This window comes from Nomascus leucogenys, unplaced genomic scaffold (genome assembly GCF_006542625.1).
Source record: "Nomascus leucogenys isolate Asia unplaced genomic scaffold, Asia_NLE_v1 000919F_71286_qpd_obj, whole genome shotgun sequence".
In the NCBI taxonomy this organism is placed as follows: Eukaryota; Metazoa; Chordata; class Mammalia; order Primates; family Hylobatidae; genus Nomascus; species Nomascus leucogenys.
In genome coordinates, this window is record NW_022097623.1 from 1 (window position 1) to 69,619 (window position 69,619).

Sequence of the window (69,619 nt, forward strand, 5' to 3'; positions counted from 1 at the left end):
TGGAGGGGTGGGTGGATGCAGATCTTCCCAGGAGGTGAGACCTCCAGTACAAGGAGGGCCTCCTCAAAGGTTATTAGAAATGAACTTCCTCACATGGTCATTCAGTAATGGGGCCCTCTCCAGGCCAGGCGCTGGGGAGGATGGGGTAGGGAGTTGGGTGGGAGTGAGAGTGGTCTTTGCCAAGCAGTGGTCAGTACTGCAAAGGCAGGCTCTGAAAGGCTGTGGGGCAGGTAGGGGAGGTCCCAGGACCAGGGTGGATGGCAAGTGTTTGTTGTGGAGGATGCTGAGCTTGAAGCCCATGAGGGACCTGGAAGGAGGTGGCCAGGAGCAGGCGGCCCTTAGAGAGTGGCCCACACTGGGGTGGAGGCTCAGGCACCTGAGGCTGTGAGCAGTATGAAGTTGGTGGGGAGGACCTGGGGGGCTTGGAAGGATGGGGACTGGGGACAGGGCTCTTGGGATGCTTGAGGTATTGGGGGAGCGTAGGGAAGAAGGCTGCCATCAGTGGAGGAGGCGGGCACAGGGCTGGGGCTCTGGACAGAGACACTGCACCAGGCTGAGAAGTGGGTGGGTGCTTCCAGGCCTGAGAGAATAAGGGGACGTGGGGGCCCATGTGGGTTTCTGGAGTTCTCTGCCTTCCACGGTGGGCGAGCTGGAGCATGCGATGTGCCGGGGGCGGGAAGCCAGGGAGTGCTGGGTGGGGGCCCGAGGGCCAGGGGCATGTGCCAGTTGGTGTCACCCAGAGGTGGAGGGAGGGCTTCCATGTTTTGTCTTGATGTGGAAGGGTGGACCCAGCTAGGACCCAGTCCTGAGTGGGGCCAGGGCAGCCAGTGGGCTGTGCAAGGCCATCTGGGCAGAGGGTGCTGGGGCTGTTTCTCCGGTCGTGCCAGCGTCTGGCGAGGGTTGTGGTGCCGCTGGAGGTCGGGGTATGGGGAGGGCCCTCAGGGTGGTCTGTTCCTTGGGTGACTGCCAGTGTGGGGGCCGAGGAGGCTTGGGGTGGGGCCTGTCCCCATGAGGATGGGTGGTTGACAGTGACAGGGAGCCTGGGTCCCCAAGGCCTGGGCTGAAGGCCTAAGTGGGCAGGACCTGTTGGTGGCCCAGGTGCTTAAGGGGCCAGCAGGACAGGCGACAAGGCTGTGCGCCTCAGCAGAGGGCTGGGAGCTGCTCACAGGCCCGGCAGGCCCTGTACTCGCTGGGAAGTGTCTGTTACCTCGGCAGCGTGGAGGCCTGTGCCCCCTCGGCACATCCTAGGGGGATTGAGCTGGCCAGGCTTGAGCAGGGGGCTAGGCTGAGCTGCCATTGGCCTCACTGGCCTGCAAGGGGTCCCCTGCCTCTCTGGATCTACCTGCCCCACCCTTTGCCCAGCCCCACCCTCTGCGCAGCCCCCACCCTCAGTGTGAGGAGTGCCAGGCTCTGGTTTCTGTGACCTCAGCCCACTCCCTTCCTTGCCTCAGTTTCTCTGCCCGCAGAGCTGGGCGCCCATGGCACCCACACGTTCTATGACTGAGTCCCATCCATCCCATTTGGGCCTGGCAGCTGTGATGCTGGCCTGGGGGGCCGGAGAGGGAGGAGGTATGGCCTGCCCCGGAGCCAGCAAGGGTCTCTGTGCACCCTTCTTTTCAGGCTCCGTCCCAGCCCCCACCATCCCTCCTTGTGGCTGTGGGGAGTTGGGCCTCCCTGTGGGGCCGTGGCCAGTGCCTGTGTAACCAGTGGCTAGGCCAGTGTTTGGGGCCAGGCTGGGGAGTACCTCCCCCAGGCCCCACCTCTGGCCAGCAGCTGCCTGGGAGCTGGGAGGGGCTTTAAGGCCTGTCTGGCCCCTGCTGCCCCGACTTCCTCTGTGCAGAACCTGCCGTCTTTCCTGCCGGCTGCAGGCTGAGCCAGACGCTGGTGAAGGACGTGGCCATCCTAGCCCGGGAGATCCACGATGTGGCTGGGGATGGTGACACACTGGGCTCCTCGGAGCCTGCCCACAGCGCCTCCCTCAGCACCATGCCCAGCACCCCCTCAACCATCCTTGCCGGGAGGAGGTGAGCCCCAAGCTTTCTGAGGCCCTGTGCCAGAGCCACCCTCGAGGAGGGTCAGACCAGGTCCCCACAGCCCTTTGCACACCTCGGGCTGAGGCCCTGCTGTGCATCCCCACTTTGGCGAGCACATGTCCCCATGGGTCAGCGCCCCAAACGGCCACCAGAGAGCTCGAGGTCTGGGGAGCCCGCGGCACCTGAGTCAGGCCTGACTGTGCCGTATCCCCGGCCCAGCTGCCTCCTCGGTGGGGCAGGGGCACAGGAGGGGCCTGTACAGACAGAAGGTGGGTGTGCCTGTCACTGCTGGGCCAGAGCAGGGAGGTGCAGCTGGCCACAGCCTGGCAGGAGCCTCTGCCCGGGGCCCACAGTGCCTGCCCTCCCTCTTGCAGCTGGTGCAGGCGCATCCCGAGGCCAGCCTCAAACTTTCCAGAAGGTGCCGCCCGGCTCGCTGAACTCTCGGGACTTTGACCAGAACATGAACGACAGCTGTGAGGACAGCGCTTGGCCAACAAGACGCGGCCTCGGAACCGAGAGGAGGCACGGTGCCCACTACCGCCACGGAGCTGGGTGTCGGGGGGAGCGGGGCGGGGCTCCTCGAGGCGGGGCCGTGCTGATGCCGGGGCTCTTGGCAGGTGATCTTCGATACTGATGCTGAACCCGGTGTCCCAGCTGTCGCAGGCCATCCGTGAAGACACAGAGCACCTTGCCAGAGAAGATGAAGTGAGTCGGCTTCCTGGCTGAGGTGGACACCCCAGACACCAGCACAGCTGCGTGAGCTGAGACTCCAGGCTGGTGAGTCCCTCAAGGGCAGCGGTTTCACGGGTACTCGTGTCACCTGCTTGGAGCCAGCCCTCCCGTGTGCACGTGTATGTGGCTCCCAGCAGGCAGACCTGAACTCAGAGGAGCCAGCGCCTCCAGGGCGGCCTTTTCTCCCCTTCTCCCCTAGCCCTCATCCCGGGCCCAGCCCCCACCACCGGCCCAGTGTAGGCACAGACTGGGACTTTGGTGCCTGTCAGCCCAGGTCATGCATCAGGCCTGTTTCCCCCTTAGGCCAGAGTGGGGTGGGATGAACTTCATGGCAGGGGAGGTCTGGGAGAACTGTGCCTCAGCTCTGGTCATCCCCTGTCCTTGGTTCCCCCATTTCTGCCTCCCCTCCTCCGACAGGATCCTCTTTCAGACACAGGGTGAGAGCCGGGAGGACCTGGAAGCCAGGATCAACGCCGGAGAACGAGGTGCCCATCCTGAAGACATCTAACAAGGGAGCGCCGGGGCCCCGTGCCCCTTGGCCCGCCCCAGCCAGCCTGCTATTGCCCGGTTGGCCCCAAACCTTGTCCCAGCTCCTGCACACCAGAGCCCCGGGCAGGGCTGCAGCCCTCAGAAGTTGACTCCACCTCCCTTCCGCCACATTTCCAGAAATCAGCTCCATCCTGAAGGAACTGAGGCGGGTGCAGAAGCAGCTGGAAGGTGAGTGTGGCCCAAGCCTGGGCAGCAAGGGAGGCTGGCAGGGCCTTGTGGGGAACCCTGACTCACAGGGTGGGTGCAGGTGAACTGAATCCGCAGCCTGACCCTCCTCCCCCCATTATGAACGCCATCGTGGATCCCAGTGGGAACCTGGGATCTGCTCACAGGAAACAGGAGCTCGGCCAGCTCTGCACAGCCGGGGCTGGGGAAGGGCGTGGCTGCCCAGAGCCCACCCTCGCCCGCCTCAGCCGAGGCCCTGCTGCCAGCCCTGCCCCTGAGGAGTTTCCCACAGCGGGCCAGCTGTGGGCCTCCCAGCCTCCCGGACCCCACCTTCCCTCCCTGATGCAGAGAGGTTCCTGATCTAGGCCCCAGACCTGGCCAGGCCAGCCTCCCTGTGCGTGTGCGTCTCTGCCTTCCGTCCGCCACGCGCCCGCCTGCCTGGCCGCAGGTGGCTCTCCCTGAAGACCCCACATTGCCATATCCCGTGGGCGGGTGCCTCCCATCCCTCGCCCCCTCGTCAGCTCCCAGCCAGCACCCTACTCACCCTGTCCAGCCTGGGCCACCCCCACCCCCGCCTCGCCCCTACAGGCTCTGGGCCCAGTTCCTGGCCAGGCTGCTGCCAAGGTCAAGCCCTCAAGGCATTACCCCCGCTCCTCTTCATACTGGTTATTTTTGTCTTAGCTTTAAAGGAAAGAGTTGTTTGGTGCCATTGAGGGCCCCCTCCAGGCCTGACTGGCCTCTGCCAGGCACTAACCTGCCATATCCCTTTGTGCTGGCCTGCAGCCAGGCAGAGGAAGAGAGGTCGACGTGGTGGGTCATTTGGTGCCAAACATGGAGCTGGGGCAGGCTCACCTGTTCCTGGGACTAAGAAGGCAGGGCCCTTGCCCTGGTGGCTCCTGCTGACCCCAGGCCTTTTATAGGCAGGAGCCCCACTGCTTCCAGCCTTTGGTGCCAACAGAGTTGCCAAACCCACTGAGCTTGGGCTGCCCGTGGAGCCCTCCTGGGTATGGACCGGGGGCTTGTTGAGAGCTGAGCCATGCACACAGGTGCAGACCACCCCCCACTCCATGCACATGGCTAGTCCCAGGCACCTCCATGCTGCGCCGTGAGGACTGCAGGGGACGGGGCTATGGCCTCTGTACTTGGGCTTCCAAGGGCCTGGGCACAGCTGGGTGCATGGCAGCCCTTCTGGCGGCGTGTGAGTGCATGACAAAGTGACTGGAAGCTGGGTTTCCGGAAGCTCGCAGCTTGGCCGCACCACACGCCCCTCTCCTTTTGGCTTTCACGCCATCAGGCCTCAAGTGGGCATGGGGGCAGGGACGGGCCCAGGAACTTGTTTGTTTTCTCAGGATTCTTTCAGCTGGGAACATGGCAGGTGAGCAGAGCTTGGTCGCTCTGCCGTGGCCCCTGCTGGGGCAAGCCCGTGTTGCCGGAGCCTCTAAAGCCAAAGAGCCCATTGGCCGTGGTTGGTGGGGGTGGATGTGGGGGTGTCCCACCTGGATCAGACTGGCGTGGGTGAGCTCCACACCCCGCCTGGCATTGGTACGAGAGTCGGACCTGGACAGGGCCAGCTGCTGGGGGAGCGGCGCTGGGGACTGGAGGCTGGAAGCTGGTGGTGTGTGTCCCCTGTTTACTTTTAGCTGATCTGGGTTGGGTGTATGGGTTCTGTTCCCCTGAGCCCTGCGGCCCGCGTGATGTTTACGTGTGTGTGTGTGAGGGGGGGCGGGGGTGGCAAGGTGTTCCCCCCGGTCCCCGCCCCGAGAGCCTGCTGTCTGTATGGAGGAGGTGCTAGTCCGGCCCACCGGGCTGCTGCCCACCCCTGCATGCCCCAGTTGCCCACCCCGCCTGCCCCTGGACATGAAGTGGTCACGCTTCATCCACGGCTCCTTCCCACCCCTCGGCAGTGGCTGTGCAATGTTTTAAATTCACAAGTTCCTGCTCCTCCCACGCTGAGCTCCTTTGTTCCTCCCCTCCAGCCTTTGCCTGGGAACTGGTCCTTGTTTGCCGGGCTTCTCGGAGGGTTCACTGTACATTCGTTCTCAGGTGGTCTTGTGGCTGTCTTTCGGAAAATGGTTATTTTATATGATTTGTCATGGAATTTGTTCTAATAAATCATTCTTCTATCACATGGCAGCACGCTGGAGCCCGTCCCCTTGGCCTTGTTTCTCTGTCCTTGGTGTTTGGGGTGGGTGGGGCCCCGCACATAGGACAGAGCAGCGGAGGCTGCAATTCAGAGATGCTGCCACCAGGGGGCGGCCTGGGCTAGAAAGCAGCATTTCCAGATGTTTACTCCTAAAAAACAGAAGAGTTAATTTATGAAAACTATTCAGTGAGACAGCATCCTAGAGCACTGTGTTTGTTTGTTTGTTTGTTTGTTTGTTTGTTTGTTTGTTTGTTTTTTGAGACGGAGTCTCGCTCTGTCGCCCAGGCTGGAGTGCAGTGGCGCCATCTTGGCTCGCTGCAAGCTCCGCCTCCCGGGTTCCCGCCATTCTCCTGCCTCAGCCTCCCGAGTAGCTGGGACTACAGGTGCCCGCCACCACGCCCGGCTAATTTTTTTTGTATTTTTAGTAGAGACGGGGTTTCACCGTGTTAGCCAAGATGGTCTCGATCTCCTGGCCTCGTGATCCACCCGCCTCGGCCTCCCAAAGTGCTGGGATTACAGGCGTGAGCCACCGCTTCTGGCCGAGAGCACTGTTTAAAACTCCGCTCATCCTGCATAAAAATAGGCAGTGAGCAGGCACACAGTCGCCGTGCGGTGAGCGCCACTGCCCCAGTTCCTTCTCCCTGCTAGGGCTTTGGAGGATACCCACTGCCCGTTGTTACATCACATCACTGGCACCCATCACGCCCGGGTTGTTGGAGGTGTCAGAGGTCACTGTCCATCTCCAGCCACAGGGCGGGCCCCACGGCATTGAAGTGCTGTTGGGCTGCCCTTGGGGACGCATTTGAGTTTGCAAGGGGGTGGTTGAGCCGAGCGGCCCACTGAGAACTTGAGGACAGGGCTCCACAGGCCTCATGCAGCCACTCGGGGCCTCCACGCCTTGCCTTGCCATCTGAACCATCTGAATGCCACTCCCGGGCCACACTTGAGGTGGTCACCGCTGGCCCAGCCCCCTTAACGGGAGGCCACAGGGAGGACTGTGGGTGAGGCCAGGTAGTGAGACCTTAGTCTGGGCAGCAGACTCCTGAGGGCCTTCTGAGCGGGGCCCCTCAACGAGACTTCCTGGAGACCCAGAGCCTGCTGGAAAGTCAGCCGGAACAGACGTCCCAGGGCCCATGGCTGTGGAAGGTGCAGGGGGCGCGCCGGCCCTAGGGTGGGGCTGGGCCCAAGGGGCCAGTGGGCGGTGATTTGGTTTGGTGGGCTCAACATTCCAGGACCTCCCCTAAGGAGTGTGAGCTTCTCTTGTTCCTTGTCTAGTCAGAGCGAGGAGGGCTTGGGAGTGAGGGCACAGGGGCTGCAGGAGGAGGGCAGATGGGCCGTGTGGAGAGGCCGGAGCCTGAAGGGGCCGGGTCCCTGGTAGAGGGGCAGAGAGGGCCAAGGACATGCCCAGCTCCTGGCCCAAGTGGCCCAGATGTGGGGACAGTGGGTGAGATGCTCAAGTGACAGTTGGGGATGCAGTCAGGGAGGTGGAGCTGAGGAGAGAGATCCCTGCGGGACAGAGGGGAGCTCAGTGGCTCAGGGTCTGCTTTGGGTCTTGGGTCATTTGCAGGAGTGAGTGAAGCACACATGTTGTTTTGTGTCCAATTAATCTTGCTAGTGACAAATATAAGAAACCATTAGAGAGAATGAAGCCCACACCTTTTCCATGCAAAAATTAATGGCTTTTTCAGAGAAATTTTTCAGAAAAATTCAAAGAAATGATGGCCAAACATTCAAATTATGACAAAAAAAGACAGTAAACTGTTTTTACTCTCAAATATAATAAAATTTTACTGAGAAGGCTGTCATGATTTAGCTTGAAGAAGAACTTAAAATGCCACAGGCCATTTCTCCTTTTGGCCGCGAGTAACGGGTACGGGATGGATTTGCCTTCTCACCTTGAACAGTGAGAAAATGACAAAATATGTGAAACGGCAGTTTTCAGACACTGGACAGCAGGCAGCACAGGATCGTGATGTCAAGAAAGGAAAGAAATGAGGTGAGCCCGACCGCCTGCCTTGCTCACGGCACAGCTTGCAGGCCAAAGCGCCGAGCGGCTCCCGCGGAGTTTGGTGATGTTGCCGAGTTGAGGCCCAGATCAGAGTTTAGGGAGGCCAAGGCAACTGGAATTTGCAGAGTGCAGCAGCGGTGAGGAGAGCACCACACACAGAGCCCCAGCGCCAGAAGAGGACCCCCTGCACGCATGCGAGGAAGCCAGGGGAGGCAGGAAAACCGCCAGCGTTCGGAACGCTGGAGCCAAACATGCCTTGGATGTGATACAGGCCTGGAAATGCTTGCACCCCCACTGGCTGGGGGAGAAAGGCTCGTGGTGCACAGGACACTGGATGGTCCTCAGAAGGGAACTGCCGATGAGTAGGGCACCATCAGCCACAGCCCTGCCTCCCCTCCTGCTGCAAAGCTTGGGTCCGGTTTTCTCACTGTTCGAGGTGAGAAGGCAAACCCATCCTGTACTCCTGTCGCTCACGGCCAGAAGCAGCCTGTGGCATAATTTTAAGTTCTTCCTTAAGCTATCAATTATAAGGGAATTTCTTTCTTTCTTTGTTTCTTTTTTTTTTTTTTTTGGAGATGGAGTCTCGCTGAGTGCAGTGGTGTGATCTTGGCTCACTGCAACCTTCTCCCGGGTTCAAAGCAATTCTCCTGCCTCAGCCTCCTGAGTAGCTGGGATTACAGGCGCGTGCCACCACACCTGGCTAATTCTTGTATTTTTAGTAGAGACGGGGGTTTTGCCATGTTGGCCAGGCTGGTCTCGAACTCCTGACCTCAGGCAATCCGCCTGCCTCAGCCTCCCAGAGTGCTGGGATTACAGGCATGAGCCACCGCGCCTGGCTGGGAATTTCTTAGTAAATTAGGCTACCTGAAAACTAGGAACCTCTATTCATCCAAAGACACCTTGAAGAGAGTGAAAACGACAAATAATTTGGACTCAAAATGTATAGTAACTATTATAAGTCAGAGAAAAAAGATGGGCAACCCAGTAAAGAGCAGGGAAAGTGAGCAGGTGCATAGCAGGAGGGTGTCCAAGTGACCAAACACCTTTATGAAAACATGCGCAATATCATTTGTCTAAAAAAGAGAAGTGCAAATTAAAACCATAATGAGATACAACCATACCCACCAAGGTAGCTAAAACTAGAATCCTTGGTTTGGCAGGTGAGAGTATAGTGGTTCAACTATTTTGGAAAAACTGGCAGAATTTACCAACTCTATACATATGCCTACCTAGGACCCAGCAGTTCTACTCCCAGCTTTATACCCAACAGAAACAAGTGCATTCAGCCCTTGAAAGGCATGTCCAAGACTGCTCATAGCAGCTGTATTGGTAAAATCTCCACATGGAAAGCAACCTCACGGCCCTCGACAACAGAATGGGTGAATAACATCTGGTATGTTCGAGCCCTGGGCTAGGACATTGCAAGGCAGAAAAAGATGACTGCACTTCATAAAACATGGATGACCCTCCAGACGTCGCAATGAGCACAAGAAGCCAGACACCAAAGTCTACACGCCGTAGGATTTCAAAAGCAGGTAAAAGTGATCCATGGCAGCAGAAGTCACAACACTGGTTACCTCTTGGGGGGCAGGTATTAACTAAGATGTTCAAGGAAATTGTTCTCCACAGGTCTCCAAAAAAAAAGGCCAGGCATGGTGGCTCACACGTGTGGTCCCAGGCTTCCAGGTAATAGATGGATTCAGGGATTTTCTGGTTGCCAGTTGATTGAAAGAGTTATCTAAAGACCTGGAATCAGGCCGGGAGCAGTGGCTCACGTCTGTAATCCCAGCACTTTGGGAGGCTGAGGCAGGTGGGATCACCTGAGGTCAGGAGTTGGAGACCAGCCTGAGCTGGTGAAACCCCATCTCTACTAAAAATACAAAAAAATAGCCGGGCGCGGTGGTGTGCACCTGTAGTCCCAGCTACTCTGAGGGCGGAGGCACAAGAATCGCTTGAACCTGGGAGGCAGAGGTTGCAGTGAGCCGAGATTGCGCCACTGCACTCCAGCCCGAGTGAGAGAGCGAGACTCTGTCTCCTAAAATAAAATAAATAAATTTGGTCACTCTACATATGTATGTTATACTGCAATACAAATTTGAAAAAAATGAGAATAGAAAATATCTAATAGCATCAAATTGTTCCTAATATTCTCTTGTCTTTCTCGCCTCTGTAGGAGCCGCTGACCCAGGAGTTTTCACTCCTGTTGTTGGTGATTTGTGCCTTTTCTCTCTCTTGTTTCAGTCGTGCTGTGGTTTGCCAGTTTCAATACTCTTTTCATAAAACCAACTTTCTGGTTTTACATATTTTCTGTTACCTGTTTATTGTTTTCTCTTTCATTGATTTCTGCTGTCAGTTTTAATTTTATTTTTGTTTGTTAGCTTTTTTCTTTTCTTCCCTATCTGGAGTTTCTTTCTTATTTCTTTCTTTCCTTCGTGACACGGACAGTCACTGATTTTTCTGCGAATCTTCTTTTCTAATATACAGATTTACAGCTATACATTTCCTTCTAAACGTAATTTTAGCTGATCCCATAAGGTTTGATATATTTTCATCACTATTTAGGTAAAACAATTTCTAGCATTTTGTGATTTCTTTTTTGGCCTGTCAGTTATTTAGATGTGTATTGTTAAATTACCAAACATTTGAGAATTTTCTGGTTATTCTTTTGTTATTGATTCGTAGCCTCTTTTCACTATGGTCAGAATATATGCTTAAAATTATTTCAGTCACTTGAAATGTATAGAGAATGCCTTACGGTCCAGTATATGGACACTTTTGATAATTATTACATATGCCCTTGAAGAGAATATGTAAACTTCCAATTTTTTTGGAGAGGTGTTATTTTTTATCAATTTGACCAACTTCATAATTTATGTTCAAATAATCTATATCCATATGAATTTTATTCCATCCGCTTATTCTACTAGTAACTGAGAGGACTGTATTAAAGTCGCCGCCATGATAGCAGATCTCTCTATTTCTCTTTTCAGTTCTGTAAGTTTTTATTTTGTTTTATTTTATTTTATTTTTGAGACGGAGCCGCACTCTGTTGCCCAGGCTGGAGTGCAGTGGTGTGATCTCGGCTCACTGCAACCTCCGCCTCCTGGGTTCAAACCATTTTCCTGCCTCAGCCTCCCGAGTAGCTGGGATTACAGACTCCCACCACCACGCCTGGCTAATTTTTGTCTTTTTTAATAGAGACGGGGTTTCACCATGTTGGTCAGGCTGGTCTCAAACTCCTGACCACAAGTGATCTCCTGCCTTGGCCTCCCAAAGTGCTGAGATTACAGATGTGAGCCACTACGCCCGGCCTATAAGTTTTTCTTTATGTATTTCGAAGCTATGCTATTAGGTGCATACAATTTAGAATTATTAACTTCCCGGTCGATGAGCCCTCTTATGATTATGAAGTCTTCTTTATCTCTAGTTATTTTTTTATCTGAAGTCGATTTTGTCTCATATTATTATAGTTATGCCAGCTTTTCTTGTAGTTAATGTTATCATGATTTATTTTTTCCATCCTTTTATTTATTTATTTAAACCAACTCACTTCAAAGAATTTCTATCCTTTTAACGAAATTTTTGTGGGGCTTGTTTTAAATATTCAGTCTGACAATATTTCTTTTAATTGGAGCATTTTTAGTATACATCTATTATATTTATCAATGTACTTAGGCTTAAATCTGCTATGTTACATCTGCTATTTGTTCTTTTTTCTCCCTTTTTTCCTTTTTGGGATTAATTAAAATATTTTATTTTACATCCTCCGATTTGCTTGTTAGTCATACTTTTATTGTACTGGTAGCAATTACCCAAACAATTATAAAATTAATCCTTCACTAATTATGGTCTAATGTAAATTGTTCTTTTTACTACTTTCTGGCAATTATACAATTACAATTATAAAATCATTTACAATTATAAAATGTAATTATAAAATTCATCCTTCACTTACCAAGGCCTAATGTTTTTAAATGTGAACTTTTGTCACTTCCTGGACAATGTAAAGACCTTCTAACGCTTTATTTATTTATTTATTTATTTATTTATTTATTTTTTGAGACAGAGGCTCGCTCTGTCGCCCAGGCTGGAGTGCAGTGGTGCGAACTTGGCTCACTGCAACCTCTGCCTCCTGGGTTCAAGCGATTCTCCTGCCTCAGCCTCCAGAGGAGCTGGGGCTACAGGCATGTGTCACCACGCCCAGCTAATTTTTTTTATTTTTAGTAAAGACGGGATCTCACCATATTGGTGAGGCTAGTCTTGAACTCCTGACCTCAAAGGATCCACCCGCCTTGGCCTCCCAAAGTGCTGGGATTACGAGTGTGAGCCACCACGCTCTGCCCTTCTAATGCTTTAAATCCATCGGCCTCTCTCCCACTTTTTGTGCTGTCATTCTCAGGCATTTCAATTCTGCACATATGTTAAACCACACAAGAAATCATCTTACATTTGCTACAGCCGGTGTGCATTGAAACGCACCAGCGTGTTTCTTCTCTGCTGCTCTTTCGTTCTTGGCCTCCTGCGTTTCCATGTTTTCATCCAGGACCATTTTCCAAAGGCCTCCATTGTGATTTGTCTTGTTTATTAGTGCATGTTTGCTGTGAGGAATTCTCTCAATGCACTGGGGAGGGTGTCTGAAAATGTTTTTGTTTTGCCTTTCCCTTTCACTTGAAATAGCATCCCAAGTTGGCAGTTATTTTCTCTTGGTACTTAGAGAATGTTGTTCCATTGTCTTCTGGCTTTCAGTGCTTACGTGGAGAAGTCAAGAGCCTCATTGTTGCCTCTTTGAAGGTTGCATCTTGTTTTTCCTGGCTGTTATTTGTTTAATTTATTTTTATTTTTGTAGAGACAGGATCCTCCTGTCTCGGCCTCCCAGAGTGTTGGGATTACAGGCGTGAGCCGCTGTGCCCTGCCTCCTGTAGCTGATTTTCTCCTAGTTAGTGGGTTTTCCGTGGTTTTCCTACCGTGTGCTTAGGAGTATCTTTGTACTTCTCTGTCTTGAAATGTGTAGCACTTCTTGCATATGCAATTGGTGTGTCTTTCATTGGTTTTGGAAAAGTTGCACTCATTTTCTCTTCAGATATTGTTCTGCCCCATTTGCAATCTCCCTTCTTGGATTTGAGTGACAGATGTGGTAGGCCTGTTGACTGCATCCTGTGTGTCTCTGATGCTATGTTCCATGCATTTTTCTCTGCGTGCTTCCATCTTCTGTCGGCTGCTGACCTCAATCAGTGCTCGTTAATCCTCTCTTCAGTTCTGTCCACTAATAGTCTGTTAACCCATCTGTCACACTCTTTACCTTGCTTATTTTATTCTTAGTTCTAGAGTTTATATTTGATTTTTTTCAAGATTTCTCTAGTGAAAATTTCCATCTTGTCACTTATTTCTCAGAGCATAGTCATCAGCGTCATTTCAAAGCTCCAACAGTTTCATCCCCTGCTTTTACACTTGGGTCTATATTTTTTTAATGTGTCTGGTGACTCTTGACTTAAAACGACAGACACTGTGACTAGGTAAAAAAAAAAGTACAATCTCTGGATGATATTGTGGCCATCAGAGAGGACCCGCCCTGTCCTCTGCCACAGAGCAGGGACAGATCACCAGTCAAGTCAGGACTGAGCTGTCTAGGACAGGCTGTAGACATGGTAAGACTGGTTCCACCTCTTGTTTGCCCTCTGATTTACCTCTTTGTCGTGCTTCTAGGGCACACCCCTCTGGGGTCTCAACTGCAAGCCAGGAGAGTTTAGCAGCACCCTCCTCCTCCCTCCTCCTTTGAAGGAAGTCCTGGGCTCAGTTTTGCTTCCCCCGAGCCATAATAGAGTGAAGTTTCACTGAACTCTTCAACCACTCCATGCTCAGCCTCTTAGCTGAGCTGAACGTGACTCTCATGTCGGGTAAGAATTAGCCACTGTCTCAAGAGGAAAACCAACACAGGAAGTCCGGCTCTGTTCTCAGATCCTCTATTCTCTGAATAATTTCCACCCCAATCCTGGTGGTCCTGGCAGGCCTGAGAGCCAATGTCTATCTCCTGAGACTTGTGAGTTTGCCAGAATCTGTCATGCATGTCTTTTCTGCCTCTTAGCAACCATCCTCTGCCCAACTTCTCAGCCCCTCACCCTCACTGCTTAATCTCTACCCCTTGAAACAGCTAGAATTGTTAGCTAACAGTAAAATCAAAGTTAGACATCATTATAGGCAAGAAAGGGAAATCCTCATATGCCAGAAATGGAGTGGGAACCGCGAGCCAGGACGGGCAGGGAGCTGACGCTGCAGGTGGGAACCATGAGCCAGGACGGACAGGGAGCTGACGCTGCAGGTGGGAACCGCGAGCCAGGACGGGCAGGGAGCTGACGCTGCAGGTAGGAACTGCCAGCAAGGGTGGGCAGGGAGCTGACGCTGCAGGTGGGAACCGTGAGCCAGGAGGGGCAGGGAGCTGACGCTGCAGGTGGGAACTGCCGGCAAGGGTGGGCAAGGAGCTGACGCTGCAGGTGGGAACTGTGAGCCAGGAGGGGCAGGGAGCTGACGCTGCAGGTGGGAACCGCGAGCCAGGAGGGGCAGGGAGCTGACGCTGCAGGTGGGAACTGCGAGCCAGGAGGGGCAGGGAGCTGACGCTGCAGGTGGGAACCGTGAGCCAGGACGGGGCAGGGAGCTGACGCTGCAGGTGGGAACCACGAGCCAGGACGGACAGGGAGCTGACGCTGCAGGTGGGAACTGCCAGCAAGGGTGGGCAGGGAGCTGACGCTGCAGGTGGGAACCGTGAGCCAGGAGGGGCAGGGAGCTGACGCTGCAGGTGGGAACCACGAGCCAGGAGCTGACGCTGCAGGTGGGAACCGCGAGCCAGGATGGGCAGGGAGCTGACGCTGCAGGTGGGAACTGCGAGCCAGGACGGACAGGGAGCTGACGCTGCAGGTGGGAACTGCGAGCCAGGAGGGGCAGGGAGCTGACGCTGCAGGTGGAACTGCCAGCAAGGGTGGGCAGGGAGCTGACGCTGCAGGTGGGAACTGCGAGCCAGGATGGGCAGGGAGCTGACACTGCAGGTGAGAACTGCAAACCAGGAGGGGCAGGGAGCTGACACTACAGTATCTCTGGGACGTTTATGGGCCCAGAAATAGCCCTATTGGCTAAGCACCCAAGATGTTCCAGCCACCCAGTCAGGGGATGAGGCCTTATGCTAGGAGATGGGAGAGATGAAATTGAGAATCCTGCTCAGAGATGCGTGTTCAAAGGGCAGGGAAAGGGGCCAGATAAACTTGACTTGTGGCTCCAGTGAACAGGCAAGGAAACTTGTCTATCCCCTGACTGTGGGTGAGAAGGAAAATTCCACAGTGAGAAATTGAAACCTCAGGGAAAGTTGACCAACTAATTAACAGAGCTGAAGAAACAACTTGCAAATGGGAAGGCTGATCATCAGAAATTAGGCAGATGCAGGAATGGGATGAAGACATGTAAAATGTCAAAGGAGATTATGAGGCATGGAGGATAGAATGAAAATATATTTAATGAGTTTTACAGCATGAGGATAAAGAAATAGGATGAGTTGATATTCAAAGAGACAATGGCTGAGATCCTTACAGAAATAACCAAAAGCATAAATCCCTAAGTTTAAGCTGCACAAGTCCCAAGCAGAATGCATAAGAATAAATCTAACCTGGACACATCATGTTGAAACTGCAGAACTCCAAAGACAAAGAGAAAACCTTAAAAGAAAACAGAGATAAGAGAAACTGTTTTCAAAGGAGCAACAATTAGGTTGGTGCATATTTCTCCACAGCCACATTATGGTTCAGAAGTCAGTATCTTCAAATTATAAAAATATAACAACCAATACCCAACTTAAGTATTATTCAAGAGTGAAAGAGGGAGCAGGGCACAGTGACACATGCCTATAATCCCAGCACTTTGGGAGGCCAAGATGGGAGGATCACTTGAGCCCAGGAGTTCCAAACCAGCCTGGGCAACGTAGTGAGACCTTGTCTCTACAAAGAATGAAAAAATTAGCTGAACATAGTGGTGTGTGTCTGTAGTCCCAGCCACTCAGGAAGCTGAGATGGAAGGATGGCTTGAGCCTGGAGGTCAAGGCTGTGCTGAACCAGGACCACAGCACTGTACTACAGCTTGGGCAACAGAGTAAGACCTTGTTTCCTAAAAAAAATAAAGTGAAGGAGGAATAGCTATTTTCAGACAATAAAACCTGACAATTTACCACTGTTAGAGCCATGATGAAAGAATCACTTAAGGATAATAAACTTTAGGAAGAAAAAACCCTTTAATTCAGAATTCAGAAGGAAGTTGGGGCATGCAAGAAGAAATAGTGAGTAAAGAAATTGGTAAATATGTGGTAAATCTAAATAATCATTGAATGTTAAAAAGTTATAATGGCTATGAAAGTTTATACCAAAAGGTAAAACTAAAATACTAAGGAATAAAAGCCGGAATCCCTCAGGAAGCAGTTGGAGCAAAACATTCTGAGCCCTTTTTGCTGTTCAAAAGGGTGGAGAGATGAAGTCTAGACTTCTGAAAGTCAAGTGTCATGTTACAAATATAAACGTAGCCACTAACAGCATAGAAAGATAATGGGTTTTTTTCTGTCAGCTGTGTGGTAGGTTCCCAGGAACCAGCAAGTATGATAAAACCTTTAAGCTTTCCTGTTCTGTCTCCTCATCTGCACCTGGTCCTACCATTCCTCCCTAAGGTGACATGACTAAAGCAGGGAGAAGCACCACAGCCCTGAAAGTTCTGCACTCTCAGAGGGGAGGGAGAAGTGAACATCTGGGTGACCCCGGAATGGCAGGTGCTGCCTGGCCAGGCAGTGGCCTCATTATCAAGGGGAGCTTCTGGATCTCAGGACTTAATATCAACTTGTTCTCTTATTAGCCTCATTTGGAACTGTTGAACCAGCGTCTTACCAAGCTACAGGCAGAGATGAAAGTGAGACCTCAGCCCACCTGGGTGTATCTCTCTTCAGCCTCCCCTGTTTCACGTGGTCTCAGGGTTGACATTTATGTTACGGCTGACCATTAAAGAATCTCTAAGTAGGCCGGGTGCAGTGGCTTACACCTGTCATCCCAGCACTTTGGGAGGCTGAAGCAGGCAGATTGCTTGAGCCCAGGAGTTTGAGACCAGCCTGGGTGACATGACAAAACCCTGCCTCTACCAAAAAATATAAAAATTACCTGGTTGTGGTGGCACACACCTGTGGCCCCAGTGACACAGGAGGCTGAGACAGGAGGATCACTTGAGCCTGGGAGGTTGAGGCTGCAGTGAGTCGTGATCATACCATTGCACTCCAGTCTGGGTGACAGAGTGAGACCCTGTCTCAAAAAAAAAAATTTTAGAATCTCTAAATAAAGAATTAGAGAAATTCGTTCAAAGTTTTTTGGGTTGATGGTGACCCCTGCACACTCTTGGGCACAGATGAAAAATCCTATATAATTATTGCCCTATCCAATCTCAAAATGTATAAAAAGTACCGTTGACCACTGCACCCCCAACACACAGCCAAAAATCTATGTATAACTTTTGACTCCCCCCAAACTTGATGACTGATAGCCTACTGTTGACCAGAAGCCTTACAGATAACACAAACAGTTGATTAACACATATTTTATATGTTATCTGTATTATATGCTATATTCTTACAATAAAGTAAGCTAGAAGAAAGAAAATATTATTAAGAAAATCGTAAGAAAGAGAAAATATATTTGCACTTCATTAAGTGGGAGTGGATCATCCTAAAGGTCTCCATTCTCGTTGTGTTCACAATGAGTAGGCTGAGGAGGAGGAGGAAGAGGAGGGCTTCGTCTTGCTATGTTAGGAATGGCAGAGGCAGAAGAAAGTTTGCATGAAAGTGGACCTATGCAAGTCAAACCTGTGTTGTCCAAGGATCAAACTGTGTATGATATTTTGGTTCAGCTGGGATTATTCCAGGAATCCAAGGTTAATTTAATTTTAGAAAATTTCTAAGTCACTCCATTCACATATTGAAGGAGAAAAACCACATTGTCATCCCAATAGTTGCCCCAAAAGCACATGGTGCTTCTAAAGAAGGGAGAGACTTGCTTATCAGACCGCGCACCTCAGAACAAAGCCGTGATAATGAATATAGAACAACACAGCACAGAGATAAACGGATCAGTGGAATGGGAAAGAGAACCGGGACAAAGACCCGCACATGTGGCGACTTGAGTTCGTCAGAGCTGGCCCGACACATCCGTTGGAGGAAGACGGAATAGTCCTAAATACCCACGAGGAAGACAAGTGAAATGGAACCCTGCCTCCAGCCTTCCAGAACAATCAGTTCCAGGTGTAGGCAACACCTCAATGTGAAAAAAAGGGGGGCCTTTAGAGCAGAGTATTTGACTTTACACCCTTAGATAATGGCAAAAGAAAAAAAATACTTGCAAAGAAATCTTAAATTTCTCTTACTAGTATTATTGGCTGTAGAGATATTGGAATTGTTATTTTGAAAACATGTTAAATATAGGGTAAGCTAAAGCTAGTAATTGCATTAAAGTTGTTAGGAGCCAAAATTTTCCATATAAGAGAAATGAAATACAAGTACAAAACCAAAGAAACTAAGAAAAACTCTTTCTTTTTTTTTTTTTTTTTTTTGAGACAGGGTCTCTGCTCTGCCACCAAGGCTGGAGTGCAGTGGGGCCATCTCGACTCACTGCAGCCTAGACCTCCTGGGCTCAAGCAATCCTTCTACCTCAAACTCCCACATAGGTGGGACTACAGGCGTGCACCACCACACCCGGCTAATTTTTTGTATTTTTTGTAGAAATGAGGTTTTGCTATGGTTCCCAGGCTGCTCTCAGACTCCTGGGCTCAAGTGATCTACCCACCTTGGCCTCCCAAAGTCCTGGGATTACAGGTGTGAGCCACTGTTCCCAGCCTAAGGAAAACTTTTAATGTTAAATTTGAATTGGAACTATCAACAGGAACTCATGATTTAACCTGGGTTTCTAAATGCCAATTCCCCACTTTAAAGATCCATGGATTCCTCAGTAAGTAGCTGAGTCCAGGTCTGGTGCGAGAAATGTGTAATAAGATAAGGCTGGAACATCTTGTTGTGGCAGAAAGCAGCTGAATTAAGATGCATAGATTATTGGAATCATGAAAAAAGAATATAGCGGCCAGAATGATGGATTTTGTTAGTGGGGTAATGAAGCTGTGATTATGCAGGAAGATTTCCTTCTTTATTCAGAAATGCATACTCAAGTATTTAGAGGTAAAATATCATTTATCTCTGCCATTACTTTTAAATTTTCCAGCAAAAATGGTGAAAGAGCTCCCACTGACCAGAGAATGATGACTGAACTGGATCAAAACACATTAAATATATCATAATCCATGAGTCCACAATGATACATCAAGAAGTCAAAGAAAGAAAGCTAAAGCAAAAAGCAAACAAAAACTCACCTGCCACCATCAGCGACAGCCCACTGCACAAACCCCTTACCCTGAAAATTGGTAATTAGAGAGAAAGAGTCAAGCTTTTCTCCTGCCTCGCCAGCAGGAACTACACATATGTTGCAAGTATTGCCGACTCAATTCCAGGCCGCTGCAATGTCACATAAACGTTTTAGTTTTCCAGTGCGTACAAAAGTTATCTTTACACTTTACTGTAGTCTAGTAAGTGTACAATACCATTAAGTTGAAAAAAAAACTGTACGTACCTTAATTTTAAAAGATCTTATTGCTAAAAAATGCTAAGAATCGGCTGGGTGCGGTGACTCAAGCCTGTAATCCCAGCACTTTGGGAGGCCGAGGCGGGCGGATCACGAGGTCAGCAGATCGAGACCATCCTGGCTAACACGATGAAACCCCGTCTCTACTAAAAATACAAAAAATTAGCCGGGCGTGGTGGCGGGCGCCTCTGTAGTCCCAGCTACTCGGAGAGGCTGAGGCAGGAGAATGGCGTGAACCCGGGAGGCGGAGCTTGCAGTGAGCCGAGATTGCGCCAGTGCACTCCAGCCTGGGCGACAGAGCGAGACTCCGTCTCAAAAAAAAATGCTAAGAATCATCCGAGCCTGCGGGGAGTTGTCATCTTTCTGCCGGTGAGGCTCTCGCCTCAGTGTTGACGGCTGCTGACTGACAGGGTGGTGCTTGCTGAAGGCTGGAGTGGCTGTGGCAGTTTCTCAAATAAGACAACAATGAAGTTTGCTGCATCAGTGGACTCTTCCTTTTGTGAAAGCTGCGCTCCCCACGATTCAAGTACAGATGGTCCCATCTAAGGACAATTCGACTTACTGATCTTTCAACTTTATGATGGTGCACAATGATGCACCTTCAGTGGAAACCATGCTTTGAGCACCCACACAACCATTCTGTTTTCACTTTCAGCGTAGTATTCAATACGTTACACAAGGTATTAACACTTTATTATAAAGTGGGCTTTGTGTTAGGTGATTTTGCCCAACTCTAGGGTGAAATCATATGCCTGTTGGCCATGTTTTTTGTTTTTTGTTTTTTGTTTTTGAGACGGAGTCTTGCTCTGTTGCCCAGGCTGGAGTGCAGTGGTGCCATCTCAGCTCACGCAACCTCCGCCTCCCGGGTTCAAGCGATTCTCCTGCCTCAGCCTCCTGAATAGCTGGGACTAGAGGCACCTGCCACCATGCCCGGCTAATGTTTGTATTTTTAGTAGAGACAGGGGTACACCATATTGGTCAGGCTGGTCTCAAACTCCTGACCTCAGGTGATCCATCTGCCTCGGCCTCCCAAAGTGCTGGGATTACAGGCCTGAGCTACCAAGCCCGGCCTTTGTATATCTGCTTTTCAGAAATGTCTGTAAGTTGGCCAGGTGCCGTGGCTCACTCCTGTAATCCCAGCACTTTGGGAGGCCGAGGAGGGCAGATCACAATGTCAGAGTTCAAGACCAGCTTGACAAACACGGTGAAACCCCATCTCTACCAAAAATACAAAACTCAGCCCGGCATGGTGGCACGTGTCTGTGGTCCCAGCTACTCTATAGGCTGAGGCATGATAATCCCTTGAATCTGGGAGGCAGAGGTTGCAGTGAGCCAAGATTGCATCACCAAGCTCCACCCTGGGCAACAGAGCAAGACTCCGTCTCAACAACAACAACGACAACAAAAAGAAATGTCTGCAAGTGTTCTGATCACGTTTAAGGTCAGGCTATGCTATGATGTTCAGTAAGTTAGGGGTATTAAATGCATAATGCATTTTCTTTTGAGACAGAGTCTTTTTCTGTTGCCCAGGCTGGAGTTCAGTGATGCAATCTTGGCTCACTGCAACCTCTGCCTCCCGGATTCAAGGGATTCTCATGCCTCAGCCTACAGAGTAGCTGGGACCACAGGCACACGCCAACATACCCAGCTAAGTTTTGTATTTTTTGTAGACACAGGGTTTTGCCATATTGCCCAGGCTGGTCTTGAACTCCTGGGCTCAAGTGATCTGCCCACTTCAGCCCCCCAAACTGTTGGGATTACAGGCGTGAGCCACCTCACCCAGCCTGCATTTTTGACATGATATATTCTTAATTGATACATAATTTTTGTACATATTCACGGGGTACATGTAAGATTTTATTACATGCATAGGATGTGTAATGATTAACTCAGTCTTTAGGGTGTCCATCACTTCAAGCATTTGTCATTTCTATGTGTTGGGAATATTCCAAGTCCTCTCTTCCAGCTATTTTGAAATAAACAATACATTGCTGTCAACTGTAGCTACCCTACTCTGCTATCAAACATTAGACTTATTCCTTCCATCTCACCGTGTATTTGTACTCATTAAGCATCCTCTTTTGTCCTCTCCCTCCACCGGAAGGAAATAATGTACACAGTTGGTCCATTTTCAAGACAAAGTGCCTTAAATCGGCTTAGGTCAGCAAACTACAGAAGAAACAGGATGTACTAGGCCCCTGGGTGGATAGCCAATGCCTGCTTGTCGCCCACCCCCCGACCACCTACTTAAGTTGCCCTCACCCAAACCAAAGAAGTTTGGTCTAAGATAAAAGTTTACTAGCCTGTAAAATAGCTCGCTTTGTCTGTTCTTATCAGCCTGCCCAGCTACTTAGGTCATAAGTCAAATACTTGAAGAGCCCCTGAGCTAACTAGGATTGCAATGCATTGTGGGCTGCAACAAAATGCAGCAAGACAACTCTAAAGAAAACACCAGAAGTCCCTACCCAACAACGAATAGGTGATGTCCAGGAAGGTTGTGACCCCATAGTACTCTGCCTATGAGGAACCGGGGGAGGGACCTGCACACGAGGGGATAAATTGCTTGTTGAAACTGTGCTGGGTGTGCTTGCCCACCAGACACCCGATCTTGCAAGACTGTCATTAAAAGTCTCACTTTGGCTGTTCTCCGGGTCTCTAAGTCCATTCTTTGGGTTTGGATGGGTGAGTTTGTTTCTCACACACCCACGCACCCTTCCTAGACTCTGGGATCTATCGTTCTATTCTCTACCTCCAGAGGTCAACTTTTTTCAATCCCACATGTGAGTGAGAACATGCGATGTTTGTCTTTCTGTGCCTGGCCTATTTCTCTTAACATAATGACCTCCAGTTCCATCCATGTTGCTGTCAATGACAGGATTTCATTCTTTTTATGACCAAACAGTATTCCATTTTTTTTGTGTGTATATATATATCATATTTTCTTTATCCATTCATCCATTGATAGGTTGATTCCATATCTTGGCTACCGTGGGTAGTGCTGCAGTAAGCGTGGGAGTACAGGAATCCCTTTCACGTACTGATTTCCTTTCCTTTGGATAAATACTCAGTAGTGGGATTGCTGGATCGTATGGTAGTTCTATTTTTAGTTTTTTGAGAAACTTCCATACAGTTCTCCACAATGGCTTCACTAATTTACATTCCCACCAACGGAGCATAAGAGTTCCCTTTTCTCGGCACCCTTGCCAGCATTTATTTTTTGTCTTCTTGATAACACCAGTTCTAACTGGGGCGAGATGATATCTCATTGTGGTTTTGATCTGCATTTCCCTGATGACCAGTGATACTGAGATTTTCTCATATGCCTGTTGGCCATTTGTATGTCTCTTGAGAAATGTCTATTCAGATCTTTTGCCTGATTTGTTTTTTCAAGACTGAGTTTCGCTCTTGTTGCCCAAGCTGGAGTGCAATGGTACGATCTCGGCTCACTGCAACCTCAGCCTCCTGGGTTCAAGTGATTCTCCTGCCTCAGCCTCCCCAGTAGCTGGGATTACAGGCACCTGCCACCACGCCCGATTAATTTTTTGTATTTTTAGTAGAGACAGGGTTTCGCCATGTTGGCCAGGCTGTTCTCAAACTCCTGACCTCAAGTGATCTGCCTGCCTTGGCCTCCCAAAGTGCTGGGATTACAGGCATGAGCCACTGTGCCTGGCCTATTTATTTTTTAAACAGTGTCTTGCTCTGTCACCCAGACTGGAGTGCAGTGGCATCATATTGGCTCACTGCAACCTCTGCCTCCCAGGTTCAAGTGATTCTTCTGCATCAGTCTCCCAAGTAGCTGGGACTACAGGCATGCGCCACCATGCCTAGCTAATTTTGTATTTTTAGTAGAGATGGGGTTTCATCAAGTTGGCCAGGCTAGTCTCAAACTCCTAGACTCAAGTGATCTGCCCACCTCGGCCTTCCAAAATGCTGGGATTATGAGCTACTGCACCTGGTCACGTTTAAAAAATTTTTTTTTTAGCAACAGGGTCTCACTGTGTTGTGCAGGCTGGTCTCAAACTCCTGGTCTGGAGTGATTCTCTCACCTTGGCCTCCCAAAACTCTGGGATTACAGGTATGAGTCACCTTGCCCAGCCTGCTGGGAGTTTTTATCATGAAGAAGGGGTGTCGAATTTTATCACATGCCTTCTCTGCATCTATTGAGATGATCATACAGTTTTTGTCCTTTAATCTGTGATTTGACATATTGCATGTATTGATTTGCGTATGTTGAACCATCCTTGCATCCCCAGGATAAATCCCACTTAGTCATAATGTATTATCTTTCAATGTGCTATTAGATTCAATTTGCTAGTATGTTGTTGAGGATTTTTGTGTATCTATTTGTCAGGAATATTGACCTGTAGTTTTCTTTTTTGTTGTTGTGTCCCTGCCTGGTTTGAGTATTAGGGTAATGCTGGCCTCATAGAATGGGTTAAAGAGAATTCCCTCCTTTTCAGTTTTTTGGAACAGTTTAAGGAGAAATGGTATTAGTTCTTTTTTGTAAGTTTGGTAGAATTTACTAGTAAAGCCATCTGGTCTATAGGCCTTTTGTGTTGTTGTTGGGAGATTTTTATTACTGTTCCAATCTCATCACTCCTTATTGATCTGTTCGGGTATTTTGTTTCTTCCTGATTCAATCTCGGCAGCCACGTGTGTCCAGGGATGTCTCCATTTCCTCCAGGTTTCCAGTTTGTGAGTGTATAATTTCTCATGTAGTCTCTGGTGATCTTTTGTATTTCTGTGATATCAGTTGTAATGTCTTTTTTTTGTTTCTGGTTTTGGTTATTTGGGTTGTCTCTCTTTTTTTCTTCATTATCAACTTAGAATATTTTCAGCTTCCATTTACAATGGGCTTATCAGGACATAGCTCCACCATGAGGTGAGGCTTGTCTGATGTGCTTATGGTGGGGTTTAAGTGCTGCCACAAGCCTGCTCTGACAGTCTGTACTGCTTTGGGGTAAAAAAAAAAAAAAACACCTTAGCTCTGCTGACAAATAATAAGTCATATTTTCCCACAAAGATAATTTTTGAAATAACAAAGGAAATTAAAGAAAAAATGTTTTGGCCGGGCGCGGTGGCTCACGCCTGTAATCCCAGCACTTTGGGAGGCCAAGGCGGGCAGATCATGAGGTCAGGAGATCAAGACCATCCTGGCTAACACGTGAAACCCCGTCTCTACTAAAAATACAAAAAATTAGCTGGGCACAGTGGCGGGCACCTGTAGTCCCAGCTACTCGGGAGGCTGAGGCAGGAGAATGGCGTGAACCTGGGAGGCAGAGCTTGCAGTGAGCCGAGATGCCACCACTGCACTCCAGCCTGGGTGACAGAGCGAGACTCCATCTCAAAAAAAAAAAAAAAAAAAAGTTTTGCTTCATGGGAAATCCCCAAAGTCCCTCCCCACACCCCATGGGACCCAAGGGCCCTAGACCTCAGGGTGGGGCCTGCAGCGCAGGGAGGAGAGCTGGCAAGAAGCTGCCCTCAGGTGGGTCCTGGCCACACAGCCAGCCTCGGAGCCACTGAGGGGCTTGCCCTGGGCCCCGAGTCTAGAGGCCCCTTCCAGCCTCAATCTTTCTTCCAGGGTAAGCAGCCTGAGGGGCCAAGAGGACAGTCCACCGAGCCCTGAGCCCAAGGCCCAGGACTCCCTGCTTAAACGTCCCCAAACCTGGATCTGTCCTCCCGAGGTAGAGCTGCCAGAGCTGCACCCAGTCCTGCTGGCCTGAGGGGCAGCCAGTGGAGGCGACATGGTGGTTTTCTGGGGCTGCAGATGAGCTCGGACCCACGGGCTGGGTGTAGCACGTGGGCTCACTGAGGCCCCTCACAATGTGGGGAAATCGGAGAGGGGGCTGGCTGGGGCTGGCCCTCCTGCAAGGACTTCTGAGAGTGCTCCAAGGAGCCCTGGGGCCCTCCACTTGCCCCTGGACTTCCAGGCCCTCACACACCATTGTTGTGAAGACAGAAGAGACTGGGCGCTGTGGTTCACGCCTGTAATCCCAGCACTTTGGGAGGGCGAGGCGGGTGGATCATCTGAGGTCAGGAGTTCGAGACCAGCCTGGCCAACGTGGTGAAACCCCGGCTCTAATAAAAAATACAAAAATTAGCCAGGCATGGTGGCAGGCGCCTTAATCCCAGCTACTTGGGAGGCAGAGGCAGGAGAATCATTTGAACCCAGGAGACAGAGGTTGCAGTGAGCTGAGATAAAGCCATTGCACTCAAACCTGGGGTACAAGAGCGAGACTTCTCTCAAAGGAAAAAGAAAAAAAAAGACAGAAGAGAACCTGTTCTGTCTAACTACCTTTAGCTTGAGTGCAGGGAAGGCACCCTCCCTTCATACTCATGCCCCAGCCCTGCAAATATCACAGCAGGATCCACCTAGCTGCCCCTCCCCATACCCAGAGTAACCCTCACCCAGAGTCCCTGGAGGACCCAACCCTCGGGGGCATGCCTGGGGCACAGCTGCATTCAGGCATCCAGCAACCCAGCCAGAGGGCAGGGGCTCCCCAACCATGGCCGGGAGGTAAGGGCTGACCCCAAGGCCAAATCGGAGCAGCAAGAAGGTGAAGGGAGACCTGGGAAGGGCTAGGGAGAGGCTGGATCTCTTCCTCATTCACTTCCTGGCCCACCCAGACTGGCCCCAGGGGTGCAGTTTACAGGCCCCACCCTCGGGAACTGCACCCTCCTGACTGGTGTCCTGCAGTCACCCTGAGGCCAGCACCTTGGACCCCTGCCCTACATAGGCCTTACAAGGAGGAGCCAGGGTGGACACCCAGACCTCATTGAAAGCAGGGGTGTTCTCAAGGTCCCAGACCTTACTCAGGGACCCCAGTCAGGGGTGGGGAGTGGGAGGCAGAGCCCCTTGCTGGGAGCTTCTAGCCAGGCCTACCTTTTCAGATATGCCACTGAGCGGCCCCAGGTTTGTTCTCCAGGATAAAGACCCTAGTTACCTCCACTGCTCAGCCTCCCTTGCAGCTAAGTGCTACCTCCACTGCTCAGCCTCCCTTGCAGCTAAGTGTAGCCATGTGACTAAGTTTTAGATCAAGTTCCAGATCACAGATAAGTGGAAGTGCCCCGTGGGACTTCCAGGAAGTCTCCTCTGGGATGTCCCTTATTCTCTGCTAAGAACACAGAGGCAATGGCTGAGCTCCAGCAGCCACTGTGGGGCCTTGAAGGCAGGGATCCTAGGGACTGGGATCTGAGAGCCTGGCAGTGGAGCAATGCCATTATCTCTAGCAAGGCCATCTCTAGCCTGCCAGCCCCTGGACCTGCTTAGTGTTCGAGAGTAATGAATGGCCTTGCTGACGCCACTGTTCCTTAGGTCTCTGTGGCCTGTAGCTGAGCTTGACTCTGATTCGTAGGCCCATAACTGGAGGGTCTCTACCTCGAGGGAGTGGGGTGTAGATTTTTCCTGGAGGTGAAGGTTTTCAGCCCTACCCTCTAGCCTGCCCACCCAGCTCCAGCCGTCTGTTTCTGTCTCGGATGAAAGGCGGCCTCTCAGGACAAAGAGGAAGTAGCTGGAAGGGGAAGGAGCCAGCTGCAGGGAGGAGGAGGTGAGCTGCAGGGAGGAGGAGGTGAGCTGCAGAGAAGAGGAGGTTGGCGTGGAGCACAGGCAGCACCAAGCCTGCCCTGTGAGCTGAGGGCCTGCAGTCTGCGGCTGGAATCAGGATGGACACCAAGGCAGGACCCCCAGAGGTATGTGCCAATGAGGCCAGGGCAGCTGAGAAAAGCCAGGCCTGGGGAAGGGGCTGCTGTCTGCCTCCCTATGGCCTCAGCCTCCCAGCAACCCCAGGTCCAGAGAGTCACGCAGCCTCCAGCTAGTCCTGTAGATGACTCGCTCCTTCCCCAGCCCGTGCAGCTGGGATAACCAGGGCCCTGGCTCTCCAGCCAGGTGACAGCTGGGCCCTCTGCCTCAGCCTGGGACTGGCAGCCATGCCTAATGCCCTGCAGGGCAGGAAATCTGGCACCTTCAGCCATGACCTCTGATGTCTGCAGGGTCTTACACTATCTACCATGGGACCAGGGGGCTACAGCCCTACTCTGTAGGGGTCTCTCAGCTTGAGCCAACCTGGCTAGAGGGCCTCCCAGGTTCCATTGCAGGAGGAGGGGCGAGGCGCTCTGGGGTCTATAGTCCTGGGAGGGGCCTTGGACAGGCTCCAAGTCTGAGACGGGGCCTGCAAGAGGCAGGGCCTCTGTGCTCTGAGCTGCCCGTCTGCGTGGAGCATTTAAGGGAGCAAGGGCCCTCTCTGGTGAGGGCAGGGAGGGTGCGGAGCAGCTGTCCAAGAACAGCCCTGGCACCTTGTTGCCCAGCCACAGCCCAGGATTCCATGTTTCCTCTCATTGACTAGCCACAGCCCAGGATTCCATGTTTTCTCTCCTGAGAGTTAGTGGGGGAGGGCAAAGGCCCAATGCTGGGCCCTGAATCCCCGGGGACAGTGGGGACACGGTGGGCACCCTGAGATCTCCTCTGTGGGGTCGGGGGAGCATCCCCCAGAGTTCAGCTCTGGGGTGGGGGCGGCACCCGACCCACCTCTGCAGACCCCCCAGTGTGGGGGAGTTGGGCCGCAGTGACTTGGCCTGAGTCCCCTGTCCCCACACTTGGTTTATGCTCCTACCCCCAATCCCCCATAACGCTTGGTCTCCAGGACAGACACAGCCCTGGCGTTTCCACCCCATGCTGAGGCAGGCCAGGTTCTCAAAGCCCTCAGCCCTGACCCATGGGAGGATAGCCCAGACGAACCCCAGAGGCCTGGAGGCTGAGCTGGCTGCTCCTGGGTGGATAGACGACCCACAGAGCCCCTGGGTCCCAGCGCCCAGCCTGGCTGCAGACGCTGGCACTCAGCACTGCCCAGGCCCAGGCCCCAAACCTCGGAGACCTCCCCATCCCAGCCAGGAGCCAGCCAGCTCCTGCCTTGGTGGATGTCTCAGTCAGAGGCTGGCCAGCCAGGTGACCATGCTGGGCACAGACCCCTCCCTGCACCCAGGGAGGGTGCCTCTGTACTTGTGAGGCACCCTTCCCCCATGGTGGCACCTGGGGCAGCCTGACTGCTTGCTTTGGGGGTAGGAGTGGGGGTGGGAGCCCACATCCCACGGGGCCCAGATGGCCTGGCTCCCAGCTCCTTGTGGGGTGACCACTCTGAGGAGACAAGGCGAGTCCCTGCAGCAGAGGACAACCCCCTCCCCCAGCAGTGCAGGGGTCCCACTCCGCCGCCATCTCTGCCCTCTCCATGCCTAGCCTCTCCAGCCAGGGTGCTGCCCACCACCTGCCCCCTCTGACCTGTGGCTCTCAGGAGGGGCTGCCGTGGGGCCAAGACAGGAGCCCAGCCCAGGAGGGAAGCAGTTATTTATAGGCCAGCAATAAGAGGACCAAGCAACAAAAGCAGAAATGGCACTTTCAGACACAGTTTCAGTTGTGGTTGAAACAGGGAACTGAGATGCAAAAACCTAGATACTCACTGAGTAGGAGACCCTGAAAGGGGAGACACAGAAAGCCGGTGCATGTGGTCAGGCACAGACGCCCACCCCGCCCCTCATGCTTGGCCCAGGCTCAGCCCTGGGGACCGCCTTAGCAGCAGTCCCTCCGGCTTGGCCAGGGGGACAGGGCAGGTGACATGTGGCCGGCTGTGGGCTCCAACACCCACACGGCTTGTCCTTGTGGAAAGCACACCCCCAACATCCAGGGTGTGACCTCGGGCATGAGTGGGGGGCTTTTGGGGGCTTATGTGGGTGTCTGTGCACGGTGTCCCCAGTGCCCAGCTGCCCAGGCACTGAGGGGCAGTTGTGGGCAGAGCTGGAGCTGCTGGTGATGCCAGGCTGCCCTGTGCAGATGCTGAAGCCTCTTCAGAGAGCAGCAGTGGCCCCCACGTGGCCATGCTCCATGACGCCCCGCCGCCCGTGGGACAGAGAGGCTGGCACGGTAGGACTGGGGGCCCCAGGGAGGAGGCGGCTGGGATCAACAGCCTTTCAAGAGCTCTGAGCCAGAGTGGAGAGGACACAAGCAGCCTTGAGGGGGCCTCCAAGCAGAGGTGCCCTGACTGGTGGGCAAGGGAAGCCTCCCTGGGCTGCTCCAGACCTTCCCTTTATCCCCCTGCTGGAGGTGCTGGGGACAGCCAGTTACCACGAGCCACAGCATTGCAGAGTGGGCTGCAGGCCCCCTGACCCCCACCACCACCCTGGGCTGGGGGTCTTCTCTGTATCACCCTCCCCTCTCCCTTGTCCACCCTAGCCCCCCGCCAGCGGCAGCCCAGGTCCGGGAAGTCAAGACGGTCTGTCTCAGCACTGGAGGGGCCATCTTGGCCCAGCCAGAAGTCAAGCCCCTACTTGTCTGGTGACCCTGCGGGTGCTGCCCCATCCAGTTGCAGGTCCTGGGAGCGCTGGCTGTGCTGTGTCTGGGCTCCATGGCTCTTATCTACCTCCTGTGGCAAGTGCCCCGTCCTCCCACCTGGGGCCAGGTGCAGCCCAAGGATGTGCCCAGGTCCTGGGGGCATGGTTCCAGCCCAGCTTGGGAGCCCCTGGAAGCGGAGGCCAGACAGCAGAGGGACTCCTGCCAGTAAGTGAGCCCATGGAGGCCTGCGGGGGCAGGTCTCAGTTTGGGGCTGCTGCCTGTGTTTCTGCCCTTGGATCTGCCCGTGAGATAAGGGCGGCCCTCTACCAGCTGCTCTAGGAAGGTGCAGGTCACCAGGGAGGGCCACAACCATATGAGCTGGAGTGGGGGCTGGGGATGGGGCAGGCGTGTGGTGCTTTTTGCAGCAAGCAGAGGCTGCCACCTGGGGGCTCTGACAGGCTGGAGAACACTGCCTGTGCTGAGGCTCACCCCCTCAGTCCTTCCACCCCTGGGGGGTAATGTCACTGTCTCCTCCCGCCCCTCAGCCTTCCCTCCCACCCTTCTTTCCCTGCGGTTGGGGTACTGGAATCCCAGGACTGCCCTGGAGGAACCTGTTGGGCCATCCTGCACACAGCCCCTGGAAACGGGAGCTCACCTGCCCCTGGCCCAACCTTTCCCTTCCAGGCCAGCTCTGGCCACCACCAAGGGCTTCCACACCAGGAGGCCACCCCAGACTCCAGACTCCACAGCTCTGCTCTACTCTGCCTGGCTTCAGGAGCAGCTGCTCCCTGTAGGCAGTGCCTCAGGGCTGGGTGCGGCCAGGACCCCCCAGTCTAGCCTGCTCTGGACCAGGCAGCCCCTCTCAGGCTCCTTCCCAACTTGCTCCTGGGTGTCCCCACCCCAGCAGCATGCTGGGCTCAGGCCCACCCTGCCCAGTCTGTTTTGTTGCCTATACCTTAAACCCTTACCCTGCACACTTGGCCTGGGCTCATCCCAGGGGCCACCTGAGCAACAGTTGCTCTGGCTTGGCAGCGGGATGGGGCAGGTGATGTGAGGCAGGCTGGGGGCTCCCGCACCCATACTGAGCCCAGTGTGGCCCTCTCCACAGGCTTGTCCTTGTGGAAAGCATCCCCCAGGACCTGCCATCTGCAGCCGGCAGCCCCTCCGCCCAGCCTCTGGGCCAGGCCTGGCTGCAGCTGCTGGACACTGCCCAGGAGAGCGTCCATGTGGCTTCATACTACTGGTCCCTCACAGGGCCCGACATCGGGGTCAACGACTCATCTTCCCAGATGGTGCGCCCCGCCCTGGCCCCACCGCATCCTGGTGCTGGAAACACAGCAAGTCAGGCTGCCCATCTATGCAGGCGTCTCGGGCACCAGGCCCGGGGGCTCAGCTCGGTGGTAGGGTCTAGCATGGAACAGGGATTAGGCCGCTCCTTTGGGGGCTCTAAGGGCAGAGGTGTCAAGGAGCTGGGCCTCTGGGTGATTAAACACTCAGACTGTGCCTGGTGCAGTTTGGCTGTCACCAAGGGTCATCCAGATACTTGACCTGACCTTGTGCCGTGGGTGGTCAGTCATAGGTGGGCCTCCTGAGGAGGGCATGAGTCCCAGTGGGGGTGCGGAGGAGAGGGCGCCTGAGGTCAGCTCTCATGGCTGGCCTGGCCTCGCAGGGAGAGGCCCTTCTGCAGAAGCTGCAGCAGCTGCTGGGCAGGAACATTTCCCTGGCTGTGGCCACCAGCAGCCCAACACTGGCCAGGAACTCCACCGACCTGCAGGTCCTGGCTGCCCGAGGTGGGTACCTGCACCATGCTGGGCCCCACTGCCCTAGCGTCAGGCATGGGCTGTCTGGCTGGCACCATGGGACAAGGAAAAGAAGTGGGGGTGGGAAAGGTGTCCTGGACTTCCCTAGGACACCCCAGGAGGGCAGGACCCAGGGCTCTGAGGTCCTTTGAGTCAGCTTCACCTAGGCACAGGGCTGGTTCCAAGGAACCAAAAGTGCCATTTTCCACAGGGCAGAGCATGGGTGGCCTTGGAGCCCTGCTGAGCCCAGCAGCTGACATGTGGGTGGAGGCTCAGGCTGGGACCTCTGGCTGGGGAGCGAGAGGCCATGGGCAGTCACCACAAAAGCAGGCTCTGGAGCTGAGCTGCCCAGAGGGATCCTGGGCCAGTCTATCCCTCAGTGTCCTCACCTATAAAATGGGGATGAGGATAGCAGCAGCTTAGTAGGACTGTTGTGAGGACATTTGAGTCAACCCCACTGTCAAGAGCTTGGGGTCAGGCTCACCATGAAGCTGGCACTTAGCAAGACCTAGTTCATCCCATTGCCTGAACTCTCCACCAGGTGCCCATGTACGACAGGTGCCCATGGGGCGGCTCACCAGGGGTGTTTTGCACTCTAAATTCTGGGTTGTGGATGGACGGCACATATACATGGGCAGTGCCAACATGGACTGGCGGTCTCTGACGCAGGTGAGTGCCGGGACCCTAACACAGGAGGCCTGCCTGAAACTTTTCCTCTCCTGCACTCCTGGGCACTTGGCCTGACATCTCAGTGCATCTGGAGAAAGTCGTGTAGTCCTGTTTACAATTTACCATGGTAGAAACAGTCGGAGACTGGTCTAATAAATGATGGAATTCTACGCAGCCACTGAACTCATGCTGTGGAATCACATTGAATGACATGGAAAGATGTTCAAGTCACATTACCCAGGGAAACATGCAGATTACAAAACACAAGCCTTTTTAGGAAAAGCAATGCATGAAAAATGTGTCAGAATGGTCATGGCAAAGGCAACCATGGTTATCGCTTGACAGTGGGATTAAGAATGATCCCATTCTTAATGCCTTGATGCATTTTCTATTGTTTTTGTAATAAACATGTATTGCTTTGATCATTGGAATACAATGTTCAAAAACACAGGCACCCGCTGGGCACTCCTCCCACCAGCACAGTCTATTACAGATTCCTACAGGCAATGCTTCCCACAAGTGGGGACCAGTTGGGCAGGGGCTGCACCTGCCCCAGCATCCCTGGCCTGGGTGGAGTGGGGTGGAGGCCCCGCAGAGGGGTTTTTCTCCCACAGCGCCTGACTTTGGTCCCTGCAGGTGAAGGAGCTTGGCGCTATCATCTATAACTGCAGCCACCTGGCCCAAGACCTGGAGAAGACCTTCCAGACCTACTGGGTGCTGGGGATGCCCAAGGCTGTCCTCCCCAAAACCTGGCCTCAGAACTTCTCATCTCACATCAACCGTTTCCAGCCCTTCCACGGCCTCTTTGATGGGGTGCCCACCACTGCCTACTTCTCAGTAAGACGGGTTGAGAAGGAGCCCATCAGAGGCCCCTGTTCTACCCTGGCTGGCCAGACCCACAGGGAGCCCTCTGGGCTGGCCCTGCAGACACCAGCAGCATCAGCTGGGTCCTCAGGCAGCCAGCACCATGGGTGGGGCCGTGGCCCTGGGGTGAGCAGCAGGCTGGCATCAGCAGGCTCTGGGCTGTGCCTGGAGGCAGGCTTAGCTCCAGGAGGACAGCTGGTCAGCACCATCCCTGGGAAACAGGCCGCCTGGGAGGTGGTGGGAGGACCTGGGGCCCTGGGAGTCTCCAGACTGCTGGGCAAGGCCAAGGGGCTTAGCTGTGCACTGGAGAGGGAGGGGAACCCCACTTGCTCTTCGGGGAAGGAAGGGAAGAGTGAGGAGTGGGCAGATCCTCCTTTATCAGCCCACGGGGGTGGGGGTGGACAGCCCTCCAGCCAGCCGAGGGACTGGTCTGTAGTAGAGGCTGTATCAGAACAAGGGGAGCCTCCCTAGATGGGGGTGGGGGTGGCACCCTGAAGGGAGTGGAGAAGCTTCCCTGTGGCCAGGAACTGTTTCTGGGAGATCAATCCAGCCTGGAGCCCAGGGCGGTCCAGCTGCTTCCCCACTCTCTCTGCCAGGCCTCAGAGCCAGTCCCCAGGACCCCTGTTGAGCCGACCCCTTCTTTCCTCACATTTCCAGGCACCTGGGCCCCCTCCCTCCACCACCACATGGGGCCTCTTGGGTGGTGCATGGTGGGGTCACAAGTCCAGAATGGGCTGGGCTGGTAGAGCCTTCAGGAATCCCTCTCCCATCACAGGCGTCGCCACCAGCACTCTGTCCCCAGGGCCGCACCCGGGACCTGGAGGCGCTGCTGGCGGTGATGGGGAGCGCCCAGGAGTTCATCTATGCCTCCGTGATGGAGTATTTCCCTACCACGCGCTTCAGCCACCCCCCCAGGTATGTCTGAGTGGGAGGCGGGCGGCCTGCTCTGCTGACGGGCAGCTCCTGGACACGTCCCCTCCTGCTGGGACCTCTTCCCGGCCCGGCTTGTAAGCAGAGCCCCGTCCCTCCCCACCCCAAGGTACTGGCCGGTGCTGGACAACGCGCTGCGGGCTGCAGCCTTCAGCAAGGGCGTGCGCGTGCGCCTGCTGGTCGGCTGCGGACTCAACACGGACCCCACCATGTTCCCCTACCTGCGGTCCCTGCAGGCGCTCAGCAACCCCGCGGCCAACGTCTCTGTGGACGTGGTGAGGGCGCGTTCCTGGCCGGGCGTGGGGAGGGCGGCCCTCCCCCCGCCCTTCCTGACGCGCTGCCTCTGCTCCCCTAAGAAAGTCTTCATCGTGCCCGTGGGGAATCATTCCAACATCCCATTCAGCAGGGTGAACCACAGCAAGTTCATGGTCACGGAGAAGGCAGCCTATATAGGTGAGCGGGAATAGATCACGGCGGGCGGGCCCCAGGGTGGCCAGGCACGGGCGAGGGAGGCACTGGCTTTGTGACCGGCGTGGACACCTCAGGACAGCGGGGCTGCTGCTGAAGAGGGACGGGGTCTCCATGGAGTTCCGGGGACCAGGCCACCCGCCTGTCACCTGGCCCCACAGGGCCCCAGAACACTGAGTCAGGACGCCTGTCCCCGAGTGATGAGGGTGGAGTTCCACCGCGACCAGCTGTCCCTCCCGCACCTAAGCGAGGGGCTTCCCCGGCTGGAGTCTGATGACAGTGGAGGGGCCAGCTGCCAACCGTCCCCAAACCCGTAGCCGGGCCTGGCGCTGAGCGGGCTGCAGAGAGGCCTGTGAGAGCCGGCGCCCCAGTGTCTGCTCCGTCCTCCCCGCAGGCACCTCCAACTGGTCGGAGGATTACTTCAGCAGCACGGCGGGGGTGGGCCTGGTGGTCACCCAGAGCCCTGGCGCGCAGCCCGCGGGGGCCACGGTGCAGGAGCAGCTGCGGCAGCTCTTTGAGCGGGACTGGAGTTCGCGCTACGCCGTCGGCCTGGACGGACAGGCTCCGGGCCAGGACTGCGTTTGGCAGGGCTGAGGGGGGCCCCTTTTTCTCTCGGGGACCCCGCCCCGCACCCGCCCTCCCCTCTGACCCCGGCCTGGGCTTCAGCCGCTTCCCCCCGCAAGTAGCTCGGGTCCGCACTGCGCCAGGAGCCGCCTGCGACCGCCCGGGCGCCACAAACCGCCCGCCTGCTCTCTGATTTCCGAGTCCAGCCCCCCTAAGCCCCACCTCCTCCAGGGAGCCCTCCAGGAGGCCCCGTCCCGGACTCCTGGCCCACAGGCCAGGCCTAAAAAACACTCGTGGCTTCCTGCTGCCTCTGTGTGAGTCCAGCGCGGGCGGCGCTTCATCCTCTTGCCAAGGGCCCGCCTCTACGCGCCCGCCCCTGCGAAACTGCGCCGCGCGACCGCCGTGGCAGCGCCTCAGCTAGTCCGGGGTCCGCGAGAACCCGGGGCGGGGCGGGGACCAGACGGGCCCCCCAGGCGGAGCGAACCCTCCACCTCCCACCCGGCGCCGGGCTGCCGCGCTCCGGAACCCAAATTCCCGCCCCGCGGCTGCCGGGGGAAGCGAGAGGCGCGGAGCCCACGCCTGGGACTCCCGCGGAGGGGAACGCAGACCAAGGCGCAGCGCCGCGCACCCACCGCCAGGGGGCAGCTCCTACGGCGCCGGACAGGTGCGGCGCGGGAGAGGAGCTGGGCTGAGGGGACGGGGAGAGCGGGAGGGGACCCGCGGCTGAGGGGACGGGGAGGGCGGGAGGGGACCCGCGGCTGAAGGGCAGAGAGGGCGGGAGGGGACCCGCGGCTGAAGGGGCAGAGAGGGCGGGAGGGGACCCGCGGCTGAAGGGGCAGAGAGGGCGGGAGGGGACCCGCGGCTGAAGGGGCAGAGAGGGCGGGAGGGACCGCGGCTGAAGGGGCAGAGAGGGCGGGAGGGGACCCGCGGCTGAGGGGACGGGGAGGGCGGGAGGGGACCCGGGGCTGAGGGGACGGGGAGGGCGGGAGGGGACCCGCGGCTGAGGGGACGGGGAGGGCGGGAGGGGACCCGCGGCTGAAGGGCAGAGAGGGCGGAGGGGACCCGCGGCTGAGGGACGGGAGGGCGGAGGGGACCCGCGGCTGAGGGGACGGGAGGGCGGGAGGGACCCGGGCTGAGGGGACGGGGAGGGCGGGAGGGGACCCGGGGCTGAGGGGACGGGGAGAGCGGGAGGGGACCCGCGGCTGAAGGGACAGAGAGGGCGGGAGGGGACCCGCGGCTGAGGGGGTCAGGAGAGTGGCAGGGAGGGTCCCCCCTGATGGGGAGGGTGAGAGGGAGGGGACCCAGGGCCGAGGGGACAGGTCCTGCCTGTGGGCTGGGGAGACAGGTGGACCGAGGGTAGGGTGCACAAGGCTGTGTGGTTTGTGGGCTGTTGTGCAGGGTGGGTCCAAGAATCTGGGGGCAGGGTTGTCCTGGGGATGCAGTGCCCAGGATTGGTGGATGGGGCTGAGAGGACCAGCATTTGAGCTGGAGGGCAGGAAGGTGACTCCAGTCTGAGACTAGGACTTGGATGCAGCTCCACTGGAACTCACCCTATCCTGGGAGCCACCTGGGCACCTGTCCTGCAGATGCAGGATTTGAACCCAGGTTTGGCAACTCAGTTCCCACTCTTCTGCTATGAATGCTGGGTCAGGAGGCTTCTCAAAGCACCCTGGCTTATCTCACCTGATGGTTCCTGACCAAGATCACAGGGTACCCTCCCCTGGTGGAGGTCCATGGGGCCACGCTAGGCTGGAGTTCAGGGATGGCTCAGCCATATGAAGGAGCACTGGATGCTGAATAGACCCAGGGTGCCCCGAAGCTCTCCCGGTCTTGAGGCACCACTTTCCTACCCTTCTCTACTTCTCTTCTTTTCCTACCCTTCTCTACTTTTTTCTTTCCTACATTTGTGTCCCTGCCACACTGTGAACTCAGCCGTATCTTCCTCTTCCCTCTGCTTTGGGGACAGCTAGCAAAGTTCATCTCAGGTACAGTACAAGTTACTTTTCTGTTCGATTGGTGACCTCATACTTCCCCCATCTAAAGGACACCTTAGACTTCAGCATTCTGTCTGTGCAGAAAGTCTCCTACACCCATCCTGCCTCCCTGCCCAAGCTTGTGAAAAGCTTGCTGCGGATGCTGCAGGGGGATGGGGATCCACACAGCCCCGCAAGGCCTTCAGGAGCCTCTGGGGGCTGCTTTGTATGTAAGCTGCACTTGGCCAAGCCAAGCTCTGGCAGTTGCAGTGGCTGCTCCCTGTGGCTTCCTATCCCTCATTCGTGCTCCATATCTCCTCAGCAACCATCTGCCAAAAAGCTGCGTGGCAACACCTGGCTCGGAGGCCGATATCATCCCAGACTAAGCTCTGCCCTCCAGGGTTGCATGTGTGGGTTTTCTCCCTGGTTCTTGGCCTTATACCTGAATGTGTCTCAGAGCACTTGGCCTGCTCTTTTGGCCTGCCAGCTATGTTCTAGGAGGGCTCTGTGCTCCAGGCTGTGATTTGGACAACTGGCTGGTGGCCCTCAGCCAGTGAAAGGCCTCTTTCCACACACCTGGGGACTGGCAGTCACACCTCAGTGGGACTGTCAGAGGCCTGCTTCAAGGCAGACGCCTATTCCAAAGGAAATCCAGCTTGACAAGGCTTGGGAGACCCCAGGAGGGTACCACAATGTGGCCCCTTCTGGGTTATAGCAGACAGACTCTAGAATGGCTCCCTTGACCCCCACCTCCTGGTATGCATGCCCTTGTGGGATCTCACCTCGAGTGTGTGCAGGACCTGTGCCTTGTTGTAACCAATATAATACAGAGGTAATGGGATGTCACTCCTGTGACACCCTGTGATCATGTGACATAAGATTATAACATTATCAAGGAATAGCAGTGTATCCCTTGCTAGCTTTAAAAAGTGAGCTGCTAGGCTATGAGCTGTCCTATGAAGAGGCCCATGTAGCAGGGTACTGGGGTTGCCTCCAGCCCCCAACTAGCAAGAAACTCGGGCCCTCAATCATCCCATCCACAAGGAGTTGAGTGTGGCTAGCAACAACTTGAGCTTCAGAAGTGGCTCCTTCCTGGTCATACCTGAAGGGGAGACCACAGCCCCAGCTGACATCTTGTCACCTAATGGGACCTTGAGCAGAGAACCCAACAAAGCCACACTTGGGCTCCTGATCCACAGAAACTGGGAGATCATAAATGTGTGTTGTTTTATGTTGCTAATTTGTAGAGATGTTCTTATGCAGCATAGATAACTCATACACAGAGAACCAAGGCCACGCGAGGGGGGCTCCTGCTGCTCAGCCACTCCTCACATGCTGGGACAGCTGTCTCTCTGCCCTCTAGCACCAAGGTCCCCACTATCCCAGGCCTTTACTCTTGGATCAGAGAGGGACAAAAGCCCCATGGAGCCAAGCAGACTCCTCCCCTGGACTGCACCCACCTAGCTTGTCTGGCACACACAAGTTGGAGTAGAGGAGGCAGGAAGCCCTGGGAAGGGAGAGGGTGACAGCCTTGCTTAACTGGGATGAGTGTCCACCAAATTTCCCTTCCCCCTTCCCCTGCTCATGAGCCCCCAGGGGACCTGTGTCAGTTCACTTTCTTTTTTTTTTTTCTTTTTTTTTTTTTTTTGAGACAGAGTCTCGCTCTGTCGCCCAGGCTGGAGTGCAGTGGCGCAATCTCGGCTCACTGCAAGCTCTGCCTCCCGGGTTCACGCCATTCTCCTGCCTCAGCCTCTCCGAGTAGCTGGGACTACAGGCGCCCGCCACCACGCCCGACTAATTTTTTGTATTTTTAGTAGAGATGGGGTTTCACCGTGGTCTTGATCTCCTGACCTAGTGATCCGCCCGCCTCGGCCTCCCGTCAGTTCACTTTCTAGAGGCTTCTATGTCCCCTAACTTGGATGACACCCACGGGCCTCCCCAACTCAGCACAGGGAACATATGCCCGTGGTGGCATGGGGAAAGAACCCAGCCTCTCCCCTGCCCAGGCTCCTGCACCCCATAGCTGTCACCCCTCTGGAACCTCTCAGGGCAGCACGAATGGTAGCCTCAGAGTGGCCTTCACCCTCCAGGCACTGCGGTCCTCCAGATTGGCTCACAGCCCAGCTCTTGCTCCCATACCCACAGCCATGAGAGCAGCCACCTCCCCAGGGGGCCATCAGCGCTTCTCACCAGGAGTCCACCTAGGCCAGGAGGGAGCTGGGGGCAAGTTCCAACTGCCCCCTTGAACACTGCATACCCATGAACCTGGCAGGGGCATCTGAGGGCAGCTGGGAAGAGATTTGACCACTGAAAGACTGTAGGGAACCCCTTGAACCTCACTCCGCTACCCCACATGGATTTGCTTCCTGTGGGCTGCCCAAGAGAGCCTCTGTGGTGAAGGAAGCTTCTGAGGATGGGCCACTAAAGATGGCCAAGGACACCTTTCTGTGCTTTCCCCACTCTGAACTCCATCTCCCATCCCACACTGCCTCCAGCGGGATGGAGGGAGGGAGCGTTGTGAGTCTGTGTCCCTGCCACACTGCGAACTCAGCCCTATCTTCCTTGTCTTCCTCAAAGCCTCTGGCTCAGAGGAGGACCTGGACAAATGGCTGATACGTAGGCAACCACTCTAATGTTCCTCATTGACTGTTCTCTAGAGCTACTTAGTAGAGACCGGGAGTGTGTGGGAGGAAAGCACTGGTAAACTTCGACCCTGAGACAGAGACCTCAGCAGCCTTCACCATGGGATGCAGCACTTTCTTTATTGCCCATCCAGGGAACAGCCAAGCCAGCTCCATCTGCATTCTGGCTGCAGCGTGTACATTAGGGGACTCAGGGGCCACAGTGTGGGACCGTGCACGCTGGCAAGGCACTGGCGGATGCTGGCAGGCCAGTGGACATGGATAGATGAGAATGACAACTCACAGATGTCCTAGCTTCTGCTGGCCCAGCTGCCAGCCACTGGCCATCACCCTTTTGCCCAGCATGTGTGCATTGTCACCCAAAACATCTTGAAGCTTGCCGTTAGTGAGGCATTCAACAAATAAGTAAGCTAAGTGAGTAGGAAACAGTGTTTCCTGGAATATACCGCACTCTGCCTGAAATAGGAAAACTATGTTTGCTGGGAAGCAGCAGCAGCAGGAAAGAAGTTATACCAAAAACTACTTGTACACCATAGACATTATAACCCTTTCCTCAAAGAAACAGTCATGTTCTGTTGGGTATTATGGACAGGTCTCTGGAAATTTATCTAATAAAGACCAACAAACTTCCCCAGCAGTGCCTCAGAGTACCGTGTGAATTCTGGTGTCTTGTGGAAGTCAGGGTGCCTTCTTTGCATCCAAAGCTTTGAGGGAGCTGGGAAGTTTTGGTTCCATTTTAGGAGGGCTGTGTGATGGTGACAAAGGTGTTCTGGTCATTTCTGCTCTGTTCTCAGTTCTGTGAAGTGAGGTGGATGTAATGTGCTGTGGGATGGGGTGCTCCACATGTGTGTGTAGCCTTTACTTTCCAACTTAGATTTTGCATCTCTCTTGTACTGACGAGCCATACCTCTCAGCCTTCATTTGGTCCCAGGCCTGAGCCTTTGCCTTCATCATCAGCTTTTCTGTCCTGCTCTAGCAGGATTAACTCTGTTCTTGCTGTGGATGTCATCATCACTCTGGAGTCCAGCCCAGTGCCCACAGGCCCGACCAGTTCACCCTCTTCCTTCTCTTCAGGGGAGAAACTTTCTTGGGCATCAAAAAAGGTGATTGTTTCTTCTTGAAGCTTTTGTTCTTCCAGCTCTGCCTCATCTTCGGTGCTTTTGCTTTTCTTGGTAGGAGATGAGGAGAACCCTAATTTGGGAAATCGGAACCAGCCTGCCTTCTCCTGTTTTTTAGGCAGTTCTGCCTCTGGTCGTGCCTCAGGCTGTGTTTGAATGGGAGCAGATCTCTGGACGTCATTTTTGGAATCGACACCTGTCTCATCAACAGAAGAGGAAAACCCAATGTTTGGAAGCCAAAACCAGAGCAGACCAGATTTTTTACTTTCTGGTTTGTCCTTTGGAGCCCTGCCTTCATCTGCTAGTGGTGTGGTTGCCTCTTGGCTATCATCAGGGGGAAACTCAAGAATTTCTGCTGGCTCCTCATCTGAACAGCTGTCTGCAAGCTGGTGGCCAGAAGGAACTTCAAATGTGAGTGTTTGCTGTCCCAGTGCATTGACGCTGGAAGAGATCATCTCAAATGGTTCTGCAGTGTCAGGCTGGAGATCTCCAGAAATGGAGTCTACTCCTGGGGCGGCTTGTATGGGAGCCTCTTCTGGGCCCTCCTGAGTCCTAGCGTGTTGAGTCATTGTTGTGTACACTTTAGCCTGCGTGTGGGGCTCTGGGATTTTCACTTTTAATAAGGAAAATCCATACGAAGGTGTTTGAATCTCTGATGTGGGGATCTCTGATTCCCGCACAATCTGAGTGGAAGAAGTCCTGGGTGCTGAGAGATCTACAAACTCTGGTGTCACTATGCTGTGTATAGTGACCTCTTGACTTTCAACCTGAGCACCCTGAATATGCACTCTGACCTTTGAAATTGGGGGAGCTTCCAAAGGCAGGTTAAGGTCCACAGGCTGCTCCCCGGGGACCCCAGCACCTGCCTTCAGGATGCTGGCTCCCCAGAGCCCCGGACTTCCCTTACAAAGGGCTATATCAATATTGGCCTCTGGACACTGCACTTCCCTCACAGTGGGGATGAACACATCATCCTCTGAGCTGGGGGCAGGGAAGGAGAACCTTGGTACCATTAATTTGGGGAATTTGACGGTTAGGACAGAATCTTCCCACAGTTGATCCACATTAACCACAGAAATCTGGGACGGCATATCAGTACTTGAAGCTTTCAATTTAAGTGGACCTTCAGGCTGGGAAGACCATTTCTCTGTTTTATCCTCCATGGTGGTAAGGTCATGTCCTGGCTTGGAAAGAGGAGTCTTATCTGTTTCTCCTGGAAGAACCTGGGTTTCTGGAAGCCTCATGCCAGGCATCTGAAAAGGGAGAGGTCCTTTGGATGGATGGATCCTGACCTCAGAAGTGGAAAGCTCATCCCCAGTCATCCCAGCAGTGGAGAGGTGCAGCTTCAAGCCTGTGCTGTCAAGATCACACCTTAGAATATCTGTGGATGATTTGCTGTCAGAAGCTGTCACTTCTGCATCTGCCTCTGGGAGCTGTAGGGACATACTTGCTTCCACGTTTGATCCAGAAACAAGGAACTCTTTGACTTTAGCTGCTGCTTCGCCCCCTGTTGCTGCCAGTGCCTGTGTCTGAGCCACTTCCAGCTTTCCAGCCCCACCTCTGTCCCTGGAAGAGCGCCTAAGGCTGGGCATGCGGAACTTGGGCATTTTAAACCAGCTTTCCTGCGAGTACCTGGTCGTGGCTTCCTCCTCTGGGTTTTCCACTGTGGGGACTTCAGCATCTGGTTTTCTACAGGATGGCTGGAGGGGGTCTTCAGGTATGGGGGCTATCCCCTCCCCACAAGGCTGGCTTGCTGGGACACCCCGAGCCCACATCCTCTGCTGTCACCTTCGGTAGACAAATCATGTTTGGGAAGAGGCAGGTCAGCTTCAGGCTGGCTCACCTCCACCTTGGCCTTGGAGGATCTGAGATCAGGTTTGGCAAAGCCCAAACTGGGAATGCGGACCTGTGGCTGGTGGAGGTTCACACCCTCACCTCCTGTGGCACTTGCTGTTGCACCAAGTCCTCCCCTACCACCATCACTGCTGGCCTTTTCTGTGTCTTCAAAGCTACCCCCTGCTGTGGCACTAGAAAGAGAAGGATCCATGTCTCTCTGTGGCAGGCTGACCCCACTCTTAGAAGCCTTCATTTTGGGAAGTGCAAGTTTTGGCATGGCCAAGTCAGGCTTTGTGCTCCTCCCCTTCTCTCCATCCCTCTCAGGAGGCAGATCCATGTGGATGGCAGACTGCAGGGCCACTTCATCCTTGTCTAAAACCAGGCTGAGTTTTGAGTCCTCCACGCTATATTCTGGGTCCACCTTTGGCCCTGCTTCCTTCTTCGGGGACCACCTAAATGATGGAAGCTTAATCTTAGGCATTTTCAAGGGACTCCCTTTCCCTTCGTGGCCAGCATCTTCAGAAGGGGCTTCTCCAGGGGCCACTACTGATGTCTGCAAGGAGGCCACAAGCGCTTCCGGGCCCTGGGACACAGAGGTGCCTGGGGATGGCAGCTGGGTGCTTGGCAAGGGGCACTGCACTCCTTCTCCAGGGCTAAGAGGAGACATGACTGGGGCACCCGCTGCTGCATGTAGGTCTCCCTCAGGAACTGCCATTTGGGGGACTGAAAACACAAACTTTGGTTTATAGAATTTAGGAAAAGACACCTGACCAAGAGAAACAGGAATCATGGAATTCAGTGGGCCAGAGTGACTCTCAGTTTGAGATGTTGGAACTCCCTCTGGAGGCGGCAGGTCAGCGGAGCACTCTGTCTTGGGAAGAGGAATATCAGCCCGAGACCCAGAAGGAATTTCCAGAGCAAGCTCAGGGGCCAAGGCAGCTCTGGGAACAGTCACCTGGTATTTTGTAAGTGTAACATCCTCACAGGGAGAGAGAATAGAAGATTCAAAGTGAGGACCAGTGAGATCAAGCCGAGATGATGGAAACCCAGCCAAACCAACCTTAGGCATCTGCATGGATGGCTCTGAACCAGCCGAAACCTGTTGTAATTCAAAACTTGAGGATTCTGAAGATGATAAGGGAATCGTGGAAAGACCTACGCTAGACTTTGCACCTGGGACTAAACTATCTTTAGGAGTTTTGGCAGAAGAAAATGAAACTTTGGGCACTTTAAAATGCAGTTTCTTAAACTTCGAATCCACTCCAACTTCTCCAACAGCAAGCTCCAAGTTACAATCGCGAGATGGATCATGAAGATCACCTTCACAAACAACAGATTCCACAATGGGAAATGCGGAAGTCTTCTCATGGAATGTAACATTTCCTTCCATTTCAGAGGAAGACATGGAAACTTTCTTTGACGACCATTCAAAACCAGACGTGCTCAGTTTTGGCCCTTGAAACTTACTGTCTTTCGCAGCGACATCCTCATGGGCCAGGGACAGGTCCCCCTCCAGCCGCGCACCATCCAGCTTGTCTCCCGGGGCCTCGACGTCCACCTCCACGCTGGACAGAGACACCTCCACGTCGGGGGCCATCGACTCTGCCTTGGGGCCTTTCAGGTCCAGCTTGGGGCCCTTGACGTCCACCTGGGGGCCCTTGAGGTCCACTTTGGGCATCTTCAAACGGGGCATCTGCAGCTTGGGCAGGTGCCCTTTGAGGCTGGCTCCCTCGGGCATGTGGCCCTCTGGGAGCTTCATTTCCACCTGGCCAGCCTGGACCTCCAGGTCCGCGGAAGGGAGCTGAATGCTGAGGTCAGTGGACTTGAGGTCCCCCTGCATGTGGGGGAGGCTCACGTCGGCCTCCACCTTCGGTGTAGACACATCCATCGAGGCTTCGATGGACTTGCCTGGGGCCGACACCCCGAATGACGGCATCTTGAACTTGGGCATTTTGAACTTGCTGTCTTTGGCAGTCACATCCTTGTCGGCCACGGACAGGTGCCCCTCCAGCCGCGCACGGTCCAGCTTGGCTCCCGGAGCCTGGACGTCCACCTCCACGCTGGGCAGAGACACTTCCACATGGGGAGCTGTCATCTCTGTCTTGGGGCCTTTCAGGTCCAGCTTGGGGCCCTTGATGTCCCCCTGGGGGCCCTTGAGGTCCACTTTGGGCATCTTGAAACTGGGCATCTGCACCTTGGGCAGGTGCCCTTTGAGGCCAGCTCCTTCGGGCACGGGGCCCTCCGGGAGTTTCACATCTGCTTGGCCAGACTGGACCTCCAGGTCGGCGGAAGGGGGCTGAATGCTGAGCTCAGTGGTCTTCAGGTCGCCCTGCATGGAGGGGAGGCTCACGTCGGCCTCCACCTTGGGTGCAGACACATCCACCGAGGCCTCGATGGACTTGCCTGGGGCCGACACCCCCAACGACGGCATCTTGAACTTGGGCATTTTGAACTTGCTGTCTTTGGTGGCCACATCGTTGTCGGCCAGGGACAGCTCCCCCTCCAGCTGTACGTCGTCCAGCTTGGCTCCTGGAGCCTGGACATCCACCTCCACGCTGGGCAGAGACACTTCCACCTGGGGGGCCATCACCTCGGCCTTGGGGCCTTTCAGGTCCACCTGGGGGCCCTTGAGGTCCACTTTGGGCATCTTGAGACTGGGCATCTGCACCTTGGGCAGATGCCCTTTGAGGCCGGCTCCCTCGGGCAGGGGGCCCTCTGGGAGCTTCACGTCCACCTGGCCAGCCTGGACCTCCAGGTCGGCGGAAGGGGGCTGAATGCTGAGGTCAGTGGTCTTGAGGTCCCCCTGCATGGAGGGGAGGCTCACGTCTGCCTCCACCTTGGGTGCAGACACATCCACCGAGGCCTCGATGGACTTGCCTGGGGCCGACACCCCGAATGACGGCATCTTGAACTTGGGCATTTTGAACTTGCTGTCTTTGGATGTCACGCTCCTGTCGGCCAGGGACATGTCCCCCTCCAGCCGCGCACCGTCCAGCTTGGCTCCCGGGGCCTGGACGTCCACCTCCATGCTGGGCAGAGACACTTCCACGTGGGGGGCCATCACCTCTGCCTTGGGGCCTTTCAGGTCCAGCTTGGGGCCCTTGATGTCCACCTGGGGGCCCTTGAGGTCTACTTTGGGCATCTTCAAACTTGGCATCTGCACCTTGGGCAGGTGCCCTTTGACGCCGGCTCCCTTGGGCAGGGGGCCTTCCGGGAGCTTCATGTCCACTTGGCCAGCCTGGACCTCCAGGTCAGCGGAAGGGGGCTGAATGCTGAGGTCAGTGGTCTTGAGGTCCCCCTGCATGGAGGGGAGGCTCACGTCTGCCTCCACCTTGGGTGCAGACACGTCCACCGAGGCCTCGATGGACTTGCCTGGGACAGACACCCCGAACGACGGCATCTTGAACTTGGGCATTTTGAACTTGCTGTCTTTGGCAGTCACGTCCTTCTCGGCCAGGGACATGTCCCCCTCCAGCCGCGCACCGTCCAGCTTGGCTCCCGGGGCCTGGACGTCCACCTCCATGCTGGGCAGAGACACTTCCACGTGGGGGGCCATCACCTCTGCCTTGGGGCCTTTCAGGTCCAGCTTGGGGCCCTTGATGTCCACCTGGGGGCCCTTGAGGTCTACTTTGGGCATCTTCAAACTTGGCATCTGCACCTTGGGCAGGTGCCCTTTGACGCCGGCTCCCTTGGGCAGGGGGCCTTCCGGGAGCTTCATGTCCACTTGGCCAGCCTGGACCTCCAGGTCAGCGGAAGGGGGCTGAATGCTGAGGTCAGTGGTCTTGAGGTCCCCCTGCATGGAGGGGAGGCTCACGTCTGCCTCCACCTTGGGTGCAGACACGTCCACCGAGGCCTCGATGGACTTGCCTGGGACAGACACCCCGAACGACGGCATCTTGAACTTGGGCATTTTGAACTTGCTGTCTTTGGCAGTCACGTCCTTCTCGGCCAGGGACATGTCCCCCTCCAGCCGCGCACCGTCCAGCTTGGCTCCCGGGGCCTGGACATCCACCTCCACGCTAGGCAGAGACACTTCCACGTGGGGGGCCGTCATGTCCGCCTTGGGGCCTTTCAGGTCCAGCTTAGGGCCCTTGATGTCCCCCTGGGGGCCCTTGAGGTCCACTTTGGGCATCTTGAAACTGGGCATCTGCACCTTGGGCAGGTGCCCTTTGAGGCTGGCTCCCTCGGGTAGGGGGCCCTCCGGGAGTTTCATGTCCACTTGGCCAGCCTGGACCTCCAGGTCAGTGGAAGAGGCCTGAATGCTGAGGTCAGTGGTCTTGAGGTCCCCCTGTATGGAGGGGAGGCTCACGTCAGCTTCCACCTTGGGTGCAGACACGTCCACTGAGGCCTCAATGGACTTGGTTGGGGCCGACACCCCAAACGATGGTATCTTGAACTTGGGCATTTTGACCTTGCTGTCTTTGGCAGTCACATCCTTGTCGGCCAGGGACAGGTCCCTCTCCAGCCGCGTGCCATCCAGCTTGGCTCCCAGGGCCTGGATGTCTACCTCCACGCTGGGCAGAGACACGTCCACGTTGCGGTCCATGACCTCTGCCTTGGGGCCTTTCAGGTCCAGCTTGGGGCCCTTGATGTCCACCTGGGGGCCCTTGAGGTCCACTTTGGGCATCTTGAAACTGGGCATCTGCACCTTGGGCAGGTGCCCTTTGAGGCCGGCTCCCTTGGGCACGTGGCCCTCTGGGAGCTTCACGTCCACCTGGCCAGCCTGGACCTTCAGGTCAGCGGAAGGGGGCTGAATGCTGAGGTCAGTGGTCTTCAGATCCCCCTGCATGGAGGGGAGACTCACATCAGCCTCCACCTTGGGTGCAGACACATCCACCGAGGCCTCGATGGACTTGCCTGGGACCGACACTCCCAACGACGGCATCTTGAACTTGGGCATTTTGAACTTGCTGTCTTTGGTGGCCACATCCTTGTCGGCCAAGGACAGCTCCCCCTCCAGCCGCGCTCCGTCCAGCTTGGCTCCCGGGGCCTGGACATCCATCTCCACGCTGGGCAGAGACACTTCCACGTGGGGGGCCGTCATGTTCACCTTGGGGCCTTTCACGTCCAGCTTGGGGCCCTTGATGTCCACCTGGGCGCCCTTGAGGTCCACTTTGGGCATCTTGAAACTGGGCATCTGCACCTTGGGCAGGTGCCCTTTGAGGCCGGCTCCCTTGGGCACGTGGCCCTCTGGGAGCTTCATGTCCACCTGGCCAGCCTGAACCTCCAGGTCGGCGGAAGGGGGCTGAATGCTGAGGTCAGTGGTCTTGAGGTCCTCGTGTATGGAGGAGAGGCTCACGTCGGCCTCCAACTTCAGTGCAGACACGTCCCCCGAGGCCTCGATGGACTTGCCTCGGGCGGTCACACCGAAGGATGGCATCTTGAACTTGGGCATTTTGAACTTGCTGTCTTTGGCAGTCACATCCTTGTCGGCCAGGGACAGGTCTCCCTCCAGCTGCACACCATCCAGCTTGGCCTTTGGGGCCTGGACATCCACCTCCACGCTGGGCAGAGACACGTCCACTTCTGGGGCTGTCATTTCCACCTTGGGGCCTTTCAGGTCCAGCTTGCAGCCCTTGATGTCCACCTGGGGGCCCTTGAGGTCCACTTTGAGCATCTTTAAACTGGGCGCCTCCACCTTGGGCAGGTGCCCTTTGAGGCCAGCCCCCTCGGGCACGTGGCCCTCTGGGAGCTTCACATCCACCTGGCCAGCCTGGACCTTCAGGTCAGCAGAAGGGGGCTGAATGCTGAGGTCAGTGGTCTTCAGGTCCCCCTGCATGGAGGGGAGGCTCACATCAGCCTCCACCTTGGGTGCAGACACATCCACCGAGGCCTCGATGGACTTGCCTGGGGCCGACACCCCCAACGACGGCATCTTGAACTTGGGCATTTTGAACTTGCTGTCTTTGGCAGCCACATCCTTGTCAGCCAGGGACAGGTCGCCCTCCAGCCGCGCGACGTCCAGCTTGGCTCCCGGGGCCTGGACATCCACCTCCACGCTGGGCAGAGACACTTCCACGTGGGGGGCCATCACCTCTGCCTTGGGGCCTTTCAGGTCCAGCTTGGGGCCCTTGATGTCCACCTGGGGGCCCTTGAGGTCTACTTTGGGCATCTTCAAACTTGGCATCTGCACCTTGGGCAGGTGCCCTTTGATGCCGGCTCCCTCGGGCAGGGGGCCCTCCGGGAGCTTCATGTCCACTTGGCCAGCCTGGACCTCCAGGTCAGCGGAAGGGGGCTGAATGCTGAGGTCAGTGGTCTTGAGGTCCCCCTGCATGGAGGGGAGGCTCACGTCTGCCTCCACCTTGGGTGCAGACACATCCACCGAGGCCTCGATGGACTTGCCTGGGACAGACACCCCGAACGATGGCATCTTGAACTTGGGCATTTTGAACTTGCTGTCTTTGGCAGTCACGTCCTTCTCAGCCAGGGACATGTCCCCCTCCAGCCGTGCACCGTCCAGCTTGGCTCCTGGGGCCTGGACATCCACCTCCACACTAGGCAGAGACACTTCCACGTGGGGGGCCGTCATGTCCGCCTTGGGGTCTTTCAGGTCCAGCTTAGGGCCCTTGATGTCCCCCTGGGGGCCCTCGAGGTCCACTTTGGGCATCTTGAAACTGGGCATCTGCACCTTGGGCAGGTACCCTTTGAGGCCGGCTCCCTCGGGCTTGGGGCCCTCCGGGAGTTTCACGTCCACTTGGCCAGACTGGACCTCCAGGTCGGCGGAAGGGGGCTGAATGCTGAGGTCAGTGGTCTTCAGGTGGCCCTGCATGGTGGGGAGGCTCACGTCGGCCTCCACCTTGGGTGCAGACACATCCACCGAGGCCTCGATGGACTTGCCTGGGACCGACACCCCCAACGACGGCATCTTGAACTTGGGCATTTTGAACTTGCTGTCTTTGGTGGCCACATCCTTGTCGGCCAAGGATAGCTCCCCCTCCAGCTGCGCACCGTCCAGCTTGGCTCCCGGGGCCTGGACGTCCCTCTGCACGCTGGGCAGAGACACTTCCACGTGGGGGGCCGTCATGTTCGCCTCGGGGCCTTTCACGTCCAGCTTGGGGCCCTTGATGTCCACCTGGGGGCCCTTGAGGTCCACTTTGGGCATCTTGAAACTGGGCATCTGCACCTTGGGCAGGTGCCCTTTGAGGCCGGCTCCCTTGGGCACGTGGCCCTCTGGGAGCTTCATGTCCACCTGGCCAGCCTGAACCTCCAGGTCAGCGGAAGGCGGCTGAATGCTGAGGTCAGTGGTCTTGAGGTCCTCCTGTATGGAGGAGAGGCTCACGTCGGCCTCCAACTTCAGCGCAGACACGTCCCCCGAGGCCTCGATGGACTTGCCTCGGGCGGTCACGCCGAAGGATGGCATCTTGAACTTGGGCATCTTGAACTTGCTGTCTTTGGCAGTCACGTCCTTGTCGGCCAGGGACAGGTCTCCCTCCAGCTGCACACCATCCAGCTTGGCCTTTGGGGCCTGGACATCCACCTCCACGCTGGGCAGAGACACGTCGACATCGGGGGCTGTCATTTCCACCTTGGGGCCTTTCAGGTCCAGCTTGGGGCCCTTGATGTCCACCTGGGGGCCCTTGAGGTCTACTTTGGGCATCTTCAAACTTGGCATCTGCACCTTGGGCAGGTGCCCTTTGACGCCGGCTCCCTCGGGCAGGGGGCCCTCCGGGAGCTTCATGTCCACTTGGCCAGCCTGGACCTCCAGGTCAGCGGAAGGGGGCTGAATGCTGAGGTCAGTGGTCTTGAGGTCCCCCTGCATGGAGGGGAGGCTCACGTCTGCCTCCACCTTGGGTGCAGACACGTCCACCGAGGCCTCGATGGACTTGCCTGGGACAGACACCCCGAACGATGGCATCTTGAACTTGGGCATTTTGAACTTGCTGTCTTTGGCAGTCACGTCCTTCTCAGCCAGGGACATGTCCCCCTCCAGCCGTGCACCGTCCAGCTTGGCTCCTGGGGCCTGGACATCCACCTCCACGCTGGGCAGAGACACTTCCACGTGGGGGGCCGTCATGTCTGCCTTGGGGCCTTTCAGGTCCAGCTTAGGGCCCTTGATGTCCCCCTGGGGGCCCTCGAGGTCCACTTTGGGCATCTTGAAACTGGGCATGTGCACCTTGGGCAGGTACCCTTTGAGGCCGGCTCCCTCGGGCTCGGGGCCCTCCGGGAGTTTCACGTCCACTTGGCCAGACTGGACCTCCAGGTCGGCGGAAGGGGGCTGAATGCTGAGGTCAGTGGTCTTCAGGTCCCCCTGCATGGAGGGGAGGCTCACATCAGCCTCCACCTTGGGTGCAGACACATCCACCGAGGCCTCGATGGACTTGCCTGGGGCCGACACCCCGAACGACGGCATCTTGAACTTGGGCATTTTGAACTTGCTGTCTTTGGCAGCCACATCCTTGTCAGCCAGGGACAGGTCGCCCTCCAGCCGCGCGTCGTCCAGCTTGGCTCCCAGGGCCTGGACTTCCACCTCCACGCTGGGCAGAGACACTTCCACGTGGGGGGCCATCACCTCTGCCTTGGGGCCTTTCAGGTCCAGCTTGGGGCCCTTGATGTCCACCTGGGGGCCCTTGAGGTCTACTTTGGGCATCTTCAAACTTGGCATCTGCACCTTGGGCAGGTGCCCTTTGACGCCGGCTCCCTCGGGCAGGGGGCCCTCCGGGAGCTTCATGTCCACTTGGCCAGCCTGGACCTCCAGGTCAGCGGAAGGGGGCTGAATGCTGAGGTCAGTGGTCTTGAGGTCCCCCTGCATGGAGGGGAGGCTCACGTCTGCCTCCACCTTGGGTGCAGACACGTCCACCGAGGCCTCGATGGACTTGCCTGGGACAGACACCCCGAACGACGGCATCTTGAACTTGGGCATTTTGAACTTGCTGTCTTTGGCAGTCACGTCCTTCTCAGCCAGGGACATGTCCCCCTCCAGCCGTGCACCGTCCAGCTTGGCTCCTGGGGCCTGGACATCCACCTCCACGCTGGGCAGAGACACTTCCACGTGGGGGGCCGTCATGTCTGCCTTGGGGCCTTTCAGGTCCAGCTTAGGGCCCTTGATGTCCCCCTGGGGGCCCTCGAGGTCCACTTTGGGCATCTTGAAACTGGGCATGTGCACCTTGGGCAGGTACCCTTTGAGGCTGGCTCCCTCGGGCTCGGGGCCCTCCGGGAGTTTCACGTCCACTTGGCCAGACTGGACCTCCAGGTCGGCGGAAGGGGGCTGAATGCTGAGGTCAGTGGTCTTCAGGTCCCCCTGCATGGAGGGGAGGCTCATGTCGGCCTCCACCTTGGGTGCAGACACATCCACCGAGGCCTCGATGGACTTGCCTGGGACCGACACGCCCAACGACGGCATCTTGAACTTGGGCATTTTGAACTTGCTGTCTTTGGCGGCCACATCCTTGTCGGCCAAGGATAGCTCCCCCTCCAGCCGCGCACCGTCCAGCTTGGCTCCCGGGGCCTGGATGTCTACCTCCACGCTGGGCAGAGACACGTCCACGTCGCGGTCCATGACCTCTGCCTTGGGGCCTTTCAGGTCCAGCTTGGGGCCCTTGATGTCCACCTGGGGGCCCTTGAGGTCCCCTTTGGGCATCTTGAAACTGGGCATCTGCACCTTGGGCAGGTGCCCTTTGAGGCCGGCTCCCTTGGGCACGTGGCCCTCTGGGAGCTTCATGTCCACCTGGCCAGCCTGAACCTCCAGGTCGGCGGAAGGGGGCTGAATGCTGAGGTCAGTGGTCTTGAGGTCCTCCTGTATGGAGGGGAGGCTCACGTCGGCCTCCAACTTCTGCGCAGACACGTCCCCCGAGGCCTCGATGGACTTGCCTGGGGCGGTCACGCCGAAGGATGGCATCTTGAACTTGGGCATTTTGAACTTGCTGTCTTTGGCAGTCACGTCCTTGTCGGCCAGGGACAGGTCTCCCTCCAGCCGCGCACCATCCAGCTTTGCTCTTGGGGCCTGGACGTCCACCTCCACGCTGCGCAGAGACACCTCCATGTCGGGGGCCGTCACTTCCGCCTTGGGGCCTTTCAGGTCCTGCTTGGGGCCCTTGATGTCCACCTGGGGGCCCTTGAGGTCCACTTTGGGCTTCTTGAAACTGTCCATCTGCACTTTGGGCAGGTGCCCTTTGTGGCCAGCTCCCTCCAGAACATGGGCCTCTGGGAGTTTCACATCCACCTGGGCAGCCTGGACCTCCAGGTCAGCGGAAGGGGGCTGAATGCTGAGGTCAGTGGTCTTCAGGTCCCCCTGCATGGAGGGGAGGCTCACGTCGGCCTCCACCTTCGGCTCAGACACATCCACTGAGGCCTCGATGGACTTGCCTGGGGCCGACACCCCGAATGACGGCATCTTGAACTTGGGCATTTTGAACTTGCTGTCTTTGGCAGCCATGTCCTTTTCTTTCAGAATTTCTTCCTTTTTTAAGCGTTTTTCGTCGTGTGTTAGTTGTATTTTTGTTGTGTTTGTCATTGAATCACTGTCTTCTTTGTCTTTTAATCCTTCCTCTGTGCCTCTCTGTTCTCTTCTATCGGCTGTTGCTATGGCCTCTCCTTCCCTTCCCTGCTCTGTGTCTTGTGTGGCTTTTTCTCTCCCTGTCTTTGTGTGCTTGCTTGGTGACCATCCTAAGGAGGGTATCTTGAACTTGGGTATTCTCATCTGTCCTTCTGTGTCTTCCCCGTCCTTGTCCTGTTCCTCAGTGATCCTTGTCCTCTGTAGTCCTTCCTCTCCATCTCCTTCACCCTCCTGTGCCTCTGCATGTGTGGTTGGTTCCCTGCCTGGCACCCACCCTGCTCCTTCCACCTCCTCACCCTTCAGGCCAGTACCCACTTTTGAGGACGCATCCTGTCTCTTCCCTCGCTGTGGGGTACTAAGGCGCCTTTCTCTTTCTGGCTCTTTTTCTGTGGAAAATGCAAATTTTGGTGTCTTTAAATCGTGTATTCGCACCCTAATTTCTGGTGGGCCGATCTGTGTGCCTCCTTCGGTTGTGTCTCTCAAGGACAGCCTGGCGATCCCGATTTCCAGGCTCTGCAGTCCCTCGCCTTCACCCTCCCGGCTCATTCCAGGAGTTGGCTGGGCCCTGGGCTTCCTCTGGGCCACTGCTGTCTCCTGTGCCTGCCCCTCCAGGGTCTTTCCATGGAGCCCGGCTGCCCTGAGTCCCCCTTCCTGAGGGGTTCCCTCGCAAAATCTAGGGTCACCGAGCTCTGTGGGCAACTGCATGCTCTGAGCAGGCATCACTTCTCGATCCTGTTCTGCCCTCTCCTCTCTCCTGCTGCCTGTGGCAGCCCCAGTGTCCTTGAGGCTATCACCCCAGGGCCCCAACTCTTCCAGAACCCCAGCACGGCCCACCCCACTCTGGGACCCCCTGCCTGGCTGTCCTGTCGATGAAGGGCCCTGTCCCGAGCCTGTCCTGAATCTCAGGTTGAGGAACTTCCGCCTCCTCTGGCTGCCTGGCCCTGCCTTCTGCTCTTGGCGCTCCACCGCGAGCTGGGCCTCTGTGTCTGTGCTTGTAGGGGACACGTCATGTGCGTCCCTGGGCTCGTAGGCCTCTGACAAGCTGTGTGACCTCTGGGGTCCCGGCCCCCGCTTGCTCTTTATGGATTGAAATTTTGGCCAAGAGAGCCTCTCCCTCTGGGTCTGCCTGCCTCTCCCCACCCTGGGTTTGGAGATGAGTCTCTCTTGGTCCCCATCTCCTTCCAGAGTTTTCGTGGGGGTCTCTCTGCACCCATCAGCAACATCCGTGTCCTGAAACATAGGGAGAGGGAATCCGTTGGTGCCAGTCCAAGAAGCCTGAGGCCCTGGCCCAGGGACAGATGGAGTGGGCGTGCTATCCCCTCCCGGGCTCAGCCAGCAGGATAGGGAAGCCAGCTGGGGCCCTGCCTCACGGGCATAGTGGTCTCACCTCCTTCTCCTTGCCCTGTGGGCCACGCTGGGCATCGCTGGAAGCCCACTCTTCATCCTGTGGGGCAGGGAGCGGCCGTCTGATTTTGAACTGAACCTTGAATGGCTCTGAGTATTGAAGGATTTTGAGAGCATCTTCGTATTGTATGTTGTCAAAGAACACGGTTGCACTGAGCAGCTGATCGCCTAGATCAAGAAAGAGCAGCCCCAGGGCCGGGTGCGTGAATGAGATGGGGTCTGAGGGCCCCAGGGGCATGAATAGGGGGAGTCCCACTGAGTCTGCCCCACCAGTCCCCCACTGAGTGCCTCAGGCACAGGGAAGGTGGATGGGGTCCCCCATTTTACTAGATGCAGTGGGTGATCCCAGCCTCAAGCGGCTGAGCAGAGACGTGAGGATGTCATCCTAAGCGCCAGGTGTGGCTCCTACCCCCTCAGTAACCCCTCCAGGTCCCTCCCATCCTGGTGGGGAGAATGGTGACCCCAGGGATGGAACCGCATGGCACCTTCTCTCAAGTTGAAAAGCCTGGCGGCTGAGGAGTCCTTCAGCACTTGCTTGACGAAGATCCCCTGGTCCCCACCACCTGTGACACTGTAGCCACTGGCTCCTGCCTCCACCTCTGTCTTCAGCGTCACCTCTGTTGCCTCCTGGACGGCCTGGAGCAGAAGCACATCAGGGCCATGGTGAGCATGTGCCAGTCCCACCATAAGCATCCCTGCTGGGCCTGTGTCTCCAGAGGATGGGCACCCCACCATCCTTCCCATCAGCCCAGACAACACAGAGCAGGGTAGGGCACCCACCAGGTGGGCTCAGGTAGCTGTGTCTGAGCTCTGGAGGAAGCCAGCTGGAACCTGCCAGAACTCTTGTCCCCACCCCAACCTGCCAGGACTTAGGCACAGCCTGTCCATGCCACCAGGCCCAGCAGGGCACCAGGAGCAGTGCAGAATGGATTCTACTTTCCCTGTGGCCAAAGTTTCCCTTTTTCAGCTCCTTCATGCATTCTTCGCAAACACGTGAAGCGCCAGTTGTGTGCAAGGCACCTGATGCTCAAGACAAGGAAGAACAGCAATGCCAAGGAAAATACGGGACATTGGGTGCAGCCTGCCAGACCTGGGACAGGATGAGGCCTGTGTCCTGCAGAGCTCTTGGACTGCTGGGGCCTCCAAGGAAAAAAACCAGTTGCTTAAGAGGCAGAGTGCCCTCATCATTGGGTGCTAGCAGAGTCTAGCACCTTCCACAGTTACATGGCCTGGGTGCTGACTGGCCCTTTCAGCCCCACGGCTTGAACATGCAACAGACACCAGCACTGCCCCATTGCACAGAGGAGAAAATTGAGGTCTGTACAGCCAGGTCTACCTGGCCAGGAGCTTGGCTATGCATCAAACTCCACACCAGGAAGGGGTGGAGATGGTCAGGACCAGATTTAGCCTTCTGGAGCCCCTGCCCTTCCCCAGGCCTGACAAGGGGGACAAGAACACCCCTCCTCCCCAGGGCACGGGGCACACTGCCAGCCTCTTTGCTCTTCCCCTGCCTGCTCTGACCTTGCACTCTCTGGCTGGATCCCTTGAGGACGGACACACCTCCGTGACCCTCAGCTCTTGCTGTACCCACCTCTGGACGACTCATCTTGAAAAATGTCCGTGAGTCCCCTGAATCTCGCTTCCACCAGGATCTCCGTCTCCCAGCAGAACCTTGCCTGCCGGGGGCGTCTTCCTGCAGCCACAAGTGTTGGGAGTTAGGCACCTGCCCCAGCTCAGGGACAGGGAGGGGCACAGGTAGGCTGGTGCCAGACCAGAAGCCCTCCCTTCAGAGGGGCCCAGAACTTCCAACATGCAGCTGTGTGCAGAGGGAGCCGAGTTCCTCCAGGCACATCCACAGAGAAAAGGCAACTCTCGGCCTCCCTGCTTCCCGACAGGGCCCAGCCTACAGCCCGCAGCACCCACCCTACAGCCCACAGCGCCCACAGGGAAGCCCCACAGCAACTGGAGTTTTGTATGGAGGGAGATAAGAAATTCAAATTGTACAAAAATGAATCCTTTCATAGACATGGCTCCTCTGATCCCTTCCCCGAGTCCTTGTCTCCAGAGGTAGCCATGGGGCCCTGTCCCCAAAGACAGCTTGAGTGTGTCACACAGGTGCAAGGATGCACACACCCTGTGCCCCTGAAACACAAACACAGCAACACGAGGCCTGTCCCCATCAGCCCATACGCATGCTCACAAGAGCTGCAGGGCACCTCCATCCCACTGTGCCCTGGCCAGCCGCAGGGAGGGACCCAAGGGCACAGAGGAGTCTGAGAGGACATCTGAGTGGGCACTGCCCAGTGGGCAGCGGGACAGGGCAGCAAGGCTGCACAGTCACGTGTGAGTTGCCCACACAGGGTGATGCAGGAGGAGACCTGGGTGCCTGTGGGGCTCTGCCCAGCAGGCTCACCTGGAGTCCAAAGTCAGCAGCCTCAGTCGTGTATTCGTAGACAGGTGAAGACCCCTGTGGCCGTGGTCGAATGACCTCATCCGCAGGCCCTTCAGTCACCTGACGGGAGAGAATCCAGTTACTTTTGCCACTCGGTTCTCCCAGGGCCCAGGAAGAATTGGGGCAGGATATGAGGAGGACACACTTCCTCCTGCTCTCACTTACAGAGTGGTCATCTTCAGTTTCCGCATCTGGCTCCCCGGGCTGCAGCTGTCGGCCGGACACTGCAGAGAGAGTGGCTGTCAGTGGAGACAAGCAGGCTGGGGGAGCAGATCGGGGCCCGGGGGAGGGAGCCAGGAGTGTATGTACACTGTGGAGGTGTCATAGTCCTTTCCTGGACACTGGATCTGAGAGCAAATTCAGGGGCTGGGGGAAGATCTATAGCCACTGAGCTGAGAGGCTGAGGAATCAGGTCAGGTAGCAGTGAATTGAGACTGGACTTATTCCAAGTTGGAACAGATTTAGTCCAAGAAAGTTACTAAACAAACACAAGGTGTTTGTTATTGTATAACCACACCCTGGGAGGATCAGAATCCAGAGTTGCTAGAATATATTGTCTAAAATGTCCAGCAGCCACCAAAAAATTACAAGTTATGCAAAGAAACAAGAATATATGGTCTATACTGAGAAACAGCAGTGAATGGAAAGTGTCTCTAAATGTCCACTAATGCTGGGTTTAATACAGACTTCAAATAAACTATTAAAAGTTTGTTCAGGCCGGGCACAGTGGCTCATGCCTGTAATCCCAGGACTGTGAGGCTAAGGCGGTGGATCACCTGAGGTCAGGAGTTCGAGACCAGCCTGACCAACATGGAGAAACCCCATCTCTACTAAAAATACAAAATTAGCCAGGCTTGGTGGCACATGCCTGTAATCCCAGCTACTCAGGAGGCTGAGGGAGGAGAATCGCTTGAACCCGGGAGGCGGAGGTTGTGGTGAGCCGAGATTGCGCCATTGTACTCCAGCCTGGGCAACAAGAGTGAAACTCCATCTCAAAAAGAAAAAAAAAAGTTTGTTCAAAACACAAAAACAAATCATGTTTAAAAAATTAATGGAAAATATGTTAACAATGGCTCAGTGAAGAGAGAATCTCATAAAGAAATAAAACTTATTTTTTAAAAGGCAGGCAAAAATTCTGGAGTTGAAAGTTTACTACTGGGGTTCACCAACAGATTTGAGATACCAGAAGAATTATCAACTTGCAGATTAATATAAATTAACCAATTTGAAGAACGGCGGTCGGGGGAAGATTGAAGAAAAAGAGAGTCTCAGAGCATTAACCATAAGATAAAGAGGCAGAAGAGAGAGTTGAAGAAGTGATAGCTGAAAACAATCTGCAGGATCCAAGAAGCGCGACCAAACCTAAGCAGGAGAAGCACAGAGATCCACACCTAGACACGTCATAGTCAAAATGCTTAAGAGAAAGGGCCCCATCACATAACAAGGGCACAAAAATACAACTAACACCTGAATCACATCAAAACCATACAGGCTACAAGAAAGTGCAACAATATATTCAAAGGGCTGAAAGAAACTGTTGTCAATGAAGAATTTGATATCAAGCAACCTATCCTTCAAAAATAAAGGCAAAATAGTCTGGGCATGCTGGCTTATGCCTATAATCCCAGCACTTTGGGAGGCTGAAGTGGGAGGATTGCTTGAGCCCAGAAACTCAAGGTCAGCCTGAGCAATATAGTAAGATCTCATCTCTACAAAAAAATTTTTTTTGAGACGGAGTCTCACTCTGTCACCCAGGATGAAGTGCAGTGGCACGATCTTGGCTCACTGCAACCTCTGCCTCCCAGGTTCAAGTGATTCTTCTGCCTCAGCCTCCCAAGTAGCTGGGACTACAGACACGCGCTATCATGCCTGGCTAATTTTCGTATTTTTAGTAGAGACGGGGTTTCACCATGTTGGCCAGGCTGGTCTCGAACTCTTGACCTAGTGATCCGCCTGCCTCAGCCTCCCAAAGTGCTGGGATTACAGGCGTGCGCTACCGTGTCCGGCCCAAAAATTTTTTAAAAAATTAGCGGGGCATGGTGGTGCATGCCTATAGTCCCAGCTGCTCGGGAGGCTGAGGCGGGAGGATAGCTTAAGCCTGAGAGGTTGAGGCTGCAGTGAGCTGTGATTGCACCACTTCACTCCAGTCAAGCAGAGCGAGACTCTGTCTCAAAAAATAAAAATTTAAATTTAAAAAAAAGGAAAAATAAAGGCATTCCCAAATGAACAAAGACTTGGAAATGTCATTGCTAGCAAATCTGCCCTACAAGATATACTAAAGAAGTCCTTTGGACTGAAAGGAACTAATAGCAGACACTAAGTCAAATGCACAGGAAGAAATGAAGAATGCAGAAAATGCTAACTATGTAGGCAAATATAAAAGACTCTATGAATATATATTGTCCTCATTTTATTTCTTAACTTCTTTCAAAAACAGAGGATTGTATAAAGCAAGGTTTGACAAACTCTTCTTGAAAAAGGCAATATAGTGGATATTTTAAGCTTACCAGGCCACACGATCTCTGTTGCAACTCTGCAGCCATAGTACAGAAGCAGCTATAGATTATAGATAATAGGTAAATAAATGAGCAAAACTGTTGCAACAAAACTTTACTTGTAAAACAAAAAGGAGGCTGGATTTAGAAGACAGGCAATAGTCTGTGAACCACTTATATAAGGCAACAATTCTAACACCATATTGTTAGGATTATAACATATATAGATGCAGTATATATGTGACAATAATAGCAAAAAGGAGTGGGAGGAGAGGGTATACAGTCAGCCTTTCATATCAGTGGTTTCTGTATCCTGAGTTCAATGAAACTTGGGTCAAAAATGTTCTCCCAAAAATTGCATCTGTACTGAACATGTATAGACTTTTTTCTTGTCATTATTCCCTCAACAATATAGTATACCAGCTATTTCCATAGCATTTACATTGCATTAGGTATTATAAGTAATCTAGAGATTATTTAAAGTATAGGGGAGGGAAGATGTATGTAGGTTATTTGCAAATACTACATTGCTTTACAGAAGGGACTTGAGCATCCACGAATTTTGGTATCTGAGGGAGGTCCTAGAAGCAATCCTTCATGGATGCTGAGGGACAAGTGTACCTTGGACCAAAGTTTCTATAATTTACCAGAATTAAGCTGGCATTGCCTGGGGCTGGGAGTGGGAAGGGAGATTGATTGTAAATGGGGCTGAGAAAATTTGGAAGGTGATGGAGGTGTTCCAGAACTGGATTGTGGTAATGTTTGCACAACTCTATAAGGTTAGTAAAATGATTGAATTATACATTTACAACGGGTGGGTTCTATGGCTTATAAACTGTACCTCAATGAAACTGTAAAAGAAAAAGGTAATTAACTGTATAAAACAAAAATAAGTCAGCATGGTGGCTCACACCTGTAATCCCAGCACTTTGGGAGGCCAAGGAAGGCAGATCACTTGAGGCCAGGAGTTTGAGACCAGCCTGGCCAACATGGTGAAATGCTGTCTCTACTAAAAATACAAACATTAGCTGGGCATGGTGGTGCACGTCTGTAATCCCAGCTACTCAAGAAGCAGAGGCAGGAGAATCACTTGAACTCAGGAGGTGGAGGTTGCAGTGAGCTGAGATTGTTCCACCGCACTCCAGCCTTGGCAACAGACCAAGACTCTGTCTCCAGAAAAAAAAAAAAAAAATAACAAAATAAAATGTATCTTAGAATTTTACAAATATAGAAGTAAAGCATATGACAGGATGGGGATGGAGTGCAAAAGTTGCCGTTGTGGGCCGGGCGCGGCGGCTCACCCCTGTAATCCCAGCACTTTGGGAGGCTGAGGCAGGCGGATCACGAGGTCAGGAGATCAAGACCATCCTGGCTAACACGGTGAAACCCCGTTTCTACTAAAAATACAAAAAATTAGCCGGGCGAGGTGGCGGGCGCCTGTAGTCCCAGCTACTCAGGAGGTGGAGGCAGGAAAATGGCGTGAACCCTGGGGGGCGGAGCGTGCAGTGAGCCAAGATCTTGCCACTGCACTCCAGCGTAGGCGACAGCGAGACTCCGTCCCAAAAAAAAAAAAAAAAAAGTTGCTGTTGTGAAGATCTTACATTAAAGGAGGAAAATCTCACTTGAAATTATACTGTAATAAGTTAAATATTCAGAGTACAAACCATAATGCAACCATTAAAAAAATGAAAAGATGTATAGGTAATAAGCCAATAGTGGAACCAAAATGGAATACTAGGCTGGGCGCAGTGGCTTGTGCTGTAATCCCAGCACTTTAGGAGACCGAGGCAGGAGGATCACTTGAGGCCAGGAGTTTGAGACTAGCCTGAGCAACACAGTGAGACCTCATCTCCAGAAAATATTTAAAAATTAGCCATGCATGGTGGTGCACATCTGTAGGCCCAGCTACTCGGGAGGCTGAGGTGGGAGGATCACTTGAGCCCAGGAGGTTGAGGCTGCAGTGAGCCGAGATCATGCCACTGCATTCCAGCCGGGGCAACAGAGCAAGACCCTGTCTCAAAAAACAAACAAACCAAAAAACACCTAGATCTCGTTTTTGAAACACTGCAGTAAAAACTGGCAAAACTGAAAGGAGAAATAAACAAATCCACAATTATTATACAATAGGAGATTTTAACACTCTTAGGAAATGGTAACCTTACAAAGTAGAATAGGGGAAGATACAAAACACTTGAAGCACCCATCAACCAATGAGACCAAACTGGCACTGGGAGAACACTCCTGACAGCAGCCGGTGCATGCTGCTCTCAGGTGCACAGGGACAGTCACGGAGACAGGCCCCATGCTGGCTCAGAAACCTGTCTCAACGAATTTAAAATAACTTCAGTCATCCTAGTTCTCTTCTCTGACCCCCAGTGGAATCAAGACAGTGTGGCAGAAACACAAATCAGTGAACAGAAAACAAAGTCCAGAATAGCCCCACACTTACATGGCCAATTAATTCTTGTTTGTTTGTTTGTTTGTTTTGAGACAGGGTCTCACTCTGTCGCTCAGGCTGGAATGCAGTGGCACAATCTCAGCTCACAGCAACTTCTGCCTCCTGGGTTCAAGTGTTTCTCATGCCTCATCCTCCCAAGTAGCTGGGATTACAGGCATGCGCCATCATGCCTCACTAATTTTTTTTTTTTGGTACTTTTAGTAGAGGTGGGGTTTCACCATGTTGCCCAGGCTGGTCTTGAACTCCTGGCCTCAAGTGATCCACCTGCCTTGGCCTCCCAAAGTACAGGCGTGAGCCACCATGCCCGGCCAAATTCTTGCCAAAGCAGCCCAGCTATTCCAATAGAAAGCAAAGTCTTTTCACTGAATGGTCCTGGAACAGCTGGGTATTTACTGGGAAACCAATAAACCTGGACCCTTCCATCCCATCACTCATGAAAATGAATTTGAAATGAATCATAGAGGGAAATGTAAAACCAAAAACTATAAAACTTCTAGAAGAAAATATGGGAGAACTTCTTTACCACCTTGAGGGCAGCAAAGTTTTCTTAGGATACAGAAGGTAAGGATCATAGCACGAAAACTGATAAATTTAAGTTCTCATAATTTAAAACACTGGCCTTAAGAGCTTTCATTTTCCTCAGAAAATGAAAAAGCAGTGAATGTATCTGGCAAAGGACTTGCATGGAGCCCTTGTACAACTCAACAGAAGACAAAAGCTCAACTAAAAATGGGCAGAAGATTTGAACAGACATTTCACAAAAGAAGATGTACGAGTGTTCATACACTTCTTCTTGTTGTCAACATCTTCAGTCATCAGGAAAATGCAAGTCAAGACCAATGGAACAGAACAGAGATCCCAGAAACAGACACACATACACAAAGCTGTGATGATCTGTTCAATAAATGGCCTGGGATCCACTGGATATCCATATGGAAAAACATTAATCTTCGCCCCACCTTAGCCACAGAAAATTAATTTCATGTGGATTATAGATCCAAAATTAAAGCCTTAACAATAAAATTTCTAGAAAATAAATAGAAATTGCTTTTGGAGTAGGGGAAAAATTATTAAACAGAACACACAAAAAATGACAGATATTGGTCTATGTTAAAATTAAGAGCTTCTGGCCAGGCGCAGTGGCTCACACCTGTAATCCCAACACTTTGGGAGGCCGAGGCGGGCGGATCACGAGGTCAGGAGATCAAGACCATCCCGGCTAACACAGTGAAACCCCGTCTCTACTAAAAATACAAAAAATTAGCCGGGATTGGTGGCGGGCGCCTGTAGTCCCAGCTACTCGGGAAGCTGAGGCAGGAGAATGGTGTGAACCCGGGAGGCGGAGCTTGCAGTGAGCCGAGATTGCGCCACTGCACTCCAACCTGGGCGACACAGCGAGACTCCATCTCAAAAAAAAAAAAAAAAAAAAAAGAATTAAGAGCTTCCGTTCATCAAAAAACACCACTAGGGGCATGAAATGTAAATTCGTATAGCCATGATAGAAAACAATATGGATAGTTCCTCAAAAAATTAAAAATAGAACTACCATTTGATCCAGCAATCCCACTACTGGGTATATATCCAAAGGAAATGAAATCGATAAATTGCAGCTATCTTTGCCCAAAACACAGATTGGGCGAAGATACCTGCAATACATTTACCAAGCAAAGGCCTCCAACCCAGAATGCACAAAGAACTCTTGCAAACCAAAAGACAAACAACCTGATAGAAACATGGCAAGAAAACACTGGAAAGGCAGCTCATAGAAGAGGATGTTCAACCAGTCGATTAGTATATGGAAAGATGGCCAGCATTTCTAGTCATCTGGGCAATGCCAACAAAACCACGAGGTGCCATATGCTCCCAGGAGAATGGCTGAAACGGAAAAGTCGAGGTGGACCACCTGGAGACAAGGCCTGGGGCAGCCGGAACTCCGTCCTGGTGTGGGTTGGGGGTGAGCTGGCACGATCACTTGGAAACAGCCTGGTAGAGTCTATCAAAGCCTGACACGCCTTACCCTGTGGCCCAGCAACTCATAGCCAGGGGCAGAGCCAAGAAATATGCGCACATAAGCCCCTCAAAAGATGGGCGCAGGAACGTCCATCTCAGTATAATTTGCAGCACCCAGAAACCAGAGATTGAAATGTCCATCAACAGTAGAATAAAAAAAAATGTGAGATATTTGTCCAATGGAACAGTATATGGTATAAACTATGCCTACGTGCAACGTGGATGAAGTTCACAAACGCAAGGTTGAGATAAAGAAGCTAGATATAAAAGCACTCGTACCGGGGGAGCCCATCACATCCAGCTCACAGTCAGGTTCAGGCCACCTAGGGCTGAAGTCGCCAGGGGGAGCGGGCAGACAGGGTCTACTGGAGAGGACTGATTACTTGGGTGTGCCATGGTTTGTACCCTTTCTCCATAAAAATTTTAGAATTCTATATAAAATCAAACACAATTATAAACTTTACACTAATAAATCTGAAAATTTAGATTAATTGGATATATTCCTAGAAAACCCACAAGAAGAACCAAACTTGTCCAACCCACGGCCCACAGGCCGCATGTGGCCCAGGACAGCTTTGAATATGGCTTAACACAAATTCATAAACTTCCTAAAACTTTATTATATTCTTTTGCAATTGTTTCTTTTAGCTCATCAGCTATCATTAGTGTATTTTATGTGTGACCTGAGACAATTCTTCTTCTTCCAATGTGGCCCAGGGAGGCCAAAAGATAGGACGCCCCGATGGATAATCCAAGTAGTTTTGTAACGATTTAAAAATCAACATGGTGAAACCCCGTCTCTACTAAAAATACAAAAATTAGCTGGGCATGGTGGCGGGTGCCTGTAATCCCACCTACTCGGAAGGCTGAGGCAGGAGAATCACTTGAACCCAGGAGGCAGAGGTTGCAGTGAGCCGAGATCACACCATTGCACTCCAGCCTGGGCAAAAAAAGCAAAACTCTGTCCCCCCCAAAAAAAAAAAAAGAAAAAAGAAAAAAAATCAAATCCCTTATTTAAAACCGTCCCACAAAAGAACTCCAGGCTCAACCCCTTCTCCAAATTATACTCTAAATATTCCAAGCAGAAACAGTACCAAACTTAGACCCACTCTGGCGCCCTGGCCTGGGCTCCAGGGCCTCCCTCCTGCAGTGACGAGGAGGGTCTCAGACCTAAGGCCCCCATCCCTTCCCCAAACCCAGTTGCTGGTAGGACACTGATTGGGAAGGAGCATGTCCCTATCCTCTGGGGTGGTGTGCTGGCCTCGGGGACTGTCCCATGAAGAGAGATGGGGAGGCCCAGTCCCGGCAGCAGTCTAGGTCTGGCTGCTGCTCTGGCCAATGTGCTGTGTGGCCCTGAGCAAGCTCATCCCCTCTCTGAGCTTTCATTCCCTCATGGATACATGGACCACTCTGCTGGCCCTGACTGTAGGTTGCTGGGCTACAGACACTGCTCCCGCAGAGGCACCCCCAGGGCCATGCCTGCGAATCCCAAGAGCACCTCTGTCTGCGCAGGCCCCTGCCGCTCCCTCGCTGCTTCATGGGCCTTTCCTTGCCCTTCTGCAAGATGGCTCACAGCCCAGGTCCCCTCTGGCTCTGGTCTCAGGCCTTGCAGAGCTGGGGGATGGTGTCTCCTGGAGGAGGTTCTCTCAAGCGAAGGAAGAGAAGGGCAGGAGGTGAGGGCAGGCAGGGCTGGGTCAGTGCCAGGAGGCATCAACACTCACCCCCACATGATCCCGCCCCCGCCACCTTCCTACTGCTCGGGTGGCCAGGCCCAGACCCCTGGCCTCCATGACCCCCAGCAGAGCCACAACCTCCGTTTCCCCCACCTGCCAAACCAGCCTTGCGCAAGGTGTCAGCCCAAGAATTGTACCCCTGGCAACCTCACGACGCGATCTCTTCCACAGACCCCTTCTCCCTAGCCAGGCAGTGAAGGGGCAAGGCCCTGTCTCCCTTCTGCACAACTCTGTCCTGGCCACCTGGGCCCATCTCACTCACCTTGGCATTCAGACACTGCCCCACCACCTGACAGGGCCCCACTCCCTCCACGTGGCCCTGCCAGGGCTCCCCAGTGCACCCCACAACCCTGAGGAACCGCCAGCTGCGGCCACTCCGGCCCCTCTGGAGCTTCCTGGAGCTCCAGCCACAGCAGACCCACAGCAAATTCATGGGACGGGGTGGTGCCAAGGAAAGGGACAGGAATCTGGCCAGAGCCTGCCCACCACTAAGCCAAGGGCAATGGCAGGTAAGCCACTCTCTGGCCTCAGTTTCCCTTCCTGCTCTGCCCAGACCCTGCCCCTCAATCCCCAAGGTGGGTAACACGTGAAAACTGAGGCTGGGGAGGGGAGCCACTTACCCAAGGGGACCCAGCCAGTAGGTGTGGAGCTGGGGCAACTACCTAGCAGGGCTGGGGGCAGAGGAGGGTCCCTGAGTCACTTGGCCCACAGCTGCTCCCCTGCCGGCAGGTGGAGCTGGGGTCATGAGTGGGGAGAGGCTCCACTGCCTCCAAGACCAGGTGTCCCAGGCCCTGCCCAGCACTCAGGGTGGGGCAGGTGTTCTGAGGCTGCCCAGAAACCCAGCCGCCTCCCCTCCCTCCGCAGCCTCCCCAGCCAAAAAGCCCCACCCAGCAGGCAGGAGCCTGGATGGGTTGGGGCTGGGGGGCAGCTGCCGTGAGGCCCAAGAAAGGGTCAGGAGGGCAACTCCTCGGAGAAGGGACTCGCCAGGCAGGGAAACACAGGTCTGCTGGGCTGGGGGTGGGCACCACGGTCAAGGGCCCCTGAGCTGGGCACAGCCGGCTGCACTCCCAAATCTCTCCAGGGTAGTCTTGTGGGTGTTGGGGCCGGTGAGGGAGGGTGTCGACAGCAAGCCCTGGGCACACCCTGTACTGGGAACCTGCGTGGGGGAAGGAGGAGGAGACGTGACCAGCCCTGCTCCTGCTGGCCCTCATGCCTGGTCCTGCCACTGGCCCACGCGGGACAGTCCCCAGCCCCACCCTCAGCCACCGCACTGGGAGCGGCTGTTCCTGCACTGCCGGGATGGAGCGCAGAGGCTCAGCGAGCAGCAGACCCACCTGTGGCCACAGAGCTGCGGAGTGGGGACCCCTCGAGTCACTGGGCTGGCAGGAGCCTGGCCCAGGAACACAAACAGGAAGGGGGAAATCCTGCCCGCCTCGGGATAAGGCTGCCCAGCCAGGCTACCGGCCTCGGACCCGCGCCAGTGGGGAGAGAGAGAAGGCCCCAGTATCCCAGTCCCCCACCAAGGGCACCGCCTCCCAGACCCGAGGTCCTGAGCAAGCCCCGCCTTTGCCCCGCCCCGCCTCCGGTTCTCCCAGACAGGCTCTGCAAGTGGCCCCATCACCTGAATCATGACACTGCTTGTTGACGGTCACCAAAGCCCCACTTCACAGAGGAGAATGTGGAGGTGGCTTGCCTGAGCCAGGCCCAGCTGGTCAGGCTGTTGGCACCTGGCTCCTTCCCCAATGCCCTTCCCCCACTCCCCGGGCCCCCCAGCGCCCTGGCCTCAACGCTACCATTAACATTCCTGCGGGTGAAAACTTGAACCTTGGGGAGGGACCCAGGACCCAGGTCAGTCCCTTGCATGCCAGGGCAGGTGGGGGTGGTACCACAGTGAAAGCCGCAGAGGACACCCACCCTGGCCCAGAAAAGCTGCCTCCCCGAGAACTGGACTATTCTGGGGCAGGGCCTGAGCAGGCGGGGCCTCAGGAAGTGTGTTTGGGGAGGAGCAGATCCTGGCCTGGAGGCGGGGTGCGGGGGTGGGGAGGGGCAGAGGGGAGGGGAGAAGGAACACAGGCTGGGGAGTGCGGCAGAGGCTCACCAACACCCCTGCTCCACAGCTGGGTCCAAATTGAGGACTCACCAGCCAGCAGCTCAATGAGAGTTCCTGGAGGGTCCAGAACAGGTCCGTGGGGGGAGGAGGTGGATTTTGTTTAAACAAAATCCAAGTTTGCATCTAAACTGGCAGCCCCAGGGCCCCATCTCTGGCCTCCAGGTGGGAGGGCATGGTTGGGTGCATTTGCAAGTCACCAGGGCCCTGGGGGCTGGCAGGGAGGAGACTGGCTCTCCAGTGGCCAGAAAAGTCCATCCTGGGTGGGAGGAATGAATGGCCTACTCCAGGTTTGCAGATGTGTGTGCACACGTGTGTGCTCACGGCATGTACGTGCTCAGGTGCTAGGGCGTGTGTGCACTTGTGTGTCTGGCCTGGGCTCCTCCCTCTGAACACCCATGGACAGCCCAAAGTGAGGCCATGGAGGCGGGAGCCCTGTGGGAGTCACTGCCCTCGGGCTGGAAGCCCGGTGCCCACCCAGACACAGGCGCACACAGCCGGCCGCACTTGGGCCTCACCCAGTTGTGGAACTCATGAAGAAAGTGCCAAGCGGGCTGACTGTCATGAGACCTTCAGACTTTCCTGAGCAACATCCCCCGCCCCTCCCCGATGCTTCTCGAGATAACTCTCTCGGGATGAGCTCAGGCTCTTGCTCCTGCCTCTGTGTCTGCCTCCAAGGCTGCAGGAGGGCCGGGGAGCCAGACTCAGTCCCCTAGACCTGGGAGCTGGGCTCCTCGCCCATCAGCAGCCATTCCCCACTGCAGCCCAGCTGCACCCGTGAGGCTATTCACATCACCCTCTCCCGAAACAACCTTCCGTAGCTCCCTGGTGCTGTCCATCAGTCAGACTGGCCTGGAAGCCTCTCCGTGCCTGCTCGAGCCCTAGCCGACATCTGCAGCCTCGCCAGCCCTCACTGTGCCTGCCTGGGCCACGGGCTCTCTCTCTCTGGGCTTTCCCAGGCTGTCTTCTCTGCTGGGCAAATTCACAGACTGAGCTTGGCCACCCTGCCATGGCTTCTGGACACTGCCTGCTCCCTGGTCCCCAGAACACTTTGCTCACCAAGCCCTCAGGAGCCTGGCACACAGTAGGTGCATAATAAATGCTAGTGCAGGCAGCGCATGGGAAAAAGGAGGAGCTTGTCAGATCTCCTGGAAAAGGCTGGTTAAGCCTGAGGTGGGAGCCAGTTGATGGGGATGGGAGGGCAGCAGGTGGACCCAGTTCATCGCCTTCTGCTCCTGGAGAAACTGAGGCACAGGGTAGCACACGAGCCACCTCTCTGAGGGATCTGGCAGCCAAAAGGAACAGCCCACGCTCCCATCCATCCCAGGCAGGCTAGCCTGAGCCAGTTTCCCTGGGCTGAAAGCCGGCCCCACAGACGTCCAGGGCAGTGTGACCCTGTGATGGGGCTACCCCTCACCCCAGGCCCCCACAGCCCACCTCGGGTACCCCCAGCAGAGTAAACCTGGCCTTTGGAAGCAACCACACTCCACAGCCACCCAGGGCCGCTGTGCACCAAGCAAGCACAGGGTCATCTGAGGACCCTTTTCCAGGCCCCACGCCCACCTTGGGGACTTGCAGACCTGCGGCTGCCCTGAGTGCAGTGCCCTTGGCATTCACCTCCCCCCACACCCAGGCTCCTTGGAAACAAGAGCCACTGTCCCCTACCTGCCCAGGACCCACAGCTCGGCGTCCTGCCACACACCTTGTATGGCCTGGGCTCCGCCGGCACCCCAGGGACCAGGAGCCAGGAGAAGGGGCTCCAGGGCTTTCTCCCTGACATCCCTGCCCAGCCCGCTGGCCCTGGCTGGAGCCACGGTGAACTAACGCCCCTGCCCGTCCGTCTCTGCAGGTCAGGGGGATGCCCAGCCCAGCTCTGTTCCTCCAGCCCCCCTTGCTGGTGGCCTGCTGGCCCCCAAGACCCGCGGAAGAGTGAGGCAAGCAGGTGTCCGGGCATGGGCACAGGAGCC

The 69,619-nt window shown here is 54.8% G+C and overlaps 2 protein-coding genes and 1 pseudogene across 3 annotated transcripts; 2 read left to right on the top strand and 1 right to left on the bottom strand.

The window, feature by feature from the left end:
* The first annotated feature begins 1,840 nt into the window (after window positions 1-1,840).
* LOC115834312 lies at window positions 1,841-3,943 on the top strand (annotated as a pseudogene).
* Window positions 3,944-26,820: 22,877 nt separating this feature from the next.
* Window positions 26,821-35,233, top strand: LOC100594537 (phospholipase D4). 2 transcript variants are annotated; one of them, XM_030809073.1, is made up of 11 exons: window positions 26,821-27,009; window positions 29,141-29,230; window positions 29,670-29,863; window positions 30,747-30,930; window positions 31,308-31,428; window positions 31,979-32,106; window positions 32,743-32,943; window positions 33,746-33,885; window positions 34,010-34,175; window positions 34,257-34,353; window positions 34,763-35,233. In XM_030809073.1, exons 1-11 carry the CDS (start codon window positions 26,983-26,985, stop codon window positions 34,960-34,962), a joined length of 1,548 nt encoding a protein of 515 aa, XP_030664933.1. In that variant the 5' UTR covers window positions 26,821-26,982; the 3' UTR covers window positions 34,963-35,233. The 2 variants fall into 2 exon arrangements, with proteins under 2 accessions (XP_030664933.1, XP_030664934.1); XM_030809074.1 differs by having other exon boundaries at window positions 33,773-33,885.
* Window positions 35,234-39,648: 4,415 nt separating this feature from the next.
* Window positions 39,649-57,150, bottom strand: LOC100594885 (protein AHNAK2). The gene is given in 8 exon segments (XM_030809072.1): window positions 39,649-42,427; window positions 42,430-44,059; window positions 45,050-54,223; window positions 54,381-54,565; window positions 54,883-55,033; window positions 55,989-56,090; window positions 56,811-56,909; window positions 57,015-57,150. Coding segments are annotated over 6 exon segments (13,125 nt in total). The 5' UTR covers window positions 56,004-56,090; window positions 56,811-56,909; window positions 57,015-57,150; the 3' UTR covers window positions 39,649-40,457.
* Between the last annotated feature and the right edge of the window lie 12,469 nt (window positions 57,151-69,619).

What these genes read in the sequence shown, in the direction of transcription:
- LOC100594537 (XM_030809073.1), top strand. Translation starts at nt 26,983, where the DNA reads ATGGACACCAAGGCAGGACCCCCAGAG. An exon ending in GGGACAGAGAGGCTGGCACG is followed by an intron (nt 29,231 to 29,669) that starts GTAGGACTGGGG and finishes TGCCCCATCCAG; the next exon opens with TTGCAGGTCCTGGGAGCGCT. An exon ending in CGCTTCAGCCACCCCCCCAG is followed by an intron (nt 33,886 to 34,009) that starts GTATGTCTGAGT and finishes CCCCACCCCAAG; the next exon opens with GTACTGGCCGGTGCTGGACA.